The 60,948-nt window shown below is 38.6% G+C and overlaps 2 protein-coding genes across 2 annotated transcripts; both read left to right on the top strand.

The window, feature by feature from the left end:
• The first annotated feature begins 2,352 nt into the window (after positions 1 to 2,352).
• LOC140231243 (monocarboxylate transporter 13-like) lies at positions 2,353 to 11,147 on the top strand. Its single transcript, XM_072311391.1, has 4 exons — positions 2,353 to 2,359; positions 3,664 to 3,963; positions 4,605 to 4,816; positions 10,923 to 11,147. Exons 1-4 carry the CDS (start codon positions 2,353 to 2,355, stop codon positions 11,145 to 11,147), a joined length of 744 nt encoding a protein of 247 aa, XP_072167492.1.
• Positions 11,148 to 14,091: 2,944 nt separating this feature from the next.
• On the top strand, positions 14,092 to 22,941 carry LOC140230808 (large ribosomal subunit protein uL22-like). The gene is made up of 7 exons (XM_072310950.1): positions 14,092 to 14,115; positions 17,902 to 17,955; positions 18,567 to 18,607; positions 19,354 to 19,488; positions 21,278 to 21,376; positions 21,855 to 21,951; positions 22,563 to 22,941. The coding sequence occupies exons 2-7, from the start codon at positions 17,916 to 17,918 to the stop codon at positions 22,700 to 22,702; spliced, it is 552 nt and encodes a 183-aa protein (XP_072167051.1). The 5' UTR covers positions 14,092 to 14,115; positions 17,902 to 17,915; the 3' UTR covers positions 22,703 to 22,941.
• Positions 22,942 to 60,948: the final 38,007 nt, after the last annotated feature.

Here is a 60,948-nt window from a genome sequence, read left to right as displayed (position 1 = left end):
TGACCTTAAACGTGCTTTTGACTCGGTGAGTCATAGTATTTTGCTTGATAAACTGTCAAAGTATGGTTTTACAGAAAGTGCGCTCTCATGGTTCACCAGTTACTTTAACGAAAGGGAACAATGCGTATCTGTCAATGGGGTACTGTCGGATTTTAAGTCTGTTCAAACAGGTGTACCTCAGGGGTCACTCCTGGGCCCGATGTTGTTTTCCGTCTTCATCAACGACATATGTCAATTGCCTTTTGATTGTAATACCAAAGTATGTTTGTATGCCGACGACACAGCCGTGTTTGTCCGCTCGAAGAATGGCAATGTTATCTCAGAGCTACTTCAAACTGAAATGAGAAAAGTTTGTGAGTGGTTGGATAAAAATGCTCTTGCATTAAATACAAAGAAAACAAAAGTAATGCTAATAGGTTCCAAACGGAAAACAAAGGGCATTTCACTTTCAGTGAAGCATGGTAACGAACCCATTGAACAAGTGCTTGATTTTAAGTACCTTGGGGTGATAATAGACAGTCGTTTGAATTGGGCCAAGCACGTTGACTACACAGTGCAGAAAATTTCTAGGACAATCTGTTACCTCTCAAGGACAAAGAGTTATTTACCGGGTGAAATACTTAAAATGTTATACTATAGCATGATTTTACCTCACTTCGATTACTGCAATGTTGTATGGGGAAGTGCAGCCAGTTGTTACATAACGAGGTTACAGAAGCTACAGAACAGATTCGCTCGATTAGTACTTAACGCAGATTTTTTGACCCCACATAAGCTAATGCTTCAGAGATTAGAATGGCAGTCAGTCACCCAGAGAATCCACTATCAATATTGTGTCCTTGTATATAAAGTCGTCAATGGACTGACCCCAACGTATTTGCAATCTTTAATAACAAAACGAAATCCCTTTTTCCAAACCAGATATGCAATTAGCTGTCCTCTCAATATCAAACTTCCCAGAACTGAATATTATAAAAAATCTTTTCATTATCGTGGATCTAAAACTTGGAACAATTTACCTGATTTCATCCGAAATGCCACCTCTGTTAACTCTTTCAAACGGCAATGTAAAATGCTTAGCTTAATTGATAGACTTTAGACATTTTGTGTGCATGGCGGCATGGGTGTGGTTGTGTGTAGGTATGTGTGCGTGTGGGTATGTACTGTATATGCGTGCGCGTATGTGTGCGTGTACGGGTTTGGGTGGGTGCCGGTGTACTGGTGTGGAGGTGAAAGTGTGTGTGTGTGTGTGCGTGAGTGTTGATGTGTGTGTTAGTGAGGTATTTTCTTATACCATTATTTTTTTTTCTCTCCCGGATTTGATTGTATTTTATTTTCGTTCCATTTTTGTTTCATTGGCTTGTGTACAATCCTTTTCTCTTGTACGCTCTATATGAACTTATATTTTTGTGCTTTATGTTCCCTCTTTGTTACCGTGTTTGTAACTTTGTGTTTTTTACTCAAATTGTACTTTGTCCGAGATGCAGGGCCCCTTGGCAGAGCAGTTCCGAGTGAGCTGAAAGGGCTACCCTGCTAAAAGAAAACTGAATAAATAAATAAATAAATAAATTGTATTTTTTTAATCACCTTGGTAGGTTTTAGAATAATGAGAAATGTTCTTGAAAGTGCCTACATGTATTTCTAAACCTGCCAAAAATAACAAGTCTTACGCTGTAGTTTAGTGTGTCATGTGTATATCACATGTATACGTCATGACACAATAATATTTTTTTGTTGTGATATTTCTCTGAGTTTGGACAGACATCGAAGTGCTTATGTTTAAACATGACAAAAAGGCTCTTTCAAATCTTGTTATGACAGGAATATCAAAGCCAGAAACAGTTTCATTGTCACCAGATGTATTCATTCTGACATTGGCACTGAATTGCATAGTTGAAGTGTATTGATGTTCTTTTTATTGTCAATATTTGTATTCTTACATGTACAGGGTATATTCATGTCATTGCATATATACACAGGTGTCTGTTACGAAATTCATCACTGTTTGACATTAGATTACATGTCATGTACATCGTAGGGGGCACTAAACAATCTAAATCAAAAGTTGCAGGTAAATGTTGAAGCATTATTTTGATTACACATCTCCGAGTGCGCCATCCGCTTATGAATGAAAAGTTGCTGCAGGCTGCAGCTAAATATTATGCAATAATGTTCAAACTTTGGTACAGTAATTGTTTTTGTTTTTCTTTTCAGTTATGAGCAGTGTGCCTTTTATTACATCATTTTCCATATAGATATTGTTGTTGTTGTAATCATGTCTTTATTGATTTAAAAGCAAAAACAAAGGACATGTTGACATATGCACCAGGTCCATGGTCCTATTCTGGACACATGGCAGGTAATGACACACTTACACATACTTACAGTGAACAAATAACAATAATTATAGCTATATTAACAACATATCTGTGTAGTTGGCAACAATCACACAAAATTAATTAATCACCGTACATTTCCTTTACACTGTAATAACAATTTATTTGTAATTTATTTAGGTTATAACAATAACTTCTCAAAGGCTCACTTAGTGCCTTTATTTTTCTGCTCTCAAATACCCCACAAATTCCATGTCAATGGCTTTAATAATGGAGTGTGTTTTATTGAATGCACATATTATTTATGTTGATGATTAGAGATATGTAAACTGTATCCAATTTACGCTTGTAAGGTTAGATTCAATATGAGCCTAAAAAGACTGGTAACATATTTCACCACTTTGCTGTAGGAGCTCTAAAGTGAGAAAGAATACAACATTGCAGTTTTTATCATCCTGATGCATGTATTGAAATTCGTGTGTGTTCTTGCGTCCTTAAACATGGGCGATGCAATATTTGATTTTCTAATCTATTAACATAATTGTTTTGAGTACTTTTGAGTACATTGTAACTCTCACTTTTTGTATGTTGATTTACCATGGAATTGCTGGAATATTGTGCTACCAGGATCAAAGCAAACTCGCAGACCAGATGCATCAGTTTTTCTTAACAAATTATTACATGGGAACAGAAATGTAAGGATATTACAGTAGTAATAGGTTTGAAGTGAAAACGTGATTGAAGTTCATTATTTTACAGGATTCCACTGTTTGTTTGTTTTTTTTTTCGTTCGTATAAGTTAAATAACTGAGTGTAGAATTGCACCCATTGGGTGCACCTTTGCACCCGAGAATTGGGGTGCAAACTTGCGCCCTGTAGGATGTAGATATAGCCGACAAAGCAGTCGATTTCAAGTTTATACATGAAACGAACATTTTTATATTCTGCTTTCCTATCAAGAAACATTGATAGGCCCTAATACTACATAAGCTGAAAGATAACTTATCTGAACAATACCTGATCATTCTCTCCCTCTCTCCCTCTCTCTCTTTATGTATTATTTGATATTACCTCAAAATATGTAGGCAAAATATCGACTGTTTTTGGAAAATAATATTTCAGTGTACTAATAATAACATTTTAAACTCCAACCCATAGTTTTTGGCAGTGTACTTCACTGTTTCAATCAGGAAAAATGTTATATTGGTCTACCACACACAGACACAGACGATACATTATTTCAACTATGCCAAACACACAACCGTGTGTTACCTCAATCTACTGGTAAGTCACTCATGACGTAGCTTCACTTGTTTGTATTTTCCAGGTGTGGGATACAGCTGTGTGTACTCGCCATGCATCGCTGCCCTCTACGTTTACTTTCCCGACATGTTTGAGATTGCCTCTGGCCTCATGTCAACCTGCGGTGCAGTGGGGATTATGGTACTGCCCATTGTGACGGAGTATCTGGGGAATATCTATGGTTGGAGAGGCACTCTCCTCATTCTCGGAGGACTCAGTCTTTTCTCGGTCGTATGTGGCGCCCTCCTCCGCCCTCACAGGTTCTTGGACGAGAGTGTAGACTCAAATACACCACAAAGTAACATTAGCAATCAACAGGTGAAGAGTGAGGTGAGAAACCAAGCTGTTTAAATTCAAGCACACGTGCCATAGTAAGAGCAATGCAACGCGAGAAACTGATGTAATAAGTGGCAACCACTTTCTTCATGTGATACGGAACAAAAAAAAAAATATGATAACGAAGGAATGATTCAGAGAAAGACTGCCAAAAGTGTAATTCGTAGCATTGCCAATCAACTTTAAGCAGCCATTAGAACACTAAGATACTATGTAAAGTATTGGGTATCGCTGACTTCATTTGATTAACATTAATAGATTTAGATTGTGAACAAAAAAAAAGAACAATGACACATTGAATATACACGTCGCAATATTCTAGTATAATTATATAGTTTGTTAATGATATGTGAGTTGTAATTTTGTTTGATATATAAGATTTATTTCATAGAGTTTTCATATTTTTGGCATTGCTTTGTAACCTTCCATTGTAGATGACTCCTGCTCCACGACAATCCTTGTCGCAAGCCTCACACCAATTACGGACAGGAATAGACCGATGTGGACGTGCCCTCCTCTCTGCTTGGTTTGGATTTCTTAAACTAGTTTGGACAATTCTTGGCGTGGAATTACACACGTCTTACCCGCTTTTTATCATGCTTGATATTGCCATTGTCCTATACGGGGTAGGATACGCTACTTCACTTACGTTTGTCATATCCAACGCTGTTTCCAAGGGCTACCGTCTGGAGAAAGCTGTCCCATTAGCGACTGCTTTGGGCGTTGGCAACATTGCTGGCCGATTTATAAGCGGTTTCTTCTCAAAGCGTCAACTTCTTCCCAACAGCGTCAGTGCCTGTGCCGTACTCACTTGCAGTGCCACCGTCTTCTTCCTGAACCAAGTAGTTTATGCATATGTATGGCTCGTTGTGTTGGCTGCTGCAAGTGGATTCCTGCATGGATGTTTAGCAGTGATGATAAGTATTGTGCCGCTTGATAATGTTGAAGAAAACTTCAGAGAGACGAGTTTATACTTAGCATACTCAGCCATGGGTGTGGGGCTGGTGGTTGGAGGATATTTGTGTGGTACGTACTTCTACATGAATACGTCATTTATCTTTCAATTAAACTGTTCAATAGAAAAATTCCTTCCCTTCCATAAAATGTGCATAACCCACCAACACGAAATAACATTAAATTCGTTCGCTTTCAGCCCTTCCAGACATAGAGCAGGGCCGGCGCAGCCGTGGGGGCTCGGGGCCCCACATTTTTTGTGCACCATACAAAGGAATACATAAGGTGTCATCACTTTGGGCCCCCACACTTTTTTCAACCCGGAAGTACGTAAGTGGCACTAAAAACACCCGGAAATGGACGGGGAGAGATGAGCTGAGGACCTTTTTTTTTTTTTTTTTTTTTTTTGCTTGTTAGCTCATGAAACCCGGAAGTGGGCCCCCACACTTTTGAAAACACTGCGCCAGCCCTGTAGAGTGTAAATATCTGGAGTCAGATCCCCTGTAAAATGCCACCTTACATCACAAAAACGTACAAAACGTACAGTTAACCTCGCCTAAGTCGAATCCAAAGGGACCAGAGAAAATCCTTCAACTTGCATAAGGTTCGACTTGAAAAATACAATTAGGGTTCAATCAGGGTTCATTTTTTTTCTTCGACCCAATATTTCGACGTTTCCGAGTTCGCCATAGATTAAGTTGACTGTGCGTTTTTGTTTCTTTTTAATTTAAAACTGAAATTTGGAAGCATACAATAAGTGTATATCATGCCTGTAATACAATCATGTCTGCCATTAGGCAGGCATATGTCGAATGTAAAGTGGTAAACAGAATGGCAATGTAGACAGATGTAAACAGAGTAGCAATGAATACACTTCCGCAACATTCCCCAAAAACTCGAAAATCTCCACAAATCTTTATTGAATTGTATTTCTTGAAAGTATAAGGAGGCCGTGATACTCTAATTCGTAAAATTTACTCTGCATCGATATCGACGTGACGAGCAAGAATGTGTATAGTTTGATCGTGGCGCAGTGATACCTACTACAATCAAGCTGCGTGATCATCTGAATACGGGTTTAACGGTCCTTGGAGATCATGGTTGTCCGTATAAGGTCCCTCTGTCCGTCCTTCCGTCAGTCCGTTATCAGTTTCGTGGACAGCGTGACTTAAAAACCGTTTGAAATATCCTTTAAACTTGGCATATGTATGTTTTCGTGGACGAAGTTGTGCCTCTTAGGTTTTGGGTGCACATGCTCGAGGTCAAAGGTCACCGGCCAAGGTCAAATTCTTAAAAATTTCATTGCACTATTTCCTTCATATCAATACAATGCCTGAAGGTTGTTATCTTTTTCCTGAAACCTCCTGTGTATAATATAAAGCCAGATAAAGACTCTCAAGAAAAGTTTTGGGCCATAGGCAAAGGTCAAAGGTCAAAAGTCGGAAAATGGCAAGGTATCTTCATGAAACTAAGTGCACTTGTATGAACTGCCTGACAGTGTTTGTCTTGTGAAATTTTGAGTCATGTGGTCAAAAGTCAAGGTCAAAAGTCAGGGTAAAATGCAAAATTTGTACTATTTAATGCTAAAATTACCGTTTTTTCTCCATACCTCAGAGATTACTGAATGCATACACCTACTCAAACTACATGTAGAATCAAAGTACATGCATCACTGCACAATGATTCTGTAGGGAAAGATTTAGGTCATGCCACACTTATATAGGGTTCAAAATTGAACCTCTAGGCGTGATACAATAGTAGCACCCCTTTCCCCCTCGGACTAGGCTTCAATTGTGAACCCCATAAAGGGGTGCATTAATGAAACGTCTAGATTCAAAACGGCATCACATGGTATTCCAAGAGGTTTATTTTTGCACCCCTGTAGTAAAATGTTGCATTTTGAAAGTTCACTTTTGCACACGCACAGATTGCACTGTCACCATGACGGTTGTAATTCAATAATACATTGTAGTCGGGAACTGTCAATGAATGAGTTTTCAACTAGTGGAATAGGCCTGAATGGAGGTGACTGTTTCATGAGCTTGAACATTTTTATTTTTTTTTATTTATTTTTTTTTTTTTTACAATAATAATACTTGCCATTCGTTTTCTTTCCCTGCTTCCTCTTCACAGGTGCATTGCTCCAAAGACATTCCTTCGAGTTTGCCTTCACGGTGATTGGATTGCTGGAACTACTCGCGGGTGTGCTTCTGATGGTACCCTTCGTTGTCAGGCGTATTTGTGTCACGTGATCGAAAAACCGAAGATGCTATATCAGAGGAAGAAAGAAAATCCGCTTGAGATAGACGGACAATGGTTTTGTCATGAGTCAGTGAACAGACAAGTTGATGTAGATGAAAACAATAAAAAGATAGCGGTTAGCATCCTAAAGAAACGATGGGAACAGACTCACAAGCGAGAGAGAGAGAGAGAGAGAGAGATGGAGGCGAAGAGGGAGAGGAGGGAGAGAGAGAGAGAGAAAAAAAAAACCAGGAAGAGAGAGGGAGAGAGAGGGCTAAATCAGGACAAGACAAAGAAATCAAAAGCATTATGTAATGGCGCAATCGGACTTTTCCATGCATATAGCTTCTCCAGACATTGGCAATACCAAGTGATATTCGAAACAAAGTTGTGTTTGTGTATTTTTTGGGATGGGAGTCGCACATCTAACACTTTCTTGTGCTGAACGTTTAAACAATCTAAAGTGGACGTCATAGAGTGAAAAAAAAATATGTGTGCGTGTGTGTGTGTGCGCGCGTGCGCCCACACACACACCTACCATACACCTATGACATCTGAGGTATCTAAAACTGCATAATTATTTGCGTCTGAACGGGTCTAGGGCAATTACCCCCTGGGCAATTACCCAGGACCCTTCCCCTGGCCCTAATCCTAATCCTAATCCTGAACCTAATCCTAACTATAACCCAAACTCCTAACCCTAACCCTAACCCTAATCTTAACTCTAACCTTACCACTAACCAGTATTTAGGCGGGGGTAATTGCCCTCTGGGGGTAATTGCCCGGATACGGTCTGAACGTATACCAGTGGAAACGTATTAGTAACATTCTTTTTTTTCAAGTCTAGATGTACCACGATGATGTCATGCATGCAATAAACATTTTATGAGTATCCATTAAGTAACAACAACGGTAAACAAATGGTGTAAGATGGACACAAGTGAGCTTAATGATTCGCAATGCTTGTTTGGAATGGTCTCACTAGGAGATTGTTATTGTACAGGGAGTGTTTCATAAAGCTGTTCGTAAAGTTACGAACGACTTACGAGCGACTGGTGATCAGTTCTTGTGCTGAATTATGGAAATTCTGATAAGTATAGCACATCAGAACTGATCACCGGTCGCTCGTAAGTTGTTCGTAACTTTACGAACAGCTTTATGAAACAGTGCCCTGGTTCCCTAGTTTGTACAGTATTGCGACATTGTATATTGTATTTGGGATAGGTTAAGTACAGGAGAGAACTAAAGGGCTCGGTATGAAAGGTTGAATAACTAAATCATTATGTCAGTTTCAGTTTGAGTTTCGGTTTATTTTATTTCGACACGGTCACTCACTTCAGCCAAAAGCCGTTCTTCAGTGAGTCCGTGAAGTGGTAAAAAAACAAAATCATAAAGTAAAACATAAAACAAAATTTTATACTTAGTTTACATAGCATAAGAAATAGAAACAAACACAATTATCATACACTGTAAAATCAACGCCATAATATTGAAATACAATGTAATTCCATAAAATTACGCATCAAAAAGAAGAAAATATGCATATATATATATATATATATATATATAACACATGTGATAAATGAAAAAAGAAGAAGAAAAAGAAAAGAGTGGGACCGTTCAAGCATAAGACTTGACACACTCACACACGTCATAAAACTGCAATTCAATTCAATTCAATTCAATTCAATTCAATTCAATTTTATTGTCCGTTTCCGGAAATTTGTTTTGTTTGCATGCATATCCGGTTACATTAATACATTATACATTTACAAAGCACACGTATACACTGTAACATAGATACATACTACGATAGACATACAAAATATATACATCGATACAATATCACTATCATTGTCATAAATATATAACATCAAAGAAGTATTAATATGTATGAGTCAACATTATATTGGATGTGGTGTGCATATAATATATAAGGGTGTATGAATATGTGTCAATTGATAATTGGTATGTTTTCATACATATCCGGTTACATCGATACATTATACATAACATACCAAGCACACGTATACATTGAAACATACGTAAATACATAGACATGATAAAACATACAAAAGATATACAGCGATACAATATCACTATCATTATCACAATCATAATATCAAAGAAGTATTAATCTCTATGAGTCAACATTGTATTGGATGTGGTGTGCATATAAAAATGCGGGAGTATGAATATGCCGTGTCAATTGATAATAACTATATAAGAGATTTAAAAATACAAATGAACGCATGTTTCTATGTAAATAAATTATTGTATAAAAATTTTGAAGGTTATATGTCTCTCTGTGCGTGTGTGTGTGTGTGTGTGTGTGTGTGCATGTGTGTGAAGGTACAAAATGTGAATCTATTTGTGTTAAAAAAAAACAAAAACAAAAACAAAAACAAAAACAAACATATTTCACACCACGGGTCATAATCATTCTATATACTCCTGCATTAATATTTTCACTTGACTTTAACCTTTGGCCTTTGACCAAATAGCCCAGAACTTGCCCTGCAAAATCTTTGTCGAATGACAGAATACACTGAATTTGAAACATACGAACAAACAAATCAACCTTGGGGCAATTGATAAACACAGCTTCATCCACTCATACATAATAATGATAAACATATATCTGATGTTTGATATAATACAGATTTGATGATTATAACACAAAACTACAAAAACAAAATATCACAATCTGAGCAATGTTCCTCCATTCAACATTCTAATCGAGCTAGGCACAAAGGAGTCCAGGAACCTACTTGTTCTACATCGAAGCGATCTCGACCTGTTCCCTGACCTCAACACTACATAATTATCATTCAGAGGATGAAGCCCATTATCCATAATTGATTTGGCCTTTTCAACAATTCAACTCCTACAAAGATCTTCAAAATGTAGTTGTACCCCTAGAATCTTCTCCGCCTGTCTGACTATTTTTTTGATCAAAGAGAGATCTGCCTTTCGGCAGGCGGTGAACCAAACCATACAGTCATGTACAAAAATACTCTCTATGACAGCTTTATAGAACAAGTGCATGATGGAGCAATCGACGTGAAAAGAGTTCAGTTTGCGAAGAAAATACAATCTGTGCTGACCTTTCCTGTATAACTCCCTACAATAGTCTTCCCATTTCAGATTGTCATTGATTACAGTGCCTAGGTACTTGTAAGAGTGTACAATCTCAATGTTCTGCCCGTTCATATTCACTGGGCGACTACTTGGTTCCATGGATTTGCGATTTCTGAAATCAATAATCGTCTCTTTAGTTTTTGATGTGTTCAAATCTAAAAAGTTCATCTCACACCAGTTAATGAATCAGTTCAGGAACTGCGTATATTCACAACTCATTTTCCTTAATATGTCCAACAATGACGGTGTCGTCCGCGTATTTCAGAACAGACACGTTTTCTAAAGATGAGCGGCAATCGTTGGTATAGAGCACGAACAAAATGGGAGAGAGCACACAGCCCTGAGTGGGCCATAATGGCCCAGTCACAATGTCGGCGATCTGTCGGGGATTAGTTTAGGCCGGGGGTCGTCGTAGAAAATAAAGCATCCTTGAACAATCCTAGCAATAATCCTAATAAAAGTGGAGCAGTCACATTGTCTGAGATTTTTTCAAGGATTTTGACCCGGTTTTGTCGAAAAATCGTGGGATTAGACGATATCTGCGATCGTCTTTTCTTTTAATTTTTTCCCCCTTGGTGCTCCCCTTGGCATCTTCAAAATCTTCTGTCACAGCCTCCTGCAGCAAGAGCGTCTCAAACTTTTAGCGATCCGGTCGGAGGCGCCCTTATATACACGGCGATTTACTACGATTCCACCGTACGAATCGTCGGAGACGATCACAGAAAGCGTACGAATCGTCGCAGGGCGCCTCCGATTCAGTCGGAGGGCGCCGGAGACTACTCGCAGACATTGAATCTCAACCTGAATTTCCAATCCCACACAGAATCTTGCGACTAGTCTCAGATTATTCGGAGGACGCCTCCGATTAATCGGAGGGCATCGTAGGTCATCGGATATTGTGTCTGGGATGCCAAAAATGGGTGAAAAATCTTGCGAGCAATCTTGCAATTTTAAGTTCAAAGTTAGGGACCGCGACGGGTGTGGCGATGCCTAAAAAATCTGCGATAAGCCGCAGGCGTCCGGAGAGCGCCTCCGACGGGTGCAAAATCGTGAGATCTGTCTCAAGATTTTGTTAAAATTTCCCGGGTTTTACCCATCGCCGACGCATCGCAACTGATTTGTGACTGGCCCATAACAATGGGCTCACTCATTGCGTTCCGCACTCGCACTCGTTGGATCCGACTTATCTACTGCACATTTGAATGCAACTAACAAAACACTTTGTTTAACATCGCTTGGCAAACTATTCCTCATTATTGGGCACCATGATATGAAAAACCGTGTTTGTTCTTTTTTTAATTTGTCATGAATGTTACGTATAGTACAGTATATAAATGTGACCATTATTTTCTGTTAGTTTTTCTACATACTGTTGGATTTTACTTCGGTATTGGGAATTGTAGTTTTCTTGTCCTTTTGTAACCTCTTTCTGCAAGACACTATGATACGAGTGAACATTATCGTGTTTCTTATGCGTTGTAATCTTATGATTATTAATTTCCTTTTGTATTGTTATGGCATACATTGGCATATAATGTACGCTTGTATAATGTGTGAGATGTGGGTGCATAACATGTGTGCTCATGACTGTGTGTCTTGAATTGTGTATCGTTATTACTACCATTGAAAAGTGTGACATGTATGTCGGCATTCATGCGAACATGTTTTCTGATTCTAAGTTCAGATTTCTTTCTTTGTCTTTCTCTGCAGTCTTTTCGTTGAAGGATTTGCAAAAACAAATCTGAAGATATGAATTTTATTGTGTTGACAATTAACTATTTCTCTGACTTGTTATTTTAATTACTGCAGCTGATTTCGATTTTTATGCTGATAACAAGTCTTGGTATTGATTGAATTTTTTGCTTGTATTTTTTTTTTCAATCTCAGGAGCTTGATGAAAAACAGTTCACAGGGACATGCTAATCAAGCAATCTTTAATAAATATGTTTTGATAAGATAAAAAAAATAAATATAAAGTAAAGCTGAATAGCTTAGCGTATCAGAATATATGAACGCACAGCTTCTTGCATTTGGTATGCGGAATCATCTTCAATCAGCCACTGAATTCGAAGTAAAAATTAGGCAGAATGGAACCTATAAATGTATCGTCTCTATAAGTGTTGGCACTTGTTGAAACAAGGAAATCGTGTTGGTTGTTTTTATTTGTTTGTTAGTTTGTTTGTTTTTGCCAGCCCATGTTCGAAAGTGTAAAGGAAACGTGGTGTATATATAGTATGATATCTTGCCCGCACCTCTTATTTAACCTTTGTTCTTTTTCTGGTATTTTTCAATTTGTTTCTGAGGCAACCGTCCAAGCCAATTTGTTTTTGTTTTTTCTATATGTTTGTATAGAATGCGATGAAATGAAATTGTATTGTTCGCAGTATCTAGGAATTAAACCGCAAAGTTAAACGTCATACGTGTAGATATTCATCGCTTTATGATCATGCTTATTCTCCACATCTATTCAAATTATTCCATTCTGCTTCTATTTGGTTATAATCATTTGTATTTATTTTGGGAAAAATATATTGAATAAAAATCAAAATAAAACAATATATATGAAAGTGAGTAACTGTGACTTATTGCTATCTGGAAAAAAAAAAAATGAAAAGAGCTGTCAACAGTATACCAGTACGAGAAGATTAGATATCTGGTTTCTATGGAAGTACTTAATGTGTCATGGCCGATTAATATAATCCTGCATGGTTACATCAAACGTTTCACTGGAGTCTGAGCATGCTGAGTGAAGTTATACAGAACATCAGCTACCGGGTACTTTAGGGATTAACTTCATACATACGGTGGTGGCTTCCAAAGAAGGGGGTGAAGGGAGTTGAAGTGGGAACAAAATTACCTTGTGTGGAAGAGATTATACATGCCAAAATTTGAGGAATAATATATATATTATGGAAAGGTTAAAATATGTACAGAAGAAACGATGAGAAAGGTTAAGAATGTCTCTTTGTACGGGTCTAGGGCAATCTACCCCCTGGGCAATTACCCCAGACCCTTTCCCTGACCTTTTTCTCTAAATTTTATTGTGAACATTTTGTTATATAATTTAGCTGTGTATCATATTGCTGGTAGCCATAGCAACCGTAAACTAGCAACAATATCAGCCAGATTTTTTTTTCTGTTCCAATTTCAATTAACAATGAAATTATAGGAGTGGATAGAATGGGCGTTTCTTGGCTGTAATTTGCTGGAGAAGCAAAATGCGAAGTAACTATGTTTATGAATGGCCCTGCAATTTTTGTCTTGTTAATATACCTTTGCTTTTTTATGTGACATAGGCATTAAACAATAGATATGTTAGAGATCATTGAAAAAAAATATTTTCCAAAGATTACCCATTTCTTTTCTGTCATTTTAAATCTTTCACACAAGTTATGCCTGTAGTATCATTTGTTTATCATATGTATCAATTTACAAACTCAAAGTTCTAATATTCTAGAAATTATGGAACGTGAAAGCTATTCGACATGTAGCTATCCAATACAACACTAGTTTCCTAGTATATTTCTTTATTATGTAATAAATAGCCCCATGTAATGACCTTGAAATTTTTCAACCATAGCAAATGATTAAGTTTGACTTCTTTTGTTTGTAGCAAATTAAATGTGAAAATGATTACAGTCCAAAATAAAGGCACAATAATGGAAATAAAGACATTATGGAGAAAAATCATATTCTTAGTCTACAGTAGCGGCAGGCACTGCGCCTAGCCATGTGCAATTTTTGGCCGTTGGTGGCTCTCTTATAGTTACAAATTCTCGTCCTCTTTCTTGCGTGTCCTGCGAAGGTACGAGAAGGGGCGTAGAAAATTCCGTAACATATCTCTTCGCATCAAATAATCATGATACGATCCATGTTTGTACTTGGTTTTAAGAAATTCTTTGATGTACAAGTAATTATTTGTTCAAAAGACTTGCCTTTTTTTTGTGAATGAAATAATGAAATATTACCCCGGACATATTTGTGAATAGCTCGATATTGTGTGGCTATTTAAGTACATTCAACATGGTCCCATTCGTTCTATTTGACGTTGGTTTAAGAAACCTGCGCATGTACTACACAACGACCACAGGGAAACTGAAAGAGCTAGAACAATAGTTGTAAAATAGCTTATGTTTGGTTAGAGCCTCTTGTATACATATTCACTTGACAAGGAAAATAATAAGAAATCACTAAAATATAAGAGATTTTGCACGTTCGCACGTATGAACAGAATACGGATGAACTTGCGCTTGCCAATGCACATGCACAGCACTGGCCTCTGCACTGCAGTCGGGTCAGAACCCGACGTCAGCACGCCATAGATAGAAGACACTCAGTCCGCGTCCGTGCAGTGCCAGTGCAGTGGTCACAAAACACAAGAGGTGGACCTTGGCCATGCCATTCGACCAACAACCAGACTAGTCTGTCTAGTAATGCACAAGTTGCAAACCAACCCTTGATTTATCCTACGCATCATTGGTCATCCAGACAAATATTAAAGGATTGCAACCATAAAACATTACTCTGCCCAAGTGGCAAGTGGCCAAGGACACTGCCAGCACTCGCAGCAGAAATATTAAAATCTGCTACTAAAGTTGTTATTATTACAATAATAATTCTAAATTTTGTTTGTCTGAAATATACACATATTTGTGTTCATGTGTGCCCTGGCAACTGCATTTTTCAACTGACTTTTAGTTTTATATCACCAAGCTTTGTGGGACCGGACGCATATTGTAAGTGCGTGTAAGTGCATCTGTAATGAAAATGATGCACCCAGGAATAAAACCAACCTGGGAGTGGAATTCTCATGGATAGACCTACAAGATGCAACGCAAAAATGTAATTAAACTGTCTCATAATTTCATAAAATATGATGATTCTTTCATTTTCTCACCTGATAAAAGTATTTTCTTGCTAATGTATGTAATTTATACCTCCCACTGACTGCGATGCGTGTCGTTCTCGCTGCGGGTATATCAGAAGTGAAAGTCTCACATTTCACAAGGTGTTAGGAGTTATTTATACACACATGTTAGGCCAGTTCAATCGAATGTCCGATAGCGTCGATCGTACGGCAAGAATGTAAACACCGTGCACGCTCGCGCTCCCCATATATATCCCGTACAAAATCAACGCGTGCACAACTCTCTTTGATACATTCGTACATGGAGTCACTTTGAAGGGGAAGATCCAACGATTTAGCAGGTTAATAATTCTCACGCTGTTTTCAGAGTATGTTGTCTAGTATATGAGGAGTCTATATCAAGTCTTTGAGGTAAAGAAGGGTGCATGTATGTAAAATAGGTAAGTTTTCATGCGCAAACTTGTGTCTGGAAACACAACCCCCCCCCCCCCCATCATACTTCAACTTGCTGTAATCATCCTTACATTCAAGTTACTTTATAGACACTCATTCACTTGAATTAGTTAAACAAAAGATTAGGATAGATTTAGTCTCATATAATTTTAATACCTTAAATGTCAGTTGCAGATTGTGCAGGCAGCAATCACTCGGAAAGAGTGAGCTGTTTTAAGCGCCAACGTGAAAGTCGACATCGATATCAATATCAGTACTGCTCATTAATGATTTGGTTCAAATTTATACGAGTCATTTAGAATAAGCCATTACAAATATTCCATTACAAACAGTGCATGGGGAATTATGTACCCGTTTGAATACCTTGTATCTCAGAAAACATCCCTCATTTTCACCTTCATTTCATTCCACTCGAGGCAGAAAATACCGCAGATTCATATCCTGGGCTCAGATTGTTGACTCGTACCATACACGCTGAGTTTTCGGCGACAAACACAAGTGACATTTTTCACTGTACACTGGCGCAAGCTCATCATTCTAATCGACTGCCCGCTTTCCCATTGAAAAGCATGTAAATCCAGTGAATTGGCAAATATGTGTTAATAATTATGTGTATTACGAATGAGGATTTTCTTCAATTATTTTTCCTCCTGTTTCCTCAGGTTATTTACCTGTATCCCCCTAATTTTTCTTGATTTGTATTCATGAATGTTCCAGCATATTGCACCTCGTCCCACGCGTGATTTTGATTTTATATGCGAGAAAACCACTGCGCGAGAGTGGTCGATCTAAAAATAGGTGGTTGATGAGTAGTAGACTTACTATACATGCAATCTATTTTCCATTGAATCAAGTTTAAAGATTTGCAAGGGTACATCTCCTTTTTTATTTTTGTTTGATATTACCCTAAAAGGACCATCAGTATCAATAACATTGAATGCAATTGATTTTACTAGGCTCCTTATTTTTGGAACAACTTACGTGGATATATGAAAATCACAGCATACATTGTTTTACCGCATGAACTTTACCAAGCTATTGCTATGACAAAACAATGTAAGTCTCAAACAATGACCAGCATACATGTCCCACAATGTCATTCTTTGCATGGTACTGTGGGTCCTGTGCATCCACGCAGAATATTACTGCACAAACATGAATAGCAAAACAATGTATTGCATGTAGTTAACATTGTTTTGCCTAGTTCATAACTAAGGAATGTTGAGAAGGGGCAAGCTTAACACCCTTCACATTGTTTTGCCACCAAAATTCTAACATTTTCCACCAGGCATGATATCTCAATAGCGGGATGCATTCTAATTTCAAGATTTGTTTCTGAGTTAGATTTACACTGAAAAAGATTGGAATATGCGTGTAAGTCAGTCTTCCAGTCAGTTTTGTACATTTAGATGGCCATGTGTCATTTTCTGTGGTAATCACATGTTATGCATTTGTGCATGGCCTGTACTATACAACATTATTATACTACATTGTATCGTAGCTTATTGAGTCACGGCCTAATTCTTAATGTAGTGTTCACCCTTTGAATTAACATGAACACTGTTGATGTGACCAATTGTCTGTGTGCCAGACCATGACATGAGACAGAGATTTTCTAGACCTACTAGAATTTGAGTACACTTTTCATAATATGCAATTCTAGGGAAATACCAGGGACACCATGGCTTTGTTGGCAGAACACCCACTAGATTATTCTACAGGCCATACAGGGTACCCCCACAGTAAAGATTGGTGTTGGAAGGCAATAGGATGATGATTATTATTAATAAACCGTGCTTTAAATGCTATGGTGCATGGTCAAAACAGTATAGTGCTCTCCCCTTTGAATGGTTATAACAAAATTCTGGTTATAACAAAGTAAAATTCAGGCCACAACATTTTCTGCTTGAGGTTTTTTTACTGTTTTTTTGTTTGGTTATGAAGAAATTTCGATTTAGCGAAAGAAAACTGCCGGTCCTTAGGACTTCATTGTAACAGGAGTCCACTGTACTTTGCTCAGGGCTGTCAAGCATTCTCACAGAAACACCTGTGCATGACTCGTAGAAAAGACAGTAAGGAACATAGAATTATGTTTCAAAAGAGATAATTTTACTCCAATAATGTAATTTTGTGACATCAACATGTACTTGTTGCAAACTTTGGTAGGTGTGTGATGAAATGTGAGTACAATGTCAAAATAACAGTAGCTGTCGGCATCTCAACCACATGTGTGCTTACATGCTGTAAACATCTGTTGTCTCATAACTGCAGGATAATCAATCAACATGACGCGCTACTCTCAAGAACCCGAGAATGCTGCAAAGTGTGAGTGTTGCCTTTATTTGTGGTTTTTATGAACACCACCCATCAGCTACAGGTCAGCGAATACTGTTTGTGTATCGAATCGTACGCTCGCCATTAACGGTCAACTCTGGTCAAGATTTTTTGGCTGTAGTACATAGAGATCACCGATGAAGCTGTATACAATATTGAATCTTGAAGATATCTGAGCCAGACCAGCCTTCCCACTCCATGGCATCACAACACTACAGGGTCTCTATGAAAGCATGCTGCAAACAGAGCTACAGAGCTTAATACTGATGATACCTAGTAACCTATTGGTCATTGAAACAACCTGTATCATCCCTGGAAATTTGGTACAGTGGAACCTTGTTAAAAAAAAAAAAAAAACAAGGTCAGATATATCCATATACCCAATACAAGAAGGCAATTTTGCAGGTCCCATCGTTTATATTCTTATGTTTTTATCCTTGATATATCAAGATACAATATTGTACCCAATATGAAGAAGGTTCAGTGGTCCTAAGTATCTTATATAATGAAATTTCTGCATATATCTCAGGGGCAAGGGATGAGAAGAAAAATAGATCAAAGTGAACATTTAGTAATATGAGACTGTTTTTGTGCTTTTGCAGCTTGCAAGGCAAGGGGTTCCTACCTGCGAGTTCACTTCAAGGTAAGGTGCCACACCTTTTATTTGACCTTTACAACTTGTGTCGATCCTCATGAAAGACTTGTAGTGAGGTACTACACAGGTAGTACAAAAATCATTGTGCTCATGTGATGCTTGAGTTTGGTTTTTATACCTTTCCTATAAATGCCCCAGTCACACAGACATCCCGGATCACCCCGGACCACCCCGGATCTGATCCGGGGTGATCCGGGGAGAGATCCGTGTTGATGCCTTGGACATCCTTGGACATCCGTGTATGTCTGTGTAAATCCGGGGACATCCGGGAGGCCAACACGGCAACTTTTGGAGGTAAAAAACATCCGGCATCATCCGGGGATTGCCGTGTTGGCAGAGCATTCCGGGATGGTCCGTGTGGCTGCCGTGTAGCTGCCGTGTTGATCCATATAGATGCCACGCTCTTCCGGCCTTATCCGTGTAGCTGCTGTGTTGATACCATGTGTACAGTCATACCAAAGCTCGTCGACACTCCATCGAGGTCGAAACTATCCTGGATCTCCCCGGATCTTCCTGGACCTCCCCAGATCTCCCCGGATCACCGTGTGGATCCTTGAGCATTTGTGTTTATATTTGAATTAAGCCGATGTATGTGTATATATTACATGTATCTATATTGAATTATCCACTGGGAATAATGTGGTGTACACGGTAGTGTGTTACGAAATGAAAAGTAAGATTTCCGTTCTTTCATCCCTGTATAAAGACGAAATTTTGTGCCAAACATTTTGCAGAACACCCGTGAGACAGCACAGGCCATCAAGCACATGCATGTACGTAAGGCTGTCCGCTTCCTCAAGGATGTGACCGTCAAGAAGCAGTGCGTTCCGTTCCGCAGGTTCAACGCCACCATCGGTCGCAAGGCCCAGGTTAGTTTATATCTCATATCAAGCATGTCATGCCAATAGTGCGTACTTGTATGAAACCATACAACTGTATGCACAAGCAAACTCTTGGTATCTTGTGCTTTACATGAACATTAAAGGGTACCACCTGGTAGGGCACTTTGTTTTTGCCCTATGACGGATACACCTCTCCTATGCATATTTCACAACTGTTTTATTCCCCAAAACTCCTACTGACTCCACAAAATGATGACGTTGTGCAATCTTTTGCCTGGTTGATGTTCTGTAACCCAACATAAGTCAATACAATCATACAAGGTAAATCTATATTGCTAAAAATATTGCTGGCCCCTGCATGTACCCAGTCAAAACCACCACTTGTTAAATTTCTGATGACATAGCTACCGTAGTTATTGTACTGTACGATGTGTACATGCATGTCCGACATGCTGCCAATGCTTTGAGGCATCATTTCTATAAACTATTGTGTATTGTACAACTTGAAATTCCCTGTGTAGCTTAAAGTTTGTGGGTCATACATGTAAGTGACAAAACTCAAACTCAAAAACTCAAATGACCCCTGTGTGGATTATGTACAGTATAGGACATATCTGGAACCAAAGTCATGAGGTGTATGATTAGTACAATGTAGTCCATGAAAATTTATAGATTTTAAACCATAATTTGGAAATCTTACTCAAAATTTGTTCATGACTGTGCAAAATCACAAGGCCACATATTGCATGCAGTCCCACATATATATTCAATGCCTGTCTCAGAACTGTCTCAGTTGCTCAGTCATTGAGAAAATCGACCATTTGTGATGTACATGGTGAGCCATAGTGCTACACCTGTCACAATTCAGGTTTACACATAACTTGCATAACAATTAGCATAATTGTGCATTTGCCAGTTTTTATTAATTGACTTTGTGAAGTCAAAGACTTGTGTTCGGAGAGGTACTTTACAATTACACATAGATATGTGGGAGTTTTTGCTGTAGATCGCCATAATGCGAGCAGGCATTCATGAATCAAGCTGCATGAATATTGATCTAATTGGCGTAACATTGCCATGATTAAGCAGACTGAAAAGAAAAACTAAACCAAAGAAACCAATGGGTGGAGGTGTGTGGGTATCTATTTTCCAAACTCGTCACATCACTGCGATGGCCTGACTTCTTCCTTGTTGCTAGTGCTGCGTGCTGCCCAGTCAGCAGCTGGTGTTCAAATCCAGGTCTGGTTCGCTCTTCTCTCTCAGTCGTACAGACCAATCAGTTTGGACTAGCTCTCAGAGAGCTACAGTTTGCAGTTCTCTACAAAGTTCTCTTTGTACAGAGTCACCTCAGTTTGTATGAGGCCTTTCCCATTCATTCTCTCAAAACACTTTAATGCTTATGGTTAATGGCGGTAGAAATGAGTTGTCTTCCTCTACAGAGGTGATAATCTCAGTCAGAGAATGCTTTGAGTGATGTGGATTCTGTGTAAAAAAACAAAAAAACAAACACAACAAAACAACAAAACGAAAGAAGACTTTTATGCCCCCTATAAAAATGAAAGGTTAAGAAGTCATGTATTCTGCTGTATGATCACCCTCATCTTTTATACTCTCATTGTAGCACTTGCAATTCCTTTTTTTCTTTTTCTATTCAACTGTAGTTGTCAAAGCTCGGCCAGGAATGTTTAATATCATCAGCAAAGGAATGTATGCCTTGAACTGTGTAGTTCTTGTGCATAATGCATGTCCTCATTTTGTGTTTGTTTGTTTGTTTGTTTGTTTGTTTGATGAGCTGTGTTTTGATTTTTCCTTTCAGGCAAAAGCATGGAACCACACCCAGGGTCGCTGGCCCAAGAAGAGTGCTGAATTTCTCCTGCAGCTCTTGAAGAATGCTGAGAGCAATGCCGAATACAAGGTATAGTAGCTCCATTTCACATATCTGCCTTTAATACACCACCAGAACGTGCAGACCAAAAGAATTAAAGAAGTGAAAAATACTTGACTGTTTTCTAGCCAACACTACAGATATGTGTGGGGCTTGATCGTGCCAAGCAGTATTGGCTTGTGATAGTGTACTGGTAATCTCCAACTGGCGATGTCACTGTTTATTTTAATACAATAATGGTCATGCACAAGAGCAAATGGTATGTGGTTACTCCCATTTATCAGATTATACAAATAAGTTTACTGAGACAGGAGTTTGCTGATTTCTCACAGATCCACTGCACAATATTATCACTATCATGATCATACACAAGACTGTGTCGAATGGAAATGTGCTTTATCAAAGAGTTGAGGGGAAATGAAAACTCCTAGTTGATGTGAAACGAGTATGGTTACGGGAACACATTCTAGTTAAACGTTTTCCTTCTTGGATGTGTTACCATTGAAAGGGTCTTGACGTTGATTCCCTGGTGATCGATCACATCCAAGTGAACCAAGCCCCTAAGATGAGGAGGAGAACATACCGTGCCCATGGAAGGATCAATCGTAAGTACTGTTTGTGAGCGTATCCAGTATCATTTGTTCCCCCCCCCCCCCCCCCCCACCATCATGCTGTGGTGCAATCCATTCATCCAGTTTGTAGCTACAAACGTAACCTCGGGCAAAGGCTCAAATAAACAATTGTGATCACTTTTTGTCCTGTGGCATATCTTCTGTAATGCTTTTACATTTCCATTTTCTTTGATGTTCCATGGTCAAATTTTCACCAAATTCCGCAGGAATTATTCCTATTAGCAGAGAATAAAAATTTGTTCCAGTGGTACAGTGCCCCCCTCAAACAAAACAAAACAAAAATGTTGCTGCTTATTGAAACTTTTGTGATCTTGTCAAAAGTACAGTTAGCCTAGGCAAATCTCTTTTTTAGACTGAATTAACATCTTAACAGAAATTTGATGTACAAAAAATAAAAACACAAGAAAATAATGTAAAAGGAAATGCTTTAAAACATCAACTTTAGGCAATATGTAACTGTTCTGAGTTCTTCTGAGAGATTGACTACTCATTTCTGGAAGGTATTTGAATAGTGAAAGGACAGTTTTATCATAACCAGAAGGTGAAGTTGATGGCCGCGTCTTCTTTTTCTCCCTCCCTGTCAGCTTACATGAGCTCCCCCTGCCACATCGAGCTGATCTTGACGGAGCGAGAACAGGTGGTGCCCAAGCCAGAGGAGGAAGAGCAGAAGAAGAAGGTGTCTAAGAAGAAGCTTGCCCGCCAGAAGATGATGGCAAGGGACTAGAGGAAGAACAACACACAGCTCACCAGAATTCCATTTCCTTCTCAGAACTCTCCCTCAAGCACAGTAAGAGACTCAACAACTGTTGCCACATCACCAGTGAACACGCCCAAGCTCAAAACTGCATGTAGAAAACCTCAGATCCCCCACTTGCGATGCATTGCCAAGCAATTCTCACAAGGTAACATATTGAATATCCACATGCTCAGTGTGTTTGAGAAATAAACAATGCTCAAAAATCACATGAGGATATTGTAGTGTCTTTTTTACTTGAGTTACTTTGCCTATTACCTGTTTGTATCTATTACCTAAGGAGCTTTTAGTGGGTTGGTAAATGTGTAAGTGTGTTTGTGCTTTGGTTCTATGCAGGCCAAGTTGAATGTGAGGAATACTGTAAAACGAGGAATGTTGGCGTGCAATTTAATTTTGAGAATTTCGCAAGCGGCAACATTAGCGAAATTAAAATGCATGTGAAAGTTCTTGCCTACACAATGTGCATTGGATGCCAGCGGCAAGTCGCTAAAATTTCATGCTGCAAGAAAGGCCGTCGGCCCCAATTCGCGAAATTTTCATGCCGCGAATATATCATGTTTTACAGTAACACAGTGTGTGTGGTTTTAATGAGGTTTTATGGAAATGCACTCGATTTCAACAGTTGCTCTTTCAAGGGGAATTCCATTGCAGTTGAATTAGATTTGAAAAGAGGGAGTAAAATTTTTACTTTGTTTTAACTGGAATTTTGTTATAGTCGTGTTCATTATAACAGGAGTGCACTGTATCTATTTCTTGGTTCATGCAAATTCTGTAACATTTTTGGGGTGTATCTGAACTGAAGGGAAAAATTTGTTAGTCCTTCTGACTACATTTTCGTAAAGTCAACTTCAAAACTGGATTCACCAGTCCTGTCACTTTATACAGATTGTTTGCAAAGCTGGTCAGTGCCAGATTGAATGGGGGGACTTGAGTGGCTTCTGTGTGTGTGTGTGTGTCTGTGTATGTGCTTGTGATGAGGGCCAAATGTGCAGATCCTCAATACCATAACAAACCGAAAAAAAAAAAAAAAAAAAAAAAATGTTATGAAATCTGATCAAAGGTCATCAATAATTGTTATTGTAGGCGATAACGGTGCCAGAAATACACGTAGGGTGTTATTGAAACATTTGCTTGCTTTGGAGGCAGTTCCATATCTGCTCACGCTGAACCAATATTCCTTCATTCGTTCGTTCGTTCATTCATTTTATTTTATTTTTTAGGTAATAATAGCAAAATAGCCAGCATTTATATATACACAATATGTACTGATATGACAATGTTAAAGAAATAATTATATTTATTTAAGCAAACAAATACAAAAGAGGAAACAGCATGCATTGTGATAAAGAAAAATGAAATAGCGTATGTGGCTTGACAGGTAGATACACAATCACCCATTATGGCATGAAGATGATTTACAGTACAAAACTACTTTGCGTGTGTGTGTGTGTATAATGCCATGTCTATATGACCCCAAGTTGTGTTGATTAATGCCATGTTCATGAATTGCTATGGAGATGTGGAGAGTGCTGACGAAAGCCATGCGTGAGACCATGCTTCAGGCAGAAGTTTGAAAGATACATGTAGCTAAAGAACCATGACGTTGGACAGGGATGGAGTAAACGATGGGGATTGGTACGGGGCAGGGGGGGGGGGGGGGTGAGACAAGATACACATTTAATGTCCCATTCCACAGAGATTTTTTTCTCATCAGTAATTCATCGGAAGCAAGGATTGTTTTTTCCGACTACCCAACGAAGCGTATCAGGTCACAGTCTGATGAAACCGATTTCGCTGACCGACTATCGAGTGAGTTACAGACTTGTCGCTTGTGATCCTCATCGGACGATCTTGCCTCATCGGATCACCGCCCGACACGTCTGACACTGACCTAATAGTCAAGCAACCAAGTCGGATTCATCAGACTGCAATCCGATGCACTTCGATGGGTGGCTGAAAGGAGCAATCTGTGCTTCCGATGAGTGACCGATGAGATGAAATCTCTGTGGAATGGGGGTATAATGCACAAAGAAGCTAATCATGGAGTGTGTGATTTAAACGGCAGAATTTGTAAATACACTGTAATGCATAAGAGAATAGGGAGCCTGTGGAGAAATTTAAAAACGCCTGAATTCTGAGCTTTGTGAGTTGGAGTGCACGTAATGTAGCCTACACCTTTTCCAAGTAAACTACGCTTTATCTGATTTAATCTAGCATGCTATACAGCATATTATACTACAATTCATTTGATATGCACAAACATTATTTTTTGAAAAAGAAACAAAAAAGACATGTAACACACACCCATAATCATATACACCACATGCACACACAAAGCCATGTACATGAACACCATTACATGTGTACTACCGTGATACTAGTACAAAATGTATGTGCATGTTTTCACAATAGAGATGGAATTCTTGTGGGTGATAACTATTCTTCATATTATGGCGCCATGCAAGCAGTAACCAGGACTTTTTGGGTATTAAACACGTTCATCAAAATGTTAGGTCGTCACTTATTTTGTTGCGATGTTGGAATTAAGCCCCGATGCAGCCACTTCAAAACTAATCTAGCAAATAAGAGGTATCAGTATACTGTATTAAAGCATGATACATGATCTCCAAGACCAACGCGTGAGTCGGTAGAAAATCATATGAAATTGTGTAATCACTTGAACATGGTGATACAGTCCGTACATATGTAATAACATTTTGAAGAGAAAATATGGAAAAAAAAAAAACACTTTACTTTAGATTTACTGGCCAAGTGGGACTTGGTTTACATTTAAGTCGGACTTCTCATCATACAGAATAACTTGGTCTTAACCTTACTTTGCTGATTACATTACTGATTTTGTCTTCATCCTCCCCAATCACAGGCACACATACATGTGTAATAAAAAAAGCACAACTCTCAGATACTTATAGAAGACTAGTGGTGTCTTCAGTGTGCAATGTTCTAACATACACTACAGTGTACTTTGTACCTCCAAGTAGAGAAAGAGAATTACCAGTAGTTAACTTGTGTGTGTGTGTGTGTGTGTGTGTGTGTGCGTGCGTTTGTGCTTCAGGTATCCTCACTGCATTTCTTATATCAATGTTGAATAAGAAAGAAAATTAAACAATGATTAAAAGGTTCATACTGTATGATCTACTTAATGAGTATACTATGGCCGAAGTACAATGTAGCATCATCGCCGGTAAGGCAGGGAGATTGCATTGTGTGATGTCAATCTAATTATGGTTCAATACTGCATCACTATTATTTCTCGTATCTGCAATCATTTTGTGGTACACTAGTCTAGACTGGTATAATTAATGACCCATGAAACATGCACATAGCTACAATGAAAAAGAATATCGTCATTCCAAAGATATCAATCAAGCGAAAGAAACAAACATGAAATCTGTATTCAAAAGCACATTCCTTCCTCCCACACTGCTTTACGGCATTGTATAAGTTTGTCACGTTTGACAAACAGAGTCTCAAGTGAAAACCCCAAAGGATGGAAATATTTTCTAAACTGTATGGCTCTTGTTTCGAATTAACACACCGTGAGTCACATCTTCTAAGTCAGTTCTTAATCATCCCTGGTAAGAGGCAAAGATCACGATTTATTATGTCTAATTTTTGCACAATATTAATTATTGCAATATTTTCAAAGCATTTCTTATATCTGCGATCCTTTTGTGGCACACCAGTCAAGACCGGTGTAATTAATGACAATGAAACATGCACGTAACTACAGTGAACAAAGAAATGATCATTCCAAAAATACGAATCAAGCGAAGAGAAACAAATATGAAATCTGCATTCAGGAGCACATTCCTTTCGCCCACAATGCTTTTGCGGCATCATGTTCGTCACGTCTAATGCCTGTGAGTAAACTTCTCGTCTCTCGGACCAGCGATCTCGCAGTCTTCACAGTATGTACCACGTCCCTGGGTATATCGTTCTGGCAGCAGCACAATGTATTGTCAATAGATGGCGCTGTCTGTGCTTCAATGGCAGTTGAAGAGCCACGAAAAGCATATAGGACCTAAAGTAATATTGACACAGCATAATAATCATTACAACGATTCATGACCTGATCATTCGAATCGGTCCCGTTATATAGCCTAATGCTAAGGCAGTTGTGAGAAAAGAAGGCAAATCATTGTCATTTTACAAATTGAGATGCCAAAGTATTGAATATGAAATTTATATTTCATTGAGTTCTTTTCAAGTAGCATAGTATCGCATGATAATTGTTACGCAATCTGAAAAGCTTTAATGTACACTGTGACAAGGTTATCATAAGGTTTTATGTTAACCGGGCGGGTATTGTCATTTGAATTTGAATTCATACTGATTGAATAATAGTTTATTGATATTCTACAACAATGCATAGGCGTTGGCCTCGCTATTTTGTAACGTGTAGCTGGTGTTTTATTGTCATCACCAGTATCATCTTTAACATTTCAGGGTAAGGTCTTTCTTTTTTATCACACTGCTCAGTTTGTTGTTTAATTTCTTTTGTATTCTTTTTCCAGGCTGCCGACACTGTGATAACCATGTGGATGGGAAAAAGAATTTGTTACTGACAAACTAGTGTCTGCAAGAGTCTCAACCTTTGATCTTAAAAAAAAAAGGAAAAAAAAAAAAGGAAGAGTTTGATCGCGAAATTAGCTTAGCGCCATTTCTTAACATTTTAAAGTCCATCACGAGAATTTCCTTAAGTTATTTCAATGATCAAAAATGTTCCTTAATTTCTTATTATTTTCTTTGTTTTTAGCAGCTTTAATCGCGAACTGAGTGAACTGGATTTGCGATCAAACCCTTCATTATACACCTAGTGAGTTTGTAGACTTTCAGCCATATATTCGTGAGATCGCCTCGAGCGCGATCTAATCAATCTGGTTGTGTCTATCAAAAACATATAAAACCATTTCACTGCAAAGAGAAGACGAAACGATTATAGTAATTGGCCCTTTTCAGAGATTCACAAGTTGTGAGAATTAATTTTCCGATTGAAGCCAGATTTAGACATCGCGTCAAAATAAAAGTGTTTTTCGTATTGCATCATTCATCATGCATTGATGGATCAAGTTGACATGTTGTCAAGACCCCAGTCTGCAACATAACCACTATCACATAACATCAGCCAAATCCCTTTCACTCGATCAAGAAAGCAATCGGCGGACAATGACATCATCCATAATTGAAAATCAGGCACTGGGGATCATGTTGTCATCGATAACCATTCTATCGAATGGAACAAGAGCTGTATTCTTGCCAGCGAAGATCATCGCCCATCAAGATGGATAAGGAGGCAATTCACATCAGGAAAACCCCTAACACAATGAACAGAGACTCGGGCCAATAATTCTCTCACACGTATACACTCTGATCCCATTCTCTCACGTCCAGCGCCATACCGCCATCTACGACGCAGTCTGAAGAAGCCACCAGTAGGAGGCGAAAGTACTCACCAAGGTACATTTTACGTGATTGTGAAAGAAGAACATTATTTATATGAAATCACCAATCTGAACCTCATTCGGGACTATAACATAACAAAAGCAATGGTGAATTTTGTTGCATGGTGGGCTTCATCTGACCCTACCTATAACCTTATTAAAGGGACTGTACAGTACTGGTTTGAGGTGGGGATTCATGTTTTGAACATTCCTAAGTGACATAATGAGAAACCTCTTATGAAATATGAAAGAGCATGTAATTTTAAGAAGGATTCAACGTTTATTTGATGAAAATTGGTTTTCAAATGGCCGAGATATCCACACACACAAAAAAGTGATAATGCTAAAAGACTACAGGCCACGCTTTTATTAGGATATCTTTGTTTCACCTTGTTTTTGGATAATCATTTATCTCGGCCATTTCAAAACCGATTTTCATCAAATAAACTTTTAATAACCCTTAGAATTGCATGCTCTTCGACACTTCATAGAGTGGTTTCTGAATTTCTCGCAAAACATTAAAAGCTAAATCCTCACCTCGACCAGAACTGTACACACCCTTTAAAGGGTATAGGGTAATCATGTATTGCGCTGATTAAACTTTCACTATTAATGTCGAAACTATACGTCTCAATTGGAATATTGTAAAGACTATGACTTTATAAAAGAACACTAAAGGCAATTTTAACTCACATAGAATCCTAACTGAAAATCAAACATATGAAGACCAAGTTGTGGAATTAGTTATTAAACTGATTCCTTTTGCAATACTCTTTTTACGAATTAACTCACCAAATGGCTCACTGCAGTTCTTTAACAAAGACTAAAAAAAAATGTTGTTTCATTCCTATATTTTCATTTGGTCTTTGTTTTTGTTTGGTTTCTATCTTGTTCCATATTCCCTACGTTGGGTGCTGACTTTCGCAGTGCGAAAGAATAAACTCTTTCACCCCCTACTTCTTCTTGCGTGGTCTCGAGTCTTTTGGCGTATTGGGTACATCCTGACAACGTGACACAATCACCCCTAGACCAGACTACGACAAAGGTTCTTGAAGGTTCTGTGTTATGTTAACCACTTCCAACAACAAAGGTTCTTGAAGGTTCTGTGTTATGTTAACCACTTCCAATGAGGAGATGGAAAAATCTCAGTTTGAGACGTCATACCTTGATATACCTCAATATTCATACCGTGGAGCATTATTTGAGATGAAGTCGTAATGGAACCAACTGAGTTCGTGTTGTTGTTGTGATCTTAAGAAAGAAGAGAGAAAAATAGGGCCCTATACAACAAATAGTTTGCCCCAAACAATACTGACATAAATCAAACATAATAAATCTTAAAATCAAAGCAAACTGAGTTCATGTTTGGCAGATTTTATCAAATCAAAATTCTGTACCTGAACAGACTCTCATTAATTCAGTTGAAAAACCAAACTCTCCCTTTGTTTTACATGTAGTTGTTGTTGTTGTTGTTCAGAGCGAAATTATTTTTGGTCTATGCCACACCTTGCCATCTGGGTTTCGAAAGAAGAAAATGGACTTGGAAACCAGTTAGTAGCTTGTAAGTTAAATCAGTGCGCTTCTTGTGCACGTTATACGTCGAATGAGAAGGAACGAGAGAAAGAAAGAAATTGAAAGAAAGACAGATAGAGAGAATGGAAGACAAAGAATAGTAAAGAGAGACGGACAAGCAGACGCCGAATGGTGATTTGTATTCGCAGCGAAGGACTGCACTTACATTCAAATGCATTACACGCAACTAAAAATGCAAATCTGTGTATCCCCGTGCCCCGGTCGCGGACAAGGCGTGAAGAAGTGATGACCTACGACCTTTACATCGAGTTTCGAAGTCGCCACGTCACAATGAATAGACACGACGAACAGGAATTCTGTAAAGAGGGGCGCCTTTACAAATTTAAAGGGGGGGGGGGGCGCACGCACCCTCCCCCATTTTTCCTTTTATTTCTTTTGTTTATAAAAAAATAATTAAGGGTTGGGGAGCGCCCGGTGCGGTCCTCCCTGGATCCGCCACTGCACACACACACACACACACACACACACACACACACACACACACACACACACACACACACACACACATACACATAAAAATCTTTATGGAACGGGGGTTACAAGACCATTCAAGATATTTATTGTTGAAGATATTTGTTCATGGTTTATCATACACAGACAACGGATATGACCTCCAGCAAAATCTGTCAAATATTTAGTTGTTGTTGTTCCATTATTTTCAGGACAGTATTACGCAAAACCAAATCATTGCAAAAAAAAAAAAACAAAAAAAAAAAACTTCCAAGTCATCAATTTCTGATCTTCATGTCTTCTGAATTTTGGTACGCACATTAAAGGGTGTGTACAGTTCTGGTCGAGGTGAGGATTTAGCTTTTAACGTTTTGCGAGATATTCAGAAACCACTCTATGAGATGTCAAAGAGCATACAATTCTAAGGGGTATCAAAAGTTTATTTGATGAAAATCGGTTTTGAAATGGATGAGATATCCAAAGACAAGGTGAAACAAAGAGATCCTAATAAAGTTGTGGCCTGTCGCCTTTTATTATGATCACTTTTTTGGATATCTCAGCCATTTGAAAACCAATTTTCATCAAATAAACGTTAAATCCTTTTTAAAATTACATGCTCTTTCATATTTCATAAGAGGTTTCTCATTATCTCACTTAGGAATGTTAAAACATGAATCCCCACCTCAACCAGTACTGTACAGTCCCTTTAAACGCTAAAGCATTAATATTCATGTATAGGGATAAACACGGCATGGAGTTTATGTGTCTGTGCGTACGTGTGTGTGTGTTTGTGTGAGCGTGTGTGTGTGTGTGTTTATTGTGTTAGTGTGCATTTTCTGTGTATTTGTGTGTGAGTATATGATTTGTAAAAAAAAATAATCATAAAAAATCCAAAATGTATTGCTGTGTATGATCAAAGGGATGGTATAGTACTGGTGGAAATGAGGATTGGGCTTATAACTCTTTGTGGGATACCAAGAAACCACTTGTGAAATAATAGAGAACATACCAATCTAAGAGGAATACAACATTTATTAGATAAAAATCGGTATTGGAATGGCTGAGACATTCAAAAACAAAGTAAAACAAAGTGATCCTGATAAAAAGTGGGTCCCACCTTTTATTAGGATTACTCTATTTGGGATATCTCAGCCATTTCAAAACCAATTGAATCCTTCTTGAAATTTCATGGAATTTCATATTTCATAAGATGTTTCTCATTATCTCACCAAAGAATGTTAGAAACCTGAAGTTACGTCTAAACCTAATCCAATCTCAGTCTTTTAAATTCATTTAAGCATAAACTTAAACTAATTTTTCTGAATTCATACTTATAGCTTTTCTTCAATCCTCCTCGACATTCTCTGGTCATACTTCGTATAACTGTCATTATCGAATATGTAACATGTGCCTCGCTTTCTTTATTTTCCTCGATTTCTTATTATCTCCTGGACCTTCTTTGTGCATATTTGTATTTCTGCTATTATACACTGTATCTGACTTGTACCTCGCTAGGGTGATCACGCAACTCCCAAGAAATCTTGTGCCGCAGACATTGTTTTCTTTGTCGTGTTTTTTTTTTTTTTTTTTATTCTTCGACATTTATATTTCCCCAATTCACAAATATTGTCATTCCTTTCAATTGTAAATATCACATCAGCATCTGGGAATCTACACCCTACAAGCAATGCTTCTATGTAGATTCCTCATATTTCATAATATATGTTAAATTGTCTTAAAAGCTGTACTTGACAATTCATCCATGCGTTTGTATTGCTATGTTTATGGTTTATTTATTTGTTGAAATGTGGAATATGGTACAATTAAAAAACAAAACACAAAAAACAACCTGTTTGTTTGTTTGTTTGTTCGTCTGTTTGTCTCATTTGCCGTCTGAAAAGATGGCGGCTGGATAGCCCATAATTATTGTTCAGCTGCAGCAGCTGGTCTTTCATGGGGTCTGATATTGGATATGACCACTTCAGCAGGTTCGGTTATGATCGGTTGCAATCTTAAAGCCAATTTTCTAAAATCCTACGTTTGATTATTTTGCCGTGAACACTTGAAATATCCTCCCCATTTCTAACATTTTCGTATACTTACAATTTTTCTGTAAACTTATCCTTTATTTTGTAAATTATGAAATCTATGTACTTGTACTGTACTGTAATATACATGTATCTATATATTTCTGTTGGAAATGAAAAATAAATGAATGGATGAATGAATGAATCTAAACATGCTCACAATGATGCTTCGCTCGGGTGACTTCATTTCACTTCATTTGTTTGATCAATTTGTTACTTTACTTAGCATTGATACCTCAAGTTTAATCATGAACATCACACGATACCTTGTATCATTATTCCGTGAACTTTATTATATTCTCGACATGTTGTATTCTTGCATGTTTCGTCATTTTTGACATTGACATATTGTACATGTACTAAAAGCCTATATTATATTTTTGGAACCTACATCCTACAAGCTTTGCTTTTTTTGTAGGTTCCTCAATTACATGTCACTTATATGTCCTTATTAGTTTGTGCAATTTTGTTTCAAATTGACTACTGTTGTGTTAAACACATTTTCTTTTCTGAGATAAAATGGCATATGAAACATGTATGAAATGTGGAATATGGAACATGAGTGATATATATGTATGTATGTATATATATATGTATATATAATGGTATTATTATCCGCGTGTTGGAATAAGAGCATGAAGACGATGAAGACAAACAAGTTGACATAATGCATTAGAATCCAACTTCATTTATTTGTAAACCAAAATTTGGGTCGAAAATTTGGTTTACAAATAAATGAAGTTGGATTCTAATGCATTATGTCAACTTGTTTGTCTTCATAGTCTATATATATATATATATATATATATATATATATATATATATATATATACATGTATATATGGCGGTCCCCAAGGATTGAACACGTGATTCGAAACCAGATTCTTGTCATCTGCTTGTGGTGAGGAGAATAGAACATTAATCCATTCTTCTACATTCTTCTACATACATGTGTACATCTTTGATTATGAATTTGAGCCATCTGGCTTTAATAATTTCCATGGGTCATAATTGGAAGAACTTGAAGAAACCCAAGGAATTTTTTTTGATATACTTACACCCTCCGCTTGCTCTGTCTCATAATTGTTGTGGTATACTAAATCTAAAATGGGCATTTATTGAAAGGAAGATCAGAGCCCCGTTTCATAAAAGATATTAGAATAGCACCTCTTGCTGGAATCGCAACTTCCCATAGCAACAGCCAATCAGGAAGCTTTATTCTTGTCATTACCACGACAATCGAATTGCCATTCCATCAAGCTTGAGTATTTGCTATCATATCAACTTTTTTACGAATGGGGCCCTGATCTGATTTGTCAGATCTGACAGATTTGAAAGAATGTGCTTTGTAATCCTGCTTTGTATTTCTATTTTGTTAGTTTGTTTTTATTTGCTCGTTATGTCGTGTGTATCTCATGGCAAGTTTCCGGATTTATCAATCTAACTGAACAACCGATTACGATGTGGCACAACAGCAATCAAACTGTGTCAAACATGCTTGATACTAGTACATGATAAGCCAGTAGAAGAGTTATGTTGTTCGGCATGATGACGTCAGAGCGTCTTGCCCTGCATCCCCGGGTTCCAGTCATATATTAGTGATCAATTGATATTGTTCTGCGTCATCTATAACAAATTCAATCGCTATAAATGAACCAGAAATCTCAATAAAAAGTAATTAAATGCTTGATAAAAATGTGATGTTTGACTATACACTGCTTGCACACGTTCTGGAAGAGTACACTAAATAGCTAGTGGACGAATGCCAGTTATTTGCACGCAATTAAACAACACTGTGAAAAGATTGCTTGACGACGAATCATAAGGTCACATTTCTAGGCTATGAAGACGGCTAAAATCAGAAATGCGTATTTGCGTCGTTCGACGATCTACCCAGAACTCAAGGGGCCCCAACGTCTGCGGACACTGTTGACTTTGTAACACCAGCACACGTATCGAAGCACAAGATCTCAAGATCAGTCAACAGACCACGGCTCTACCGACAGTAACTGCTGGAAAATGAGGTCGGCATTGGTCATGTGATGTTAGTCACATAACTCCGCGTATGCTACTATCCTTTTGATTACCTACTACTCCTCAAAGAAGACATAGATAAGTAAGTACAGATAAAAATGATGAAGATGGATTTGATGTTTTGATTTTAAAAAAGTGTTGAAAGATGAATATTGGTTAAAAACGACAGTTGCAATGGAATTGAGTTCCGTTTAAACAAATAAGCATATCGTCGTCATCTTTCTTTCTTTTTTTTTTCTTATAATTATGAGGAGCTGTTGTTGAGAGGAGTTTGAGATAACGCAAAGCATACTCATTTGAAGACGGCTACATTTATCATACTTACCACAGAAGGAAAATCAGAATAACTGTAGTGGACTTTAGGGAGCCAGTAAAAATGGGGTGAAAGTAACGAGCCGACAGAGACATTGCTAACACTTTCTTCTGTCTGGGACTTAGAATGTATTCATCATTAACGGTCCAAATGCGTCAAATGGTATTAGAACCAACCCCCGCACACTCTCCAGTGCATTCCCACTTCTGTCCATGAGTACATCCGTGGGTGTAAACATGGCAAAGATCTCCGCAGATCAGCCTTAGATATCACGGTATGCTAGAATGACCTTTACTTCGTTCCGTCTATAGCTGTCCTTGTTCCGCCCACTGTGTACTCAAGATTGTGTGGATGCGTCCCATCACAGGGGAACGAATGGGAGGGGGAAAAAAAAGATAAAAGGAGTCTTCAAATTAATGTATTGAAAAGAACTAGTAGATTTGACCCTAATCAATCCATTCATAAGACAGCACATAGTAAGTATTAAGTGTATGTATAATACGACCCATGTTCAATCCGTACGGATAGCAATGATCGTAATTATTCCAGTGTACTCAAGAGGGGGCGTCCTTCACCGAACAAATTCAGATTTCTTTTACGGTGATTTCCTGCCCCCAGTTTTTTTTTTTTTTTTTGTTTTTGTTTTGTAGTGATTGTATTTTTTAAATACATGTTAGAGTTTGCTTCTGCACATTATTCAATGCCTTAATCTGTGCAGGTGTTTTCCACTCATCTGCGGTGAACGCTACAGACTCTTAGGGAGATGTTTGATACTAAAGTATTTCCGTGAGAACAAAATATCGTATTTTCTTTCTTTCTTTTTTTTTTAAACCAGTGGTTACTTATACCAGTCAAACCTGTCTAAAGCGGCCACCCAAGGGAGACGGAAAAGAGTAGCTGTTATAGACAGGTGGCCGCTATAGACAGGTTATCCAACTTTTGTGTATACGTTTGCACACGTGTGTTTCATGCATTGAACAATGCCGGTGTTTCTCAAAACCGTGTATTTTTTGCAAGGTAGCATGTGTATAGTCGTGAAGCGCATTATTAAGACTGAATGAGTGATGACTGCAGCTGTGGCGATCACTGAACGTTGTCCATGAATGACTGGTACGGTTATACAAAGCAGGAAAACACGCTGAATTATCGACTCGGCTACGGCCGCTCCATCGGGTCCGTGGCCGCTATAGACAGGTTAAAATCTACCGCGGGAAACAAAATTTGTGGCCGCTGGCCGCGTTAGACACGTGATCGCTATACACAGGGTCTTTAACAGGCTTTTATCTCGGGAGTGGGTGGATTTTCGGTGGCCGCTGTAGACGGGTGGCTGCTATAGACAAGTAGCCGCTAAGGCAGGTTTGACTGTATTTACAAGCATTGTTTTAAGCTGGTTCCGTAAATTTCACACTCAGTATTATTGCATGTATATTGTGGTCTGCGAATGCATGCGTCTGGGCGGATCAGTGCTACGATGTCCGCCAGAAAGTCAGCAAGAGCAAGACAGAATGTCAACTACAGACGAGAATACTGTCTTGGAAACGTACAAAACAGATACTCAGAAGAAAAGGAGGAAGAGATAGGACTGCAGTTTTTTTTCTTCTATTTCAAACAAAGGTGATGGTTGTAGTGGTCTTTAAATTGTATGCATAGCTGAGATATTTGTAACATGCATGGTATGAATTCTAGGGATATTGCAAGCGAGAGCTATGTTCCGCCAGCATGCAGGAAATGTATTTTTGTAAGTTTACCGCAAAGTCATGTCATTTCAGTTCGAACTTCCAGCGTATAAAAATGCTCGCTCGATAAGTTTGCAAGTGAAAAGCTAGAGATATTGGTCTCACGATGTTCTTGCTTACATCTCCGCGCTGGAAAAAAAAAACCCCAAACAAACAGCCAGCACAGTTTTATTCATTTGATTTTATATAGTTTGTTTTGATCTACTTGAATGACCCACATATAGGACTAACTTTGAGTACCAGCTAACCAGGGTGGACTTCCACCTCCCTGAGCTAACGCACTCAGTGACTACACGTTCTTTCGACAATCCCGTCCTGCTCTACGCCATGTATGTGGGTCGGTGGAGCTCCCTGCATGAAGTCTTCCGTAACATTAAACATTCATGTCTAAATGTCAAAGGTCAAGAGACTACCGGGCGCTTTGCCCGTCTCTGGTCGTCACCCCTCTGCCCCCCTTGTTCCCTGTCGGTGCACCTGTGACAGCCTCGTTACCCTGTCTGTCTCCTCACGGGACATCTTCCTCCTTAATGAATAATTCCCGACTACCCTTCCCAAACGAGTAGACTTGGAGGCACCGACTTCAGGAATTCCCTGAACAAGTCCAAAATAACTTTGTCTCATCTGTAATTGATGTTACTGATGAATTAATGGAAAAACCTTTAATAGAAACCTTTCGAAAAAAAAAATAGATAAGATGGAACACGTGGCCAAACTTACAGGGATTGTTTGTGGTTCGATGTTCCACAATGAGGCGTTTATATATCAGGAATGTATAAAATACTGCTGAAATTTTGAGACCAATTAATCAGGATCTCATCTGGTCTGGGAAGCGATACGCAGATTACAGAAACAAAAATTCAAAGAAGAGCATAACGTTATGATTAATTGTTTACTTGCTATTTTGTTGAGCTTTTGATTATAAAACAAAAAGAAACCCAAGGACAAAGTGTGGCTAATCTCTGTATCCGCGAAATGTATTAATCCAGGACCAAAATAAAAAACACGGGCGTCCATTACGAGAGAGAGAGAGAGAGAGAGAGAGAGAACATCCTAATCATTTTTTATCTTTATAATATTGGCAAAAAGAGGCTTTTACGTCTTATATGCCATTTAAATGTTGTTATGAAATCTTATTATTTTTTTCTGGTAAAAAGCAAGTGAACAGAACAAACCCGTGATAAGGACAATAAATGACTGAAATGAAATGAAATGAAATGAAAAATCTTTGATAGCTCTCTAGTCAACATGATAGCTGTAAGTTCATTAATTCGTGCGGAGTTACAAACTCTACTCAACCAACAGGCCTGTGTATTTTGCATTTACAAAAACTAACCCAAACAAAGCTCAGTCCTTTGGGTTTTTTTTTTCTCGAGAATCTGTCAACAACATTAAACTCTCTCCCCCCCCCCCCCGAGACTCCAACCCCAAGTACCTTCTGATCTGGAGATTCTCCCGCCTGAAACCCCTAGCAAACGGGAGACTCCAACTTGATGTGCGCGAAGCGCATATCACAAGCGCGAAGTTCCTTGCTCTAATAATTAGGGTTCTTGATGCTCTCTCCTATTTTGTCTAAGGCTTATTTTTTAACATACGAAGATAAAAAGTAAGAAATCATTTCAAGCGGGAGACACAGAGCTAGGGCGGGAGAAATCAAATCTCAAGCGGGAGAACGGGAGATTTTGCAAAAATGGGCTTTCAGCGGGAGATCTCCCGTCGAAAGCGGGAGACGGGAGAGTTGCGGTCTCTGCCCCCCCCCCCTCAAAGAAAAAATATTAGCGTATACTTGTAAAACACACATTATCTCTTTGGAGCTGAGCCCGATCACAGCGTCATGCCAAAAACATTTCATTAGATCAGGATATATTTCATGAAAAGTCAATGATATCTGCTTGAGAAACAGAAGTAATTTGTGATTTAATAGTCAAAATAAACTTTTCCTATTAATGTGCACCACATTTAGAGAGGATTTTATTTTTTTTTTTTGCCTTTACAAAACACGTCCAGATTTTAAGAGATGTATAATTGTTTAAAACTAAAAACCCTCTGGCAAGTTTCAGGACTAGTGTAAAACATAGTTTTAACACCTCGATTAGATAAACTACGACATTGAATCCTCCATGTACTTTCACAGATTATATGTTTGTTTTCATGTTCACTTTGAACACGTGTCTCAATAGATAGTTATTTAACTGTGAGGAACCTCCAGTGATTCTGGACATCAATCGAGCCACAGAGGGGAGTCTGAAGACTAAAGTCCTTCAAGTAATCTAAAAATGGAATGACAAAGAAATATTGATATTATGTAGATTCAACGCGACCTATCAAGAAAAGTGAAAGAAAGGGAAAAAAAGAAGGTTGAATGACAAATGGCTAGATCTAGAGCGAAGTAGAGAATAGGACTGATACAATAAAGAAATGTGAGAGGCAGATAAGGGGTGATATAAGAAATAGCTCTATAAAAAATATTAATCACAGGTGGTGAATTTTCGACGAAGATAATCATCACATTACTCATCACGTCACATCACGTTACTATTTCTATAACAGCACAGAAAAGCCTAGGCAAGAATAGGGCTCACCGTTAAATGGAAAATAAGTGAAACGCAGCGTGTGAATATTGTTATAATGATAGAAAAAAAAAGTAAGAAAAAAAAACACACACACCTCTTCTCACAATCATGGAAAGGTATGAGGAGAAAAATAGACTGAGATGCAGATCGGCTTGATTGAAGTGACCATTAGCCCAGTCACGTGACGTACAGTCTGACTCTAATGGCGGGAAAAAGGAGAGCACAGACATGGCAGTTGAACACCACGGCTCGAAGAACAGGAAGTAAGAAAAACAGACCTCGAATCACAGCTACAGGTTTCTGGTTATAATCTCCCTGTGTCAGAGCAAGTGTGATGTTTTTAGGATTGTTGTTTTTTTTTTTCTCATCTTTTGAAAGACTTAATAGATTGGAAGGTCTTGTTTACCTTTAGGAGCAGTGATTTAAAAATGTTCAAGATATCACGTATGAATGATCCATAATTATGTGTAGGTCAGTTGTATCACAAAACATCCTACCATGTAACATTTTTGCAATAAAGCCTAAAATATAAGGAGATATCAGTATTTTTCTCATTAAACCATAAATGTATACGGTTTAGACTGGAAACATTTTTATTATAACCGTTGTTCACATTTTATGTATTTAACAATAATTAACATCGATTATACTTGTTCAAATTTTTACATTGGTTGTTTTTATCCCAACTCACAGTTTAGAACTATTTCGAAGCACTAATGCTCGATTGTTGTTTCATCTGCAAATGGTGAGTTACGCCTTTAAGTACTGATTTATAAATTGCTACATCAACGATGCTTGATACCTAAGGAGCATTTAATTTTGTGATTTGCGTACGGTTACCTTTGATGTTTTCGTTTATTCGAATTTCAAGAAGATAAAGAAAATCACCGCCATCAGCGCCCGTCTTTGTCTAAGAATGTTGTAGCAATAGAAATTAGTCTTATTCTATTGATTTCCCGCAGCGCCTTTGCCGACCACTTTGCAGAGTGGATTTAATGCATCATTAATCACATGATTGTTTTTCCCCTGCCATTGCCTTTACTTGAAATATCAATAGAGCTTTGGTACACACTTTGGAAGTACGTCAGAATTAAAATAATTGGATAACTATTTTTTTTATTTCAAAACTGTCCTGCCGACACTCCCCATTCGTCTTCTATCATTTCTCTTTCAGTCAACCCTCGAAATTATGAAAATTCACTTTTTGTGAAGAACTCCGCCTTGGAGAAGACAAATGCGATGCGTTTTCCCGCGCTGTAGTGTCGTTACACCATCTTACTTGGGGCTTTAAAATCAAATTTTCTATCTGCTTGTTTTGAATGATTAGTGCAATGATTCGTTTTGTCGTGACGAAAGCATCAGCCTACACTAGCCAGGGGCAAGTGATTTGGGTATCTGCTGTTTTGCTTTTGTTTTTCTTATTCTTCCTCTTCTTCTCCCTTCTGGGTACAAATCTCCTACTCCAGTGGGCGCAGCTTATACTGTTCGGTCGCTGCCCGGGAGGTTGGCGAAAGGCCCACGGTCGGTTCTCGAGAATGGATAAGGTGATTGCTAGTAGAGGTAATGGCGGCCCAGGGTTTTCAATATCCGAGTGTATGGCCCGGAGGTGTTCTTGTTTGAGGCGTGAAGTCTTTTCCCATCGACGTCACAGTCAGAAGGAGAAGAAAAAAGAGGAGGAGGAGGATGAGGAGGAGGAGGAGAGAGAAGGAGAATTGATATGAGAGCGGATGTTGAAGAACGCGCCGAACCGTAATCAGAACACAAAATCTTGGCTGTAAGGTATCCCTTCTCATTGGAAAGAGACAATGCGTATATGAGAAAAAGAAAACGAACAAAACAAACCCAAACAGCCCGCAAAACAAAATCAAAAACAAAAACACAAAAATACATGTACATGTACCAACATTTCGGACTGATGGATTTGCACGCATTGTTCATCGGCCTCTTGATTCTGATATAAGCCAACAAAACGAAACAAAACAAAGACTCCACTCAGTCTTTGGGGTACAGGGATCACCAATACTCACGTTCCCTATGTCAGAAAATTACCACATATGAGAGAGGGGGGGGGGTGCAATACAAAATGCAACTATGACGAAATAACAGTTATATGCCGAACAACAAAAGTAAATGCCTTACAGGGATGCGTTCAAAGAAAGGAAAATGATCTTCTTAAGAAAAAAAACAAAACAAAACAAAACAAAAAACGAATACGCAAGGGATAATAATTCCCAACGGTGCTTTCCTAACATGTCAAAATCAATTATTCAAAAGGAAACCAAAACCCAAAGAGAAATGTGGATTGAGTGAAAGCAGCAACATTAGCAGAACACATCAGTTAAAGTTTTGAGGAAAATCGGACAATCGCTCCAAAAGTTGAGAATTGTTAAATATTTGGTGTTGGAACCACTGGATGAGGAGACTACTAGAGATCATGACGTATGTGTGGACAACAATGTTCAGAAAATATAAAGGGAATTCCACCAACAACAACAAAAAATCACTTTTCTAGCAAAATGAGAGAGCACTTGACAAACCGCTTTCAGAATGTAGGGGGAATATTGCTACCCGTAACATGTCACTATCGAGTTGATGGAATGTGTAATTTTCATGAAAAAAAAAATTTGGGTGAAATTCCCTTTATATCTTCTTTATTGTTGTCCACACATACGTCACACTTGCCATTATTTATTCGGCACACTTCCCGAATAAGCACCCTGAACTGGTTGCTACAAATTAGCCACTACTGTTACTGTTGTCACGACGCATAAAAAGAGTCATGGGCCCTTATTAAAGTAACAGCGTGACTTGGGCATGTGCGGAAGATTCGTCGATCATCCCCAGCTACCGATGAGTGTTGCCACTCCACTCGTTCCGGTATGCCCCGAATCTCTCCCTACATGATTTATGACATCTGAGCGGGAATCAGTCGACGACTTTCTCGTCTCTTAACTGGTAAGCCATTAATTGTCATTCGGTGGCAACGGTTGACGAGGTTGAATTAGAAGGGTGCTATCTTCGCGCAAGCGGTGAATAATGAAATCAGCACTTATACGACGGTGCATCAGCTCCGTGTGATACAGGAGTGAATCAACAGAGGTGTGGATACTCGTCACAGTGAACATTATAGTGAACTTAATTAGCATCATTATCAAGAATTACGCTTAGTTTTTATTTGTTCTTTTTAGTTTACTCTTCTCAGTGCTATTACTGTTTGTGTTTATTTCGCAATCGTCCTAATGAAATTATGAATATAAATGTTATATATATATATATATATATATATATACATATTATATTATATTCTGTATTACAATTCTACATATACCCCTACGTTATTCATTCATATCACACACATAATGATTATTATACATAACCCTCGCTATAACCGGTACTGACATTAGAAATAGATATTGCTCCCAGATCAAAGATGGCTCCCCACGTTCCTGTGACGTAAAACAGGAACGCGCCTCGGCACTGGTGCTCCTTGGTAATGGGCATACTATTTTGTTGGCAATAGATATAGCTCTGTTCCTGTCTCCCTCCCCCTCCCCCCCCCCCCCCCACCTCCGGCCTTTCCCCGTTCTCTCAAGCCCCGCTTTAACGGACCTTACCCCCGGCACCGGAGAACAAAAACAGAATTTAAAGAGGATGGCTAGTAACTGATCAGTGGGAATCAGTGGGAATGCTGGGAGATGATTGTTCCAATCCTTGTGGGATTCATTTAAGAGTACATTATATATCTATTGTTGTGTGAAAATTATTTGCTTCAGAATGGTCTTATATTCAAGTTATGTGCAGTTTAAGGCCCCGTCACTGTACAGGCATGCTAACCTGGAAACATTAAACTGCACATTACTTGAATATGAGACCATTCTGAAGCAAATAATTTTTACGCAACAATAGATATATAGTGTACTCTAAAATGAATCCCACAAGGATTGGAACAGCATTTCCACTGATTCCCACTGATCAGTTACTAGCCATCCCCTTTAACACCAGAATCCTGAACGATTGTTCGCTTCTTGTAGTCCCGAGATAATATGTAATTTACCTCCAGATCCTGATAATTATTATGCCCAGTGATTATACGTAGCCACCAGAATTTGTGCAATAATTCAACACAATGTACCGAGATGGCATGCTCAAACCACTACATAGCTCCCCAATTACTAGTATACACAATACAATGCAAAATATCACTATTATGTGCAATTCACTGCAGTCAGACATTATACGCTGCAGTCACTACAATTTACTACGAGATGATAATTATGCATTTTCTATATGCTCCCGAAATCATACAATATCTACTACATCCATCCGAGATCTTTAGACAATGCTGGGTGAAGTACCGAATCAATAGACATGTGCTCTATCGTGCGGATTTTAGTATTCGCTCTCCGTGATCAATGGTGATGGCTGTTGGATAAAATCAGTACATGGGTCTGCATTGTGATGCCGATTGGTGAGATTGATCTCAAAAGACAAAATACAAAGTATAACAGAAAGAATTAAAATGAAATCTAAGAGAAAGTTATCTTCGTTCAGCCCTGGAGCGTCCTCGGTGTCGTCTTGAGTTTCCTCTTCCTCGGCTCCTCACACCCGACCTCGCTGATCACGCTTTGGAGACCTCGATGATCACGCTGCGGCAACCTCGCCACCTTGCAGGTTGCTCAGTCGCGGCCGGTAGAAAAAGAACTGAATATTTCATGGAATTCGTGCCGGGGATGTCGGTGTAATTAAACGGGCTGCACTGCTTCATTCCGTGCCCCACCCTTCAGTATGCTTTTCCTATAAAAGAGACTGCTTTTATATGACGGCCATGCATTTTAATAGTTCTTTACTGCATTCTGTGAAGGCGCGAAGCAATAGACAACACCTGCGCATCACTTTAACTTCAGTAGCAGGATGGATCTTATCCATAACAAATGAGATTGAAAGCATTAATAGTGATATTGCTAATAAATGCTATTACTTCTCCTAATTATAATGATCGTAAATAACTAACTGTTACATAATTATAATGTACAAAAACATGGTTCTATGCGTTTATAACAAATAAGATGAACTAATCCATTTGGAATGCTGTATGGCTTATCTCAATCTCAGTTACATTTATTATAAAATTCACATCGTGTAGGCTACAAAATGCAGATGCCAAACTCATTTGAGACTTCCCCAAATTCTCACGTGTGAGTCTCTTACTAAGTGATCTGCATTGGCTTTCAGTGTATTATAGAATTAGATTTAAGTTTCTTCTCATTCAGTACGTGCAAAACACTATACATGGTTTGACCTCCATCTATCTTGACAGTATAATTATATAAACTCCCGTCTTTGACACCACTAAGTCAGTCTTGCAGGTTTTGTTTAGCTCCCATGACATCATGCTTCCCAGCCTCCATTGCGTAAGACAAAAATCAACAATTTGTTTAGGGACGATGCTTTCGATAATGCTACACCAAAACTCTGTAATAGTCTCATTTCCTATTATCAGGCATGCATCATCACTTCTAATCCGTTGAGGACGAGCATACTCGGGCAGGGGTCTATGGGAAATGGGAAAATTAACCCGTCCTCAACGGGTTAACAGCTTCTTCAGAAACCTGATGAACACTCATGATGAACAACAACAACAACAACAACAAAATGTTACGACTAACCCCTCTCTTCCTTTTCTTTACTTTATTGTTAGTTGAGTTTATTCCTTGAGCTAAGTACAGTTGAAACTATCACTACTAAGATTTGGGTCTATTGTAAATGAAGATGTAAGTAATGTAATGTAAGTAAAAGAAATAATAGATAATATATAATGACAATGATAATGATGATGATTATGATACTAATAATGGCAACAGCAATGATGATTATAATGATAATAATGATCACAATATTTAATTCAATATTTTTTTTATTTCCATCATCAAAAAAGAAAAAGAGAACATGATTGAAAGCGGTACAAGTTGTCGATTTGTCTTTCATTCGTCTGATAAGGACATTGTTGTTTTCAAATACAATATAATATATATGCACGAATGATGTCATAAAAAAGGAACAATGCACTTTGTCATGGCAACAAAAATAGTAAATAATCATAACGATTGAAAACAGTGTGACCACTAAAAAGGCAAGCTTGTAACACGTGGAACACTGGAACAAAACAACGACAGCACCAATTTGTTATACCAATAAAATATATTCATATTAAATTCTTCTATATACTATTGTACATTCACTTGTTGATATATAACAAAAAATCAAATGCTATGAAAACAAATTTGACAATGACAGACAAATGTAATGAGTTAATGACGATGATAACACTGGATTTTCGATAATGACAGTGTAACGCCTAAATCATCACTACAGCACCCCCAACGATCTCTGAAAAATGAATAGCGAATATGAAGAGGAGATGGTTTACCAAGAAGAAAAACCGTACAAAAAGCTGAGACCTAATCAAAAGACCGATTATGTGCTTTTTCTTTTTCTTTTTTGGTCTTATGAATCATCATTCTTGGACAAGGTGTTTCCCGGCTTAGAATACAAAAGACATGCAAGGAAGAACCCTGCGTGAATTGTGACTGTACACTACCCAGTAGGCACGAAAACGAATTTCAATCCCATATAGACTATAGGGAATAGATGCATTCTACCCAAGAATAAATGTCAGGATTTGGATCTTGTATATAAAAAAAAAACCAAAACAACACACACACACAAAAGATAGAAACAAAGTAGACCGTAGTATAGCAGAAGCAGGCAAACACGACAAAAAAGAAATGCGTATAACCTTTCCCTGGCATCAGCTTGTCTGACCCTCTCCACCATTTCCCGCCATAATTCAGAATGCGCAGACGATAATGGCCATGATGCTTCACGGAAGGGAAAAGAAGAAGAAGAAACAAACAAAAAAAAAATAAACAGTCGAAATATGCACAGATAGGAAAAGGGCGGGTGGCAGGGGTGGGGTAGTAAGGCTTACATGTTTGATAACATTTTTGCGATGATGAGGTGTGCATCTCCGTGACTTTTCCTTCGAACAAGGATATGGCAAAACTAATCAAGATGTTGAATATCTTGTTTCACGAGGAATATCATATCCTTATGAATTATGAATATAACATTACTATAAGATGATATTATTGAATATTATATTTCATGAAAAAGAGTCATTTTTCTGTTTCCAAGAGCATTGAAATGCTATCGATGAAGGGGCCGATACCCCCTGGGAATGTCTAAGAGAGACAGGACTGTAGAAAGTGCGCAGATGTTTTGTCAGTTTTGACTGGTTTTGGTTATTAATCCTTTTTTTTTTTATCACATTGTTTACAATGTATTTGCATCATAAACCACGATACAAACAGCAAGTAAACTGATATCACTTTCGTCGCAGATGTTAAGGGAGTTTTCGAAGTATCGTGGTGTGAAGGTGAGGAACTTGCCTTTAAGGAGAAGGTCCGAGTTCGGATCCCCTCTTAGTTCTTTCATCATTTATAGATGTCCGTCATGACCCAGGATTATAAATGAATCCCTGACACGATAGAAGATGATGGTAATGTTATAGGGCACTCTGGAAGAGTGGTGTCAACCCTGGAAAAGATGACCTGCTTACTCTGTTACAGTCAGACCAACGCTCTAGAGACTTCTTGTTATGAACAAATGTCATGTCGCAACGGAATGCGCAGTAAAACCCATGATTCCACTGACATGGTGCTACAATAACGTCAAAGAAAGGCGGGGGGGGGGGGGGAAGAAAAGTTTTGTCTCAGCGGCATCAGAATAATCACCCATCGACGTGATAATGACTATTCATTTGAATTAATAGCAGACTTTTACCTATCAAAGGAGATCAAAATTGATACGTTTTAAAGCTTTAAACTCTTCCTCTCGACCGATATTTCTAATGTCCACCACTGAAGTGTAATCCTCAGTACACCTGACGCACAGCCGGATAGTGCTTAATTAAACTATTTTTCTCCGAAGTAGGTACTGTAGATGGTTCGCTGGTGCAAAAAGGGAAAATCCCTCCGCGTTCCTAATTATGTGTGTGTGTTTGTTGTTTTGTTTTTTACGATGGAAATGCGTGACAACCTCTGATATTTCAGTTGCAGTGCCCTTGCGTGACAAGGTGGGGAGACAACAAGTATCCGATGCCCACCTGCCTGCAATCGTTTCATTCCATAGATGAATCCGACCTCAGAGCACTGTAACTTACGGCTGCCATAACTTGGGGAAGGGGGGGGGAGGGAGGAGGAGGTGGGGTGGCTTTCAAAGAAGGACAAAAACACTCTCAATGATGAGCACAGTGCGTTGCTATGTCAGTGAATTATCTTTTGTTAGGCATGTCTTGAAACCCCAGTTAGAAATTACCATAAAAAACAGTACCCAAACCAAATTGAAAGGGACCCCAGATAAGATTTAAAGGGGACCTCCGGATGATTTTCAGACTTTTACATTTGAACAACTACACATAAATTAGTTAAACTGAGTACAGAGTTTCATAATTCACAGTGAGTGGGATGAGGAATGAGAATGTTTTCAAAATTTATAACAAATTGCAATGAACAAGGATGATAACATGGCAGCCTCACCATAAGAATGTATGAGTTGGGGCTCAAGGAAGTAGAACAAAAGAAGAAGGCATGCATAGATTCTTCACAGGGGAATTTCTTGAGCAATTGGTATTGTAATGGATTTACACTGCTACATTTCTGAAATATGTGAGGCTCTGATGTCATCAACACTGTTCAGTGTACTTTGTTTAAGATTTTCAGTTTATTGGTTTCTCTGCTCAAGGACCACAATAAACTCCACGAATCTATACATGGAGCAATCGATTTATGTACTACATGATGTGAAATTATGAAAATCGTCTGGAATCGTCCCCTTTAATATTGCAAGGTGTCCAGCAAAACTGATTGCCAAGTACTTTAGAGGGATTTTGTCGGTCCACGCCGTAAAATCTGATGGTCCTTCTCAAAAGAGAGAGAGAGAGAGGGTAAGCGTTTACAGATGAAGTGAAAAGTTGAAAGATAAACCTAATACTGAACTGGATTTTGTGGAGAAATCAATGGCGGGCTTACGCGTTATCTAAGAAGATGTTGAGACGCTCGGGTCTACCACCTGCTTGCTGTCGGCTAAGACTAATGCGAGGAGAAAAGGGTCGCTGAGCCCATGGCGGAGGCAAGGAGGGGAAACTGAGGAGGATCGCTGGAGATAGGTAGAAGGGCAATCAGAGTCAGCAAGAAGAGTCAGCTTAGTTATGACATACACGGGCAATATTTTCACACAGTGCTTTTTCTCCTACTCTCTATAATATCACACACTCTCTCTCTTCATAATATTATGTATGCAGATGTGCGTGTGCATAGATACGGTATATGCAATTATATATAACTATATATATATATATATATATATATATATATATATATATATATATATATATATATATATATATTCGTGTCTTGTTCTGAAGGTACCTTTTCATTCTATTTACCCATCGAAAGTCATATTTCTGCGGTTTTGTGTTGTATCCTTTTGTTTTCACAAGTTTTGCTGTAACATTCTAAGTACTTCAAAGGTTAAGTCAAAAAGAAAACATCTTTCATATCAATCCCTAATTCCAAAAATCATAACTTATTTTCTTCTATTGTTTTTATTTGATACAATCAATATATATAAAATGTATATATAATTATATTACAACACGTTTAATGGCCGTCGAGCTTTCGGTCCGTCAGCGGACCTTCATCAGGGCTACGTCAACAGACAAGAAAAGTCAAGGGACTCCTTATATATATATATATATATATATATATATATATATATATATATATATATATATCAGATTGAACGTCTGGTTCTTCTCTTAAAATGACAATTCATTTATATAATTATTTCCGTTTGTGTTACAGACTTAATGAACGTAACTATATCGATGGAATCTTTCTACAATACAAGATATGAAGTGAAATTATGAGGGTAAATTTAAGGATGACATGCTGATACCTGCTCACTATACGTCCACGGCGTACATAATGTATTTGATGTATAGGTCCCCCCCCTCCCCCCCCCCCCCCCCCAAAAGGCTGGTCTTGGAAGACTTCAGTGAACTTTTCTTTTTTTTTAGTGCTTGCATCCCGCATTCTTAAACGTCATCATGTTGTCTTTCAAAATCCATTGATACAGTGCTTCTCGCGTCTTTTATCGGTTAACATTTTTAGGAGGAATCAGAAATGATATTGTGTGTTTGAGAAATAAATCATTTTAGGGATTGAGGATTCGGCTGCACCAGGCTCCTCATCAACACAAAGTACTTGGAACTTCAATTCACCTCGATGTGAACTCGTTCTGGGTGATACGAACACCTGTTCTTGTTGAATAAAGTTAGCACGCTCGGGAGGTGACACCGTCCAGAATGTTTCTTGAGCTTTAGCTTTGATACCGACCCTTATCCAGCATCCGTGGATCCCCTTCTGGAGCAATCGTTGGCAGTAATCGTCAGAGCACGTGATTCCACCTGTCGTTTGGCATTACTCGATTTGTACCCTTCAGTGAGTTTTGATTCACTGCAGAATATGGATCTTTTCCCTCGATAAACTGCGCGTCGTCACACGAAGGAAAGTTATCAAATTATCCATCTTGACAACAGAAAATGAAATAAAAAAAGCGGGGCGAGGTGAAAACAAATTATCATTTTGATGCATGTCAAATGTCAATTATTTCACAAAATCTAGAAAAGGACACTGACTGTATGCTGGATCTTGAAATTTAAGATGCCACATAGACAGTAAAATAATTTTGGACAACGTACCACAGTCCATAATAACATAATATAATATTGTTTTATTGAACTTTCCTTATCCACAGTCACGGTGTCTGCATGTATCATTTCGTTATAATTCCTCCCCCAGCTTCCCCCCCCCCTTCTCCCATCCCACGGTCTATATACCTCCTTCATATTACTTCTCGTCCCCGTTGATCAATTTGTCTGACTTTCATTTTACTGTGTCCCCTTTTATATACTCGGTCCCTTCCACGAATTCAAATGTTTGTAACACGTCCGATACCAAACACCGTGTCTATTATCCATCCCCATAATAATGTTCTCAGATTAATAACCAGCATCATACACACAATCATTCTAATGAGGAACCATCATTGTATGCATTCTTTCTGGACGCGACCATAAGTAAGTTCGACAACCCCATTACCAGTTGCCTTATCTCGTCACTCCGCAAGAGATTACACTCCCCGAGAAGAAATTTCGATGGAAGAAATCCGAACATCACTCCTACCTCTCTTGTTTGTGTATAATCCTTGGTGTTGGATCCATCTATTAGGCTTTCCCCGTAGTGCGTTTCAGCGTCCTTGTCATTGACTATGTCGACGTCCGCCCTGCATGCGCATTCCCTTCTGTGAATGCCCTACTGCTGTACGAGGATCGATTTTTCCGCCGTTTTTCGCGGAATGCCGCCGCTCGTCTATCCCGTGTCGGCTGCAAGTCGGAATTCTCAAGAGAATCAGTAGCCGAGCGTCTCATAACGCATATCAGCGAACTCTGTCATGATATGGGCTGAAAATATTTTGTCAGGAGTCTTATTTGGGGAAAAAAAACTGGTACAGTCGTAAACAATATGATTTCCAATGAAAAGTAAAAAGATCTTTTCCAGGTATAGGTTTCAATTCATTGCCATTTACGACAGTTGCGTCAATGTCTGTTATCTTTAACTTGATATCTAATAAAAAAAAAAAATCACCAAGCAAATGAACAGAGATGAAAATAAGAAATAGTGACAAAAACAAATGTTCAGTTCTTGATAACTGATTGAACAGGTAACTTTATAGCTTTAGAGCTATTATTTTCCAATGGATATTTGGAGATGAAACAAACTATGGAGAGACAGATAATAATGCTTAACGTTTGATGATGCAAAACTTACATAATCTTTTCAATGATTACTTGATTGTTATGGTGAGTCATCACAGTCATCACTGGATGAAAAGACGACTACAGTTCATGACGTCATGTAAGTACAACTATTCAAAGAATATATGAAGATAATTCTACAAAATTTCGCTTTTTTGAAATGAAAAGTACACATTTTCTCGCCTTGTTACTGACACATTTCATTAAGGGTCATTTTATTTCCCCTGCAAGTGAAGTGCTCCTCAGTGAAAATGTATTGAATTTTCTTATTTTCTGTATATTGCTATCCGTACATAATGTTACAAAGTGTTGTAGTCTTCTCATCCTGCAATGGTCTCACCATATCTTAAAAAAAAAAATTTCATCCGATTTTCCTCAAATTTGTACTCTTCTAATATTATTTCTGCATTCCCCTCATTTCACATTCAACATTTCTCTTTCATTCTCCTTTCAGAGTGGTATGTATAAAAATTTGTCATTAAAAGCGGTAAATCGTGCCTCAGGAAATCGGTGTCAATCTATGAGGGAATGCCCGCATCTTCCATCATAACCTGTCCATTCTCTATGCGGCAGCTGTCATATCCTCCTCATATCCCAAGAGATGTAAAAAGGAGCGGAGGGAAATAGAGAGAGGGGGAGTTATCGAGGGCGGGGGGGGGGGGAGCACTGATATTGACCGCCAAAACTATAGCCTTGCGAATAATTGATATGCATTGCTGATTCATTTCGATGGATATTTAGCTCTGTATCAAAGTAACCCATGGTCGACGGAACCCAAGGGTCGATAGAGAAACAAGGTGCTTAAATTTTTGCCGTTCATTCACTTTAGGGGGATTTGTATTCGTCGAAATTGTGGTTGATGGTGATAATGTTGTTGCTGTTGTTGCTGCTGAGGCTGTTGATGTTGCTGTTGCTGTTGTTGTTGTTGTTGTTGCTGTTGATGTTGTTGCAAGTATATAGAGGGTAGAGATGTCTTGCAAATGAGGAAATAAACTGGAAGGGAGGGACATGAAGTCTCTACAATTTCCTCAAATGTTATTATGTCAGGCTCAGACACGTAACATACGCAGAAAATGATGGTGAAAGCCCGATAAAGAGAGTATCAGTTAGTGGGCATTGCTAAACTTGGCAAACTGGTATCTTTTTTTTTCTCGATCAGACCTCATGCACACACTGACTGATAAACTCAAGCGAGCATGCCAAGTAAACATGTCCATGCCAAACATGCTCTTGCTCATGCTCACTCATAGAATTAAAGGAACGATATAGTTTTGGTTGAGATGGGGATTAGGATTCTAACATTTGGCGAAATAATCAGTAATCACTTGATATGTGAAATATTAAAGAGCATAACATTCTAAGAGGAACTGAAAGTTTGCATGATGAAAATCTGTTTGAAATGGCTGTGATATCCAAAAACAAAACAAAACAAAGTGATCCTAACAAAAGGTGGGTCCCACCTTTTATTGGAGGACCTCTTTGTTTCAAAAAAAAAAATCATCAAATTAACTCTTAAATCCTCTTAGAATGCTCTTTGATACTTCATATAAATGGTTCCTTATTACTTCGCAAGAAGTTTAAACCTAAATCCTCATCTCAACCAAAACCATACCATCCCTTAACTAAAAGCCCACGGAGTCTTCCAAATCTTAAATCAGTTAAAGAAAACAGCTCATTTGATGTTTTGATACTTGTCTTTTCATGTCGTGGGTGGCATTGATCGATGAAATAGATAAAGGTACTGCGCAGTCAAGTTGTGACATACTACAACACATACAGCCAAGCATGCATGGGTCAGAGTCGTAAGCCGATTTTTCATTGCCTTTACGTGTTGTACCTTCATCTTTCACATGTATGTAGCGGGGACTCGCAACCCAGTGGTGTTACATGAATCTCACTTTCCACACTTCGATAACGATTTTCTCTCCTTCGCCTCAGAGATTGGTCATTAGCGCCCCAAAGCCCTGCTGTAACTAACAATTCAACTCTTACACAATTGATAGTTGCGTTCATCTGTTCCGACAAATGACAACTTTGCCAATTTGAAGCGCAGGACGGAGAGAAGCCACGGGGGCAAACGCTCAGTCGATCGGTGTTGATGGAGTGGAGTTTCTCTCACCTCGCCGAATGCTCGCGCCACTAATGCAACGATCAATGCGCGATCGTAAAGATCGATCACTCGCTGAATTTCGACGCGTTTTGCTGTCAGCGGTGAGATGCTGGCGTTAAGTGCAGTGATAGCCTGCATAATGGGAAAAAATTACTCGTCTTTTCGAGCCTACATGTGTGCCCTTAGTAGCATAATGATAGAGCAATTGACTTACATCTTTCAGGAAGCAGGGGAAATATATTAACCTTAACATTTGTCAGCTTTAAGTCAGAGGAATGTGTCCTTTTCATGAAAAATTAAATTTTGTGAAATTCTCTTCATATATTCTTTATATCGTTGTTCTGCAGTGACGTCACAAACTCTTGTAGTCTTCTCATCCAGCGATGATGGCACCAAGACTTTAAGAATTCATAACTCTCTTACGGATTGTCCGATTTTCTTCAAACTTCCCCGATGTGTTCTATTAATGTTGCTGCGTCCACTTAATTTGCATGAAAATTTGGGGAAACTTCTTCTTTAAGAAGATAAACAGTGTGTAAATCTAGGGATTTATAGCATAAAAGACACCCAAAATTATCATACACACGCAACACAGAAGCATATTAAGACAATGTTGCTTGATATGTAATTATAATTATGATGTGTACATAAATTCTTTTAATCCAAAGAATTAAGAAAAACATGTCTGATTGTTATCTCATTCAAGTTGACATTTTGCCTAAAATATTTCAATGTGACTTCAACTTACATGAGTATAACAATATCATTTTTTTTTTTTTTGGGGGGGGGGGGGGAGGTGGGGTGGTATAATGTTACCCTTCCCAGTTTAAGAGGATGGTTGCTGTTGCTGCTTTTTTTTTTTCTTTATGGGGTCACGATTCTGCCACTTGACAAGATTGAACTAGTTAAGTTGATAAAAATTGTCATCCAAGCGGAAGATTAGAAGCTTTAAAAGCATTACATTGTATAGCCTTCTTGTTTTATGACATTTCTTTCTTTTTGTTTGATACGAAAGCAATCTTGTTTGGTTTTTCTTTTTTTTTTTCTTTTCTTGAGCCGAACCACTACATAATTACAATTCAGAAAAGACGTAACTTGCAGGCAGATTACTGAGTAAAAAATAACTTGCAGTAAATAATTAATTTGTCTCCATCGACAATGATGATATTTTCTTCTTTTTCTGGACCCCGACATTGATTAATGCTTCATTAAGAAAATGTGACTAACCGTCATATAACACATCAATATTTTGTGTGTGTGTGCGTGTGTGTGTGTGTGTGTGTGTGTGTGTGTGTGTGCATAATTTTAGGTAGGGCCTATTATATTCATCAGCGGCGGATCGAGGATTCCGCAAAGGGGGGAGGGCGCAAAAATATTTCTGGTGCCACTTCCGGGTTTAATCAGCTGATTCCGGATTTCATCGGCTGAGAAGTTAAAAAACAAAAACAAAAGAAAAACAAAAGACTGCAGTGCTTTTTTTTTGGTGCAAAAATCGAAGGGGCCCTTTTCATTTTTGTCTTTTATTCCCCCCCCCAAAAAAAAAAAAAGAAAATAAGATAAAGGGGAGCTGGATCCGCCACTGTTAATCCTTAGAAACTCAATCACCTGTTCCTTAGATATAAGTATACACGAGGTCTTACCCTGTATCCTTCCACCTTCACCAAGGCTTAGATAAGTCACTGTTTTGTTTTGTGTGTGTGTTTTTTTTTTTCTCCCTAACTGTTAAAAGGGAGCGAAAAAAGAGAAGAGTAGGTCCTGGAACGGACAACCAAACTGATAGTGAATGGTAGAAAAGTAAGTACGAGGTAGAACAAAACAAACAGCGAGACAAGGAGAGAGATACCAAGAGAGAGAGAGGGAGAGAGAGAAAAGGGGGAAGAGGAGGGAAGGGGAGGGGATGGAGAGGAGATTGAATGTGTGAGGAAAAAGAGACAGAAAGAGTGAGAGAGAAAACGAACTGCATGTAAGACGGATTGACAGACTGCACAAAGCAATCTAAGAAAATAATGCAAAAGCCGTCAGGTATCATTAGACCGAGGAAAAAGAAAATGTTATCTTGACACCTTGCACAATAGCCTTTCTCGATACACCCAGGGAGCGAACTAGGGAGCTACAGTCGTGCATGAGAGATGCTATTCCCTAGGGCTCATGCAGCTCAGATAATAATATGTTATTTTTAGGTAGTCATCATTGCAGAAAGGCGCAAAGGCGTCCCAATGTGAAATCAACTCGTCTTGTGTCCTGAAAGCAAGGGAAAAAAAAAAAAACACAAAAACACATGACAAGGACTATGATACGCGTTTATTCTCCTGTGTTGCCGGAGTGTATACCGTGCTGTAACAATCTGACAGTCACGTTTAATTCTATACAGGCAGAACGTGCTGCAGAAGGAATCGGTTCTGGAATATGGCGATCGCTACTCGCATTTCGGTCATATCCACAATTTTATGATGATCATTCTGAGAAAGAAAGAAAACCAGGGTGCAGCTTCGTAACTCTCAATTACTTGCCTCTTCTCGACTCGACATAATTTAATTTGCCTCGTGTTTGACGTATTGATAAATACGATTATGCAAGTTGGCAACGGGTAACACTGGATGGAGTAGCTATATCGCTGATGATAATATGATATTCTGCGTAGCCTATTACTGTCATCATGACCAATACTTGAGAAAATATACCCCACCCTCCCTCCCACACTCCATAAAACCAGATCCACCCAAGTAGCCCAATTACGTCAGAACACTTCACACCAGCACACGCATTTAATAGTCATAGTGACCGCAAACATAGGACCCTTTGAGATACATTATATAACATAGCAATACCGTTAAACGTATTAGTACAGACTGTCAGGCTTATGCTGTTATCTTCCCATATTTCTCATATGCCATAGAATATTTGTTGTATTTGTTATTAGTAAATCGTTTCCATGGTGATAAAGGAAGCTGCTGAATCCACATTTTACGTCATCAACGTGTTCATTTTTTTTTCTTTTTCACGGTTAGTCCCGAATTCGTTCATGTATATTAACAATTCAATTCATTTTCAATTCATTTTATTTTCATACTTCTCATTTATGAACATTACAACAGAAACCAGACAAGTTCTTTTACCTTGTGAACAATGTGCAGAAAACAAACAATATACATGGTGATAACACAGTAATTACATGTAATGATAACTGGTCAAAATCGAAATCGAAATGGGGTTGATCAAAGAGAAGTATGACGGGACCTACATGAAAGCTAGCTTGTTTGGCTGTAAGCCCCGAGTAATCAGTGTTTGTGAAAAAGAAACGGAGAACGGATAGAAGATAAGACCAGAATGATGATGTAAGGTTGTCAAATTTTATGTAATAAAAACGAAGAAGAAAAAGAAGAAGAAGAAAAACAAACAAACTAAACAATAAACTAAACAATGAACTTACTGTGACCGAGCCATCATTATTATAAAGCCTACTTTGGTATATATACTATAAACTATTGTTGTATTAAAACTATCACCAGGATATGATCAGTAAGACACAAAAAGTAACATGTACAGCTATTAAGCCATTTGGTGTCCGCCGTCAAGCTCTGCATAGAAAGTTAGAGAGGGGTAGAGGGAAAGAGGACGAGAGGGAAACGAAGTAGAATGTGAAATTGCTAGTGATGAATTCAGAGAGCCTGATGGCAAGACCCTAAATGGAATCTGCAACGTGTTGACAAAACGTTTGATTGGACAATAACATACCACAGTATTACATAAGACATTACGACTATTCAGTGTCTGCAAAGTATGCACTTAGTAAAGACTCTTTTAATTTACGTTTAAAGGAATATAAAGACGAGCAGCTTGTTATTTCGGGGGAGAGGTCATTCCAGTACCTAGGGCCCGTATACATTATCGTTTTTTTAACAAAAATTGTTCGAGTAAGATAGATATGGAAACATATACATAAATAGTACTCCAATGGGGCTAGAATCTGTTGTCCAGTCCTTCACGGGCACAGCAACCAGGCTTGGTCTGATGCTGGAAATTATACAATCCTTGTCGTCTCGCTAGGATATAGGGCATGATTGATGGAGTTGAGTTGAAACGTAAAATCGATTGTTTCAATCATGTCCATTTAAATTTAAATAAAACAACAACTACCAATGAGTATAAGATGTAAATCAATCAGGCGTACATCATACTTGAACAGCAAGGAGGGAGAGCGAAAGAGATAGAGACACAGAGCGAGATAAAGAGAGATGGGGTTAGGTTTGGGGATCGTAAATGTTATGTATATATTTAATGGTATATGGAGAATTCCCTCCACACCTCTGTTAGGGACTTTTCATCTTTTTGTACAAACAGTAGATGATTAGTATATGCACAGCCACGCCATTCGATCATCACGTACGTCACAGTAAGAGCTCGCCGCATCTCCCTGGGCCCCCGTGATTGCAATTTATGCATCTCGTCATTACACGGTGACGACCAACATTTTGCGTGAATCGCAAAGAAATTATGCGCCCCCATCATGCCTGGCTAGCTTTCTAAAGGTTTGGACTGATTCGCCACTTAGCATCCGACCTATCCTGTCCCCGCTAGCAGTCGACTCTATAAACACCTCGGGTGATGAGAAGGAGGGAGAGATAGAACAAGAAAAGAGAGAGAGAGAGAAATGAAACATGGCAACACATCGGCTTTTTATAGCAAGTGTGCCATCTAAACGCAGCCGATCAATCCGCGCAACCTCGCGCTCTAATTAGCGAGAAAGTAGCATTCCCAATGACCCACCATCAATCGACTAATTTGGCCCATTAGTTAAATCCCCTTTTCACACACTATGTCATGGTAGCACTCGCTTACCATACGCCGCGCTCGTCAACATCTCGTCCGGTGATGAAGACACGACAGTATAAACGCGTGCAATAAAGCTGTGCTATCCAAACTATCGCGAAGATTTCCGATCCATAAATGCAGTGGCAAAAATTGTACTTTTTTTTTTTTTTTTTTTTAAAGATGAGCACACACAAGGAGTTATTACGACTGATATCGTTATCAACTGTGCAAGTTATTCCTGGGTGAAAGACAGCAAATGTATAGAGGCAAGGTAGAAGGAAAAAGAGACAGATATTATTATTATTGGGAAAAAGAGGCAAGGGTGATATAGAGAGTGTATTGTGTATGAATGTGTGTTTACATGTGTGCAAGCGTGTGTTTGCTTATTTAGATGAAACACGAGAGAGAGAGAAAGAGAGAGATGGAAAAAGAGGGAGATATGAACCCAAGGAAAATGAGATAGGGAGGAAACGAGAGGGGAAGGAAAATGGATTTGTTAGCGAAGTGATGAATTGCGAAATGCTGATTTATTTTCCTTAGCGACTGCAAGTGTCGCTGAAGCCATTACAGACGGACGTAAGATAATATGCGCGCCCCCCTTTTCTCTCAGTCGCTGAATAGGTCACGGGGTGACGCGATCAACAGTAGATATCGAGGTACTGCGGGCGCAGTGCTCCATGGGTAACAGCTAGTCTGTATTTCAGACCTAGTGCAATATCGCCTCGATTTGAAACACACTTTGCCTCTCATGACATGCATGAAGAGCACGAGGTAAAATATGATAGTGGGAAACGGAATGACCCTAGTGTATTTGGGGGATTCCAAAAAGTCTGTCATGAGCAAAACGACGAGAATTAAGACTAGAACACCAAATCCTTTCGTTTAAACCTGTTCAACAAGCACATAATTCTGTTTTTCTTTTAAAGTCTTACCTTGGGAAAGGGTATGGATCAAAGTTGCTTTGCATACCATTAATGGGTTTGCTTGTTTGTTTCTTTGTTTTTATTTTTATAATTTCTTTTTCTTAGTAAAAGGCGTTATCAAAATCCCCTCCTTTTCATTTTTATTTTTTTTTTATTTTTCATCTATTTTCTTTTGAGGGGGGGGGGGTATTTTTTTTTGGGGGGGGGGGGAAATCCCCCAACTCGTCATGGTTCTTATGTATTGTCATATGCATTTCTTTTCTTCTTTGCTACGTTTCACATTATATAATTCCAGGATTCTTCAACGTCTTTATTTTTCTTGATGATTACATGCTACACCCATTAAAAAAGGAACTGAGCATCTGTCGTGTTGGGAACCAACCTACCACACTTATTGCATTGTCATCCTAGGTTAGTGTGCCTTGTAAGCTGTATTTTCAAATATGATACGTTTTTGACGTTTCTTTCAAAATCAAACGCTTGACTTAAGTGTTAATGAGATGACAAAGGAAGTTGTGTAATAGTTGAAAGATGCTGTTGATTCAGTTGTTGACTTTTTCTTCAGAAGCTAAATCTAACATCATGATTATACTGACTCAAAGAAGACTATACCGTGATTTCGCGAAAGACTATGAAGTAAGCGCAGGCTCCGGTTTGTGTGAGCGCCGCTCTGCGGCGGCAGCAAGGCAACGCGGTAGTTCGTTTTGGCTCGCACACACGGAGTCGGCCTACGGTTCTTCAACACACTTACACACACACACAACACACACACACACAACATACACACACTTCGTATGGTTGTCTGCATGGTTCGTTGTAGGTGCACGGAGCTTCAGGTTTCTACGGCGCGCTGCTATAGCCACGGAGGCGGCTCGGCGATTGCTCCGGTGCTTGAAAGTCAAATTTCCTTGCTCCATCGAGCGAAATTTGAGCGGCGTCAGCCGAAAATCACTTCATTTTCACGACGAGAATCGTGCCATAATCGGTGAATTTTCGAGGAATATTCTTGCACCGGCGAACTCTTTCTGAGGAACGATCTCATTTTGATCATTGTGCGTTTCTCCTTATTTTTTCAACTCTTCACTGATGAGTGTTCTACGTCTCTGACATGTGAATGTGGGGATGTGACATTTAGACAACGTTTTCAGAAGACTATTCAAAGGTAAGTAAAACTAGTACATTTCAGTACCTAAAGGAAATTGTCAGAAAGTCGATTGATTTTCAATGGAGCTATGTTCTTATTTGACAATTCTCAAACTGCAACAAGGACAAACTCGTGCTCGTTCCACTCGATTTGTCTTCTTTGCCCTGCATGCCCGTAATATGGCATTCAACGCAATGAATTCTACTTCGTTAATTCAAAGTAAAAGAGGTCTAATGCACAAGCGATTGATCTGTTTAGGCTACATATTGCCAAGATTTGCCCTTTGATGAAAGCTGGGAGAGAGAATGGTGGAAAATGAATATCATTATGATTTCCAGGTCCGTAATACTACGTAGAAAAAAAAAACACCGAGAAGTATAATGCTTTTGGCACTTTCCGTTTCTCCAACATGTACGTGTCTGCAGAGTAAGGAGCAAATGAGAAGCGATGAAGTCAATTCCTTGAGGATTTTTGTCAATGATGTTTTGTTCAACACGCAGAATGTTTTGTCATCATTTTAAAACCATCATGAGACTAAGGAGTGATGAATAAGCCTTCCGTCTTGCTCTCCCATCCCGTGGTGATAGAGTAGTAATTACAGCAATCGGAGAGTTGATGGCATAGCTCCGCGTCCGCGGCATCTGATGTATTGTTGATGATGGTTAGAATGTGGATATAATGTGGGTGATATAAGTCTGTAAAGAAGACTCGCTCCAGCCACAGAAATAATGCATACCTCTGCAGATCTGTTGGGACACTAATTGCATTCCCACATGACGTTATTGAAGCCAATGCAAAGGGGTCATTTTTCATCCTTTCTCTCCAACTCATCCTGGGCATGACTGCTTGACAATATTATCTCTGTGGAGGATGTGACGGAAAAGTAATGTAATTGAATGTGAAGCCAATGAACGCTGACGTCATACTTGATATCTCGGGCCGTAAACATTGGACCACAGGGTGAAGTCGGCATCGGAGTTCTGAGGCAGGCTCCATTAGAACGAGCATTGATGAGAAGCATATGGACACTGTTTACTCAAG

This window comes from Diadema setosum, chromosome 7 (genome assembly GCF_964275005.1).
Source record: "Diadema setosum chromosome 7, eeDiaSeto1, whole genome shotgun sequence".
NCBI classification, from domain to species: Eukaryota; Metazoa; Echinodermata; class Echinoidea; order Diadematoida; family Diadematidae; genus Diadema; species Diadema setosum.
This window is presented reverse-complemented; position numbering and strand designations above follow the sequence as displayed.

What these genes read in the sequence shown, in the direction of transcription:
- LOC140231243 (XM_072311391.1), top strand. An exon ending in TAGCAATCAACAGGTGAAGA is followed by an intron (nt 3,964 to 4,604) that starts GTGAGGTGAGAA and finishes TATACGGGGTAG; the next exon opens with GATACGCTACTTCACTTACG. An exon ending in CCGTCTTCTTCCTGAACCAA is followed by an intron (nt 4,817 to 10,922) that starts GTAGTTTATGCA and finishes CTTCTGTCACAG; the next exon opens with CCTCCTGCAGCAAGAGCGTC.
- LOC140230808 (XM_072310950.1), top strand. Translation starts at nt 17,916, where the DNA reads ATGACGCGCTACTCTCAAGAACCCGAGAATGCTGCAAAGT. An exon ending in ACCCGAGAATGCTGCAAAGT is followed by an intron (nt 17,956 to 18,566) that starts GTGAGTGTTGCC and finishes GTGCTTTTGCAG; the next exon opens with CTTGCAAGGCAAGGGGTTCC. An exon ending in CCATCGGTCGCAAGGCCCAG is followed by an intron (nt 19,489 to 21,277) that starts GTTAGTTTATAT and finishes TTTTCCTTTCAG; the next exon opens with GCAAAAGCATGGAACCACAC.